Below are 67,625 nucleotides of genomic sequence, written 5' to 3'. Positions count from 1 at the left end.
TCTTCTTAAGATAAAACAACCTTCCACTAGTGCGGAGCTCATTACGCTACTATCAGGTGCCATCAGCGAGCTGAAAACCTCCGTTCCAAACGCTATTTCTTTAAGTGCTGGTTGTGATCTGTTTATGAGATTCGTATTGAGAAATACCCATTTGTACTCAGATTGGGAATCTTGTAGGACGAATTTGGTTGAGAATGGCCAGTTATTTATCCAGAGAGCTAAGGAATCCAGAAATAAGATTGCTGAAATTGGTTTACCATTTATAAAGGATGACGACATTGTCCTGGTACACTCGTACTCCCGAGTAGTTTGCAATTTACTGATAAGAGCATTCCAGAAACACATAAGATTCAGAGTTATATGCACAGAAGCAAGGCCTACGGAAACCGCAAAATCTGACACTATGGCATATTTGCTCCGCCAAGCAGGTATACCTGTGGCTATGATCTACGATAGTGAGGTAGGATTTTTCATGCATAAGGTAGATAAAGTATTTGTGGGGGCAGAGGGAGTAGCAGAAAGCGGAGGAATTATTAATCATATTGGAAGTTATCAAATGGGTGTTTTAGCAAAGAACGCCAACAAACGGTTCTATGTTGTTGCTGAATCTCACAAGTTTGTTAGAATGTTCCCACTCGGCCCAGATGACTTATCTATTAAGAAGAAGTTGGAGTTCAGCACTGAAGATAAACCTATCGAAACGAGACACTTGGAATTTACTCCTCATGAATACATTACCGCTTTAATCACGGATTTGGGTGTCCTAACACCAAGTGCTGTTTCCGAGGAACTTATTAAAATGTGGTATGATTAAAGATCTACCCTAGTTTCTTTAAATAACTCTCCCATATACTCATCCCTTGTCATATTAGATTGTAACAGAGTGTCATCTTTGTTAGCTAGCTGCAATTGCTCCTTGGATGATCCTAACCAAGCGTAATCGACCCATGCCTCTTCAGATTCACTCTTGTTAGATTGAAGCGCTCCTCCCAACCTTGGTTGACTGTCTACTGTAGTTTTCATGGACATCTGTACGACACGGACCTCCTTCTTCGATGCATCAGTCGTTTCGTTCGCTATCTTGAGCTGCTGGTGAAACTGGTTCTGCTTTTCTGACTTTCGTTGGTCCATGTATTCAAAGTACGGTCGTACCTGTGCATTCTTCTGTATAGGATTTAGATGTATAGCTCCATTTTTCACCACGCCCGCATAATACGTAGATGACTCGTTCAATACTCCTCGCAATATCTGTTTATCTATGTTGTCCCATTCAGCAGACTTTTCAGGACTGAAGTATTTTGATTTTTCCAGTGGCACATTTAACTCAAGAACTCCGGCTTGGGGTTTGAATCTTACCTGTGATATATTCGGTTGCTCTCTCTGTTTAAACCTATTGGTATACTGTAGGATTACCAGTTCTTCCCTCAGTCTACTATTGATATGAATGGGAACTTCATTGATTACTGGATCTTCTTCGTCACTATTCATGTCCGCTTTTGAGCTGTCTCCGTCCAAATTTTCCTTGGAGACATCTAAATCCATGGTGTCTAGTTGCGTTTCATCGTCTTCTGGTACAAAGAGACTCATTATCTGCGAAAATATGAGGGACCACTTGAGTTATAGAGGGCTGAGCCTACATGAAGAAAAAAATACCATAGATCAATGCGCGAACCAAAAATACTATCATAAAAAAAATTTGGAACAGTTTTCCATCTTGCATCTGCATCTTTATCTTCAACAAATGTCTGACGATGATGGGCTAATGGTCAACTTTGTGGCTCCTGATAGCTCCAGAGTGAGGAAACAACCTAGGGCAGTGAAGTATAGAGGAGGAAATTTCGGCATTAACAAAGATGGCTCTGTAGATGGTAATATGACCAAAATGGGCTTTCAGAAATGGGGAAAGAGAAAGAGTAGAGCTTCTGAGGATGGAACTGAGAACAAAGAGAAGGCGCCACCAGGAACCTACTCGAGTAAGAGGACGCGATTTGCAGAGGGTACTGGACCAGGAGGAGGAAAAAATGACACTTTTGTCTCATCTCTATTCACTTCAAATCCTGAAGTACAGGAGCATGAGACGAAGGAAGAGGCCGTTGTTCAAGATCCTTCCAATGCTCCCTTGTCAGATGCTACTACTTTTGATGGATTGGGCTGCAATGATATACTTTACAAACATCTCACTGAGCACATCAAATTTCAGCACCCAACGAAGATTCAAAGAAGTGTCATTCCAAGATTACTGACCAGAGAAAGAGATCTGTTCGTCCAAGCTCAAACTGGTTCGGGTAAGACTCTAGCATTTTGTATTCCAATTGTTCAAAAACTTATGGAAATTGAGGACTTGAAGAGAGATTCGGGTTTATTTGCTATCATATTGACGCCTACGAGAGAGCTGGCTACTCAAATATACTCGGTTCTAGAAACTCTGACTCGATGCTGTCATAGAATCGTTCCTGGAATTGTGATTGGAGGAGAGAAAAAGAAATCAGAAAAGGCCAGACTTAGAAAAGGTGTCAATATATTAGTGGGGACCCCTGGACGACTCCTTGACCACATGGAGAACACAGAAACGCTGGATTTGAGTAGTGTTAGTTACTTGATCATGGATGAGGGTGACAAGCTGATGGAGTTGGGTTTTGAGGAGACGCTCGATAAAATACTGAAACTGCTAGGGGAGCGATCAACAATTGCAAACCGAAAGTATTCTAATTTGCCCAGTACCAGAATTAATGTTCTTTGTTCCGCAACTATGAAAGGGGGTGTGTCAAAACTGGGAGAAATCTCCCTGAAAGATGCTGAATTGGTCACCACAAACTCCGTTCCTGATCAGGACGTTATATTTGACGAAGAAAACAATATTCAGGCTCCTGATCAGTTAATCCAACAGATTTTAATTGTGCCTCCCAAGTTAAGACTGGTTACTTTACATTCTCTGTTGAAGAAGATTACTTCCAAGCCTGGAGGATCCAGGACGATGCTGTTTTTGTCCTGTTCTGACTCTGTAGATTTCCATTTCAGTACTTTCACCAGGAAAGGTAGAAAGATCAACAGTAAGAAGGTTCTCAAGGAAACGGGGGTTGAAATAAGTGACGAAAGGGCTGATGAATCTTCAACTATCCTCACAGTTCCCATTTTAGGTGACAACGTTGTTGCATTTAAGTTGCATGGTTCACTCACTCAACAAGTTCGAACTAGCACTCTTGATATGTTTTCAAGCACTCCAGAATCGAGGCACACTATTCTTTTCTGCACAGATGTTGCCTCTAGAGGTCTGGATCTTCCTTACATTTCTGATGTGATAGAGTATGATCCGCCATTCGCAGTTGAGGATCATTTGCATCGTGTTGGTAGAACTGCAAGAGCTGGTAAAGGTGGTACCTCTGTGTTGTTCCTGTTTCCTGGAATTGAAGAAACGTATACGGGAAAGATTGAAATTTACCACAAGAAGGCGGGATTAGATTACGTATCTTTCAGTGATCTGCTGAAGACCTCATTTGGTAAAACTTGGGAGGTTGATGCCACTACATGGCATCTTGATGTTGAAAGATGGCTGTTGGAGGATCCTGGTGCTCATAGCGCAGCAGCTCAAGCATTTACATCTCACATTAGGGCATATGCAACTCATTTATCGTCCGAAAGAGACACATTCAATGTAAAGACTCTACACTTGGGTCACTTGGCCAAGAGTTTTGGTTTGAGAGAAACTCCCAAAACGCTAGGAGTGGGGAGTGGACCTAAAGCGACTAAAAAGAACAAAGAAAATTCCAAGAAGAAGCTGTTGCGAATGGCTACTTTGGCTGTACAGGAAACAAGTAATGAGTTTAACTACTAGAATTGTGAGTTGATAGTTACATAATGACAAACATAATTAATTAATAATTCCTCCTTTCAAGATCTTTGATGATCAAGTCGGCCTGCGCATTTAAAGTGTTTACTGTAATTAGTTTCTTGAAAGTCCGAAGGTTGTATAATATTGGAGAGTCTCGGTTGTACACCAACACATCTGCTTGGTATAGCCTCCCAACAAACATGCTAAAATATCCAGTATTTAAATCAACTGAACTATTCATGGACTCTAGCACTGAATTGATGACTGATACTGAGTATTGGTCTATGCATTTGAAGCAACGGGGAAATTTTGAAATATTCAATAACCAGCCCAGACTAAAACATCCCCAAGTGTATAATTGGACATCTTTGGATTGAACAGAGTTGGGATTGCTTAAAATGTGTGAGGAACGTACCGTGGAAAGCAAAGATAAAACTGCTTTAGAACATAGAAAAGTGTTGTATAGTTTATCATCTTCGGTCATTGATTTCGTGTAAATGACTCCAATTGCAGTTATTGAGCTAAACAGTGCCTTGGATTGTTTAGAGAGTTCATGGTGTGGCTTGTTTGAAAACAATAGTTCCACTAAAGATTCAATGCTGGTAAATAACGTTATCGTAGAAACTGAGTTGGTGATTAGAGATTCCAAAATGGTTGCTTCCAAATTAAGAAGTTCAAATTCCCGCTCCTTGATTGAATGCAATATTATTTGATCTAATTGGAGAATAGATTCCCGCTCCAATAAACACAAAGAGTTGGTTTTTGCCAATGACAATAGAAGGTGAAGAGTGATTGTCGTAAGCGAGGAATCTCCAATCAACTTGTGGAGAATCTTTTGAAAATCAAGAACCAGCTTTTTCTTCATCCTAGAGCATTTATCAGGCCATCTATAAGCATTAGAGAAAATCAAAAAGTCATTTATATTGGAAACTGAGTTTAGTATTGAGGTCATACTCAGATCTTGACTGGACATAAAAATTATTATGCTCACAAAAATCAATTTCGATACGAGATCATTCTTTAAGTGAGCACTCTCCAGCAGAGGTTTGGGGAATCCCATATGATGGAAGTAACTCAACATTTTCCGATCACTTTGCAACTTTTGTAGCAAATCAAACAATGTCACTTGCATAAGAGACTCATCTGCGGTTTCGAAAGATTCCAACATGAATTGATACTCGTCCTTTATTTTGTTTGTGACTCCTAAATTTCTTAGGTCATTGATATCTTGTATAGTGTCCTTGCGACCTGCTTCAGATGTGTGCTGGTGTATTTCATTTGGTTCATTCTCGTCATTCTCCAAAAATGACCGCGTAGATGAATACGTTTTTAAAGATTCTTGATATTTGACATGACTATGCATTGATTGCTCGTTTCCTTTTATTGATTTCTGTTGGGCAGATTCAAAAGCTTCATTGAAAGATTCATTCAAATTAGCCAAATCAATAGGCTCATCGTCGTCTGAAGTGATGAAAGATGGCTCGTCAATATAATTTGCATCGTTGCTAAACAGCGTTGCTCTCTGGGATCCCTGGGACTCCTGGACCGTCTCCAATTCATCGATCAATGCCCAGGCATCTAGCTCTTTGTCCAGTTCCAGGGTCTTCCTCTTTTTGCTCTTCCCACCTTCTGCCTCTGCAGCCCCAGCGAGGACACAAGAGGGTTTTTCTTGGCTCTCTATGAAGTAGTCATCAACGTCAACGGCAGGTAATGGAGTTCTAGATTTTTTCCGTCTCTGCTTCAAATGGCGGTCTTCCATATGCAAGGAATGGTCGACTTACCAACACCCACCCACACAAAGTTTATTTAGTGAGGTATCTTAATTACGCGCATTTTTTGAGGATCTCATTATCTCCGAATCTCTAATAGAAAGATCTGAACCATACACAACGATATGTTCGGCGATACAGCTAATAAGCTCATCTTGGATGCCAAAAGATCTAGAGCACTAGATGGTGTTCCAATGTACCAAGAACACGATGTCAGAGACATCATAAGGGAAACTCGTGATTTACAGAAAGAATCTGACATCATTGCATCCCAGGATACCAATGCACAAGACCGCGTCAAACAATGTCAGTTATTCGTAACGCACTTATCTATGCGTCGCAACAAGCGTTGTCTATTGGGTTATCAGAGATCTAGAGTCGAAAAACTCATGGAAGTCGCATGGAATGGTCAGGAAATGGATCCGCAACAAATGGAGAATTTATCGCATCACGAGCAAGAGTACTTCAAGAAATACAGTAACCTAGTAGCATTATACAAAAGCCCTTTTCAAGACGTGGATGTTAGCGGCTCTTTGGAACCACCTAAAGAAGTATTTATCGATGTGCGTGTATTGAAAGATGCAGGAGAAATATTGACAGAGTATGGAGTGTTTAACTTGACTAAAGATTCTCAATTCTTCGTCAGACAAGCAGACGTGGAGAAGTTAATTCAGCAGGGCTACTTGGAGAAGTTATAAGGGTTCACCTGAACTTTGTTGTGTCTTTCGGGTGATTAATCCCAAGAGACTTTCAAACACCGCACGATCATCTCCGTAACACCAGTGGATTTTTATTTTGGTTTCAAGTTCCGTTATTCGAAAGATTGATCCCAGACCTTTTTCCTTCAAAAAATTAGTACCGTTTGTTCGTCGAAACTTTCGGGACCAAACTATACCTTTGGTCTTAAAGACGATGACTTCATTCTCTCTCTCTATTGTTGTGCGCTGTATCGAGGAAAGAAAATCAACTAAGTTGATTTTATTCTTTAGCGGGATGAAAATTTCGTGCTTTTCAGGATTGAAAGTAGACCTTTTGATCATTCTTATGTTATCGGAAGGCCTGTTCTTATTGAAGGTCCAGAATACGATCCATCGTTTGGTCTTATTACTGAACTCGCTCAGCCCGTAATTAGTAATATTCAATTCCTTCAGTTTTCCTACCACAGGCTCTAGAGAATTATACTTTCCAACCAGGGAAGAATATACGGTGTTTCTGCCGGGATACTTCACACTATGGTTTATCATATTGATGATAAATTGTGATTCACCACCTTCAGTTGCGAGTTCCGTCGGTTTTCCAACAAGTACTGGTTTCTCAGGTTTATTTTGTTTGATTCCAGTCTCGTCATAAAAGGGAGGGTTGGTCATGACGACGTCACAGTTTTCTATGTCCATAAAGGGATCGTCTCCACTTCGAACCAATTTCAGTTGAATCCGCTCACTGCTTACATTGTTCTCTTCTAAAACCTTCTTCGCACATTCAAGACTTCTCTCATCAATGTCTGTGCCAATAAACCTCCAGGAAGTTAGCCTGGACCCTAATAATGGATATATACAAGTGTGGCCCGTGCCAATATCTAAGATCAATGGAGAATCCCCCAATTTAAACTGCTCAACTAACGAACCTACCAGTCTCAAATACTTCAGTCTGTTAGGAATGCGGGGACATAATCTTGTTTTGTCCAACTGGACTTTCAGTTGGAAATATTCTAGTAGTATGACCTGGGCTAGCTCTATCAACCCCTCGTGGGTGTCAAAGTTGTACTGGGAACCCACGAAAAATTGGTCCAGCGAGGGGTGCTGGGCGGCCAACTGGTGGAAGTTAATATTCTCCAGCAGGCGAACTTTTTCATCCATATTGCTTGAGAAAACTGAAAAATTGCCTGCAAGTTAGTTGCTAATTCAGTTCACAAGCGGACAAATAAAGTACCAATGTCTGGAGTATTAGATCAATTATTGCTAGATGACGTAAGATAGATGTGAATTATGATTTAGTGACAACTTACTAACAATGTGTCCAAAAAGATTGCCAAATTTTGTCCTCAGCAATTCCTCAACTACCACAAGTGCATGTCAGACCCCAATGTGAAAGACGTGACTGAGTGTATTCCGTTTCAAGGAGAATTAGCCAAATGTATCAAAAGTGATGTGCCTTCTTTCCAGAAGATCCAAGATAAATGCGCAGATGTAATGAAAGATTACGAAACTTGCATTCGAAGTAAGGGCAAGACTAGTGAATGCATCGACCAGCTGAATAGCTTACGTAATTGTGCTCAAAGGGTAGTCCAGAAATAATGACATGATAATATGAAGGGATGGAACAGGGATGTAGATAGCTGGTTGCACTAAATGTATGTATATCGGGTTGCAATATATGCATTAGATAGATAGGGTCTCATATGGCCGTTGCTGATTGTCGTTAGATATCGTTTTTTTAATAAGCTTTGCACATCAATCAGAAGAAAAGTTTCACCTCACCGCGGTCTGACCCGCGGAAACTGGTAGATAAGGAACTTGAAATTTCAATGTCATGTCACTGTCATCTCTATAAATCGTTCTAGTACCCAAATCTGTTTTAATCGCCTAGTACCAAGTATCATGCTAAACCCTAGGGCCATATCATTGATTGTGTTGTCCCTCCTGGGTTCAACCTATGCCGAAGATTACGAATGTGTCGGTACATTTATCTTTGGTCGCCACAATGACAGACCTGCCAAACCCACAAACCAGCAAACTCCACTAGGAGCTGAAGCTCAACTGAAGAATGGAGCTCTTTTCAGGGAAAGATATTATGGACTCACTTACGATAACGAACCTGTGGACTCTGAATATAAGATTGAAAAATTGAACGATGAAGGATTTTACCAAGCTTCTCAGTACTATGGACAAGCTCCATACTCAGGTACCATCGCCAAATCCCATATGGCTTTCCTTCAAGGATTGTTTCCTGCAACTGATGGCCCTTTGAGCAACGAACTGCTGATTCAAAGCACTGAATCCGATTTGGACAATGGGACTGTTATGGAATATCCTTTGAATGGCTACCAATACGTCATGATGGATTTCCAAGACCCCAATGCTCCCAATAATTTCATTATTAAGGGTGACGTTAACTGTGCAAACTCAGATTCAGCAATTGCAGCTGCATATAAGACTGAAGAGTTTCAGAACCTCAATGATACCACTTTTGACTTTTACCAGTCATTGAGAGATGTTCTACCCGAGGAAGACATTGCTACTTCGTTTTTGAATTTCGGTAATGCTATGGATATTTTCGATTACATGAACGTCAACTGGATTCACAACAGCACTTTACATGACCAATGGAATATCACTCTCCTGGACGAAGTAAGACTTTTATCAAACCAGTTTCAATGGCTCATATCTTACAATGAGACAGATGTAACTGGAGACATTTCTATTGGAGGCCAATCTATTTTGGGAGGTGTTTGGACATACCTAAACACTACCAAGGAGGCACAATCTCCTCTGATAAACTACTTCACAGGCTCTTTCAATACAATGTTTCAATTGAATGGTTTGCTTCAATTGGACAAACTATCTGCCAACTTTACTGGAATGCCAGACTACGGAGCCACCTACATATTTGATCTGATGCAGGACACATCCGATAACTACTTCGTGCAATTTTCTTTCAAAAATGGAACTGATTCCTGGGATCAGTTTACTGTATACCCAATCTTTGGATCTGAAGATACAATGATGTCATGGGACGATTTCTCCGAGAACATCAAGCAGTATTCCATCTTAACTTTGAGCGATTGGTGTGACAGATGTAATGCAGGCGTGGAGCAATCTTCCAAATATCCATCGGTGTGTGTTCCCTACTCTTCTACTTATAAGGCTGCAAAAGAACTTCAAAGTAACGGGGTTGACCTTGAAAGTATCCTGTCCGGTGATTACTCGTCTTTGGACATCCAGGATAGCCATCACTCCAAGCTTTCCAATGCCGCTGCAGGTGGAATTGGTGCAGGTGTAACCATCGGTACAATGTTGGTCCTTGGCGCATTGTTTTTGGTGTTCAAAAGGGTCACCAGGTCCAAGAAGAACAACGTTCCTATTGCGACATCTTCGGAAAGTGCCAGTTCTGATTCCTTGGCTGAAAAGTCAGTCTAATTAGGGAACCTTTTTCTATTCTTAACTTTTTTTTCTACCCCCCTTAATAAAAGCACCTTCTGCGCAATCTCTCCGCTTTATCTATTATTCCTAAAGGGATCCATCCTCATCGTTAGATTACCCGCCCAGCCAGATCTTTGATATTACATGCCATCTCCGCTGCACGTTGATTGTCGCGAATTATTGAGAAGGCTACTAATAAACGGACTTACTTCTTCTTCCCTCTTTCCTTATAATCAACGTCTTTGACCCATCAGAGATCCATTGTTAATGAGCCCATAGTCGTCCTAATAAAAATGCAACAAGGAAGCAGCATAGCGGAAGCTTCTGCTAATACGACAGAGAAATCTGGTCAGCTCGTTGGACGTAAAGCAGCTCAGTCATTGCGTTTGTTTCATAGTCCCAAGCAATCGGACTCAGAGCCACCAGTTTCTCAACACAATGATCAAGAAGAGGAGTCAGCGGTATACAATTTTCCTTTGGCCGTAGAACTGACTCCCTTTAAGAATAAAGTGGGTGGGCACACGGCCATCTTCAAATTCTCGCACAGGGCTGTTTGTAAAGCTTTGGTAAACAGAGAAAATACATGGTATGAAATCATAGAGATGCGTCATCCAGAGCTACTAGAATTCATGCCCAAGTACATTGGAGTGCTGAATGTACGCTATAGTACCGTTTTGGAAGAAAATTACGACGTGTCCGTAAAAAGATCTACATCCCAGGTGGATGCTGATCCTCTCGTTGCTCCTGAAGTCTTGCTAGACGATAACAAGCACATCATTCCCAAAGAGTTTCTAGGACACTATTCTGCCACTAATTTCGCATCTTCTGAGGACTCTATATCAATTTCTCCCCCTCCATTCTTTCCCTCTCACAAGTAACAGCATTGGTACCACTACAGTTAATAAAAAACTCCAGGAACTGGTTTTGAAGGAAGTTTTTGGCCCTTTTAGAGATCATTGTCAGCCAGCAACACATAGCATTCATCGCCGCAAACTTTCTTATCGACGGAAATCGAACCATTGTCAAGCTCAATCATGTTCATCATCTCACCCACCCCGTCTCAGCCACTCTGCACAGTCCAACGTTTCCACATTTCCAGAAATGTTTCGATCATCTACCACTATTGATGAGTCATCCATCCCTCCCTCTCCTACCCCTAGTGATGGGTTTGATGAAACCATTCAAGCTTCTCACAAGGTGGATAGGTCAAACAGTGACTCCATATTTGCCATGGATCATGATCGTCCCAGAATACACACTAAACTAGAGCAGTTTCTTCTACTAGAAGATCTAACCAACGAAATGAAAAGGCCATGTGTTCTTGATTTGAAGATGGGTACGAGACAATATGGCATAGAGGCCAGTGTTTCAAAACGTATCTCTCAACGTCGAAAATGCCAAAAGACCACCAGTAGGAGATTGGGTGTGCGGATATGCGGAATGAAAGTGTGGGATAGATCATCTGATAGCTTTTTGTACCGAGACAAATACTTTGGGCGACGAGTAAAAGAAGGAGAACAATTTGCAAGGTGCCTATGTAGATTTCTCTATGATGGGAAGACCTCTTATAGTGTGGTCAGGCACATTCCGTCTTTGATCAAAGAGATTGAGAAGCTGAAGCAGGAATTTTCCAAGTTGGTAAATTATAGGATGTACGGTTCATCCTTGTTGTTGATGTATGATGCCAGTAGAGATACACTGGAAGAAAGTCAGATACTTGTCAAGATTATTGATTTTGCACAATGCGTTACAGGTGAGGACCCTCATCCTCCCACCACAAACTTCCCACCTGTTCATCATAACAGGGTTGATGACGGTTATCTCCGTGGTCTGGAGGCATTGATTTACTATTTTATCAAGATCTTTGAACTGCTTACCAATATCAATTTTGTCGATCACGAACATGCTCTGTCTGTCATCAAATCCAATTCTGAGATTCTAAAATCACACCTTCATTCTCCAAATCAATGGTTAGACTCTTTCGACGCAGAGACAATGAATTCTGTGGTTCCAGAAAATCAACATAGCTATTTGGATCAAGAACTAAAGTTTGAACCATTATTGGAAGACGTTTCGGACTAACATAATACGCTGTATAATACATAATAATACAAAGAACTAGCCATTTCCTTTGAACTTTCAGCCTTCTGGTTGCCAAAGAAGTAAGCTATGCGAGGAAGAGAAATCAATCTGTTCTTATCAGATTTCAAGTGGTGCGTAAGTCAGTTGAAGTATAAATAGTTGTCTGCAAAAATTTCTGCTCAGGAAACAAACTGACGTCAACATCAAGTATTTAATGTCAAACATAGTCTCAATTACTGATGTAAATGAATCCAACAGCCGAGAATTCTTCTGCCCTTCAAAACTGAAGTCTGTGTCCAGACCAGAATCACCTTGATGAATCTACTGGTGGAGTTTCAAAATCTTGCTCGGGTGATAATCTGGAATTCTTTTGGAACAATCTATCCGTCTGGTCCATTCCGTCATAAAAATTGTTCCATATGGCCGCAACGTTATCAAATTCCTTCCCCACAGCTATAGCACCTTCCAACGATCTATTCAGGGTGTTGACGTTATTCAAAAGAGTATCCATGGAAACTGATATTTCTGCAACCAAAGCATCTCGTTGCTTTTCAAAGTAGGATGACGATTTATTATTAGGTTTGGAAGACATTAATGACGCAGCAGGGTGTATGGGAAAAGAGAGATGTAAATATTAGAAATGTCACGAAGGAATAAAGACGCGACTCCACTATACCTGGGATGGGCTAGCTATCCGAAATCAAAGTAAAGCCAGGCTCAAAATTCTGGAAACAAACCAAACTCTAACAACTGCTACAAATGAACCGAAATTCGGGACTTATCAATAAAATCCATGATCTGATCTCAGTGGAAGGTTGCCTACCCACCCATCCATCAATTGAGGACATCGCGAGATTCCTCAAACCTCCGATGCCTAATTATTTCGATGTTTGGGGAACCATCCAACACCCTTCTTGAAAACGTAACCAGATCCTTAACAAATGCGTTCTCATTCATGTTTGATTGTTGTATCGGAGAAAATATTAGTGCAAGGTCTCTACACGCAGTTCATTTGTAAAGTTAGTCAACTGGGAGACTTTCCCAATATCGATGTGGTTTTGACAGTTGAGATAGCAAGTGCGCATAAGGTAAACATTGTACTACAACACTTGTATGAAGCTACGAGAAACTCATATGGGCTAGACGTAGATATACAAGTAGGGTTTGCTAAGTGGGTGTTCAAAGATCCACATAAACAATGGTCCCAAATTTACATTGCTGACGGCGACAACATCCCTCATCAACTGCAATTGAACAATATCTCTAATGTCGAACCAGTTCACATCTGTTTTAACCCCAGCGACACTAGCACAACTGAATATACTAATGAGTCATCTGCAAACGACTTCAATGCTGAGCAGTTCAGAGTCGTTGCAGTTGGAGGGACTTTTGACCATCTTCACGATGGTCACAAGATTTTGCTAGGCATTAGTGCCTTTCTGTCAAGAGATGAACTAATTGTAGGAGTTACAGGGGAAGCAATGCTGAAGAATAAAAAATACAAAGATTATCTGGAATCTTTCATAGAACGCAAGGAGAAAATTCTTAGGTTTTTGGATTTTGCATATCCCGGTCTTCCAGTGGCTATACATGAAATCAATGATGTTTGTGGGCCAACAGCTACGGTAAGAGAAATTGAGGGACTCGTCGTTAGTGAAGAAACAAGCTCCGGAGGAGAATATGTCAATAAGGTTCGTCGAGAGAAGAACCTCCCCGCGTTAGAGGTCTTTGTTGTGAACGTTCTTGGTGGTTCGGATAAGACGAGCTTTAGTGACAAATTGAGTAGCACTGAGTTGCGCAGGCGGGACTACGAGAAGGCTACTGCCCAAATTTGATTATGATTCCATTGTACTACATTCACAGATTTGTATGTAATACACCCTTTCATTTCGGGAGATCAGAGAGACCCTAATCTTTAATGAATAGCGCTCGTTCTTGGATAGTTGGACGTCTGACAGCCCTTGGTGGTGTGTCAATGGCAAGTTGTTCATGTTCTGCCAGTTCATCATAAAGTAAGAGTGATTCATCCGTCACATAACGTATCTGTTGGTCTATGGAATTAGAGACTATTACAAGCTCTGTCTTCGTAAATTCTTTGTCTCCTAATCCCAACAGTCGTTGAAATCTATTCTTAGTATCTTTGAATCTCTCATTTCTTCTAACATCAAAGATGAAAGGCGCGCCATGTTTACGATGAATTTCATTCCTAAATTGGAACACAGGAACCTCCCTGATATCCCCTCTGATGATCTCAACGTCATCAAGTTCCAAAACTTGGTTCTCGTCGGTTGTGGTGAGGATCTTTTTGAGATGAGGAAAGGAGCCAACGAATATATGGTTGGTACTCTCTCGCAGAACCAAACTAACTATATTTTCGTCAGCGACTAAGGTTCCGAACTTGTGATCAACAGAAGTCCATGCAAGAATACCCTCCCGAACTTCATCGTTGAAGCCGATCTTGTACTGTAGCTTGCCCAGCAAATCAAATATAGATTCCTGTTTGGATATTAAAAGCTCATACTTTTGTAGGTGGAGAACTGAATTGTTGAACCAATAAACCTCGATTGGGACCAAACTTTCAAATTCCGCCAAAGTGATATCTAAAATCTCATACTCAAAGGTAATTGTTTGAGACGGTTTGACGCTTCGAGGAAGGATGTCACGCAACCGTGTGTTCCTATGGATAGCGATTCTAGTATCATCATGGTTCACTCCATACAGGCGTAAATAGTCGGGATCAGTTTTGATTTCTTTTGCAAATCTGGCAACAAGACAGTCATAAGGAATTTGAGAGGGAACCCATACATGGAATGTCTTGGACTCCAAATTTTTCTCATCCTCTTCGTTCAAGTAGGAATCCAGTAGAGCCGGTCTCACAAACAGATGAATTCTAGATTCCAAAAAGTTGTAGTAGGTAATAACAGATCCATAACCATCTATATTCTCCTTGATTGATCCATCAGATTCGGTGTCGGCCCGCGTGAAACAAATGATATCTCCATTCAATAGCTCTGACTCAGCAAACGAAATTTCAAGGATGATTGGTTCAATAGATTTCGGCTCAATTTCTTCGTAAAAGTTTAACGGAGTCTCTAAATCAAATCCCATAAAATAATTGACAGATTTGGTCAATGTAGACACCTTGGCATCCTTGTTCACGACGACATGAGTCAAACCTTGCAAATTTTGGGACTTGGGGTCAAAGTACTTCAGAAATAAAAGAATCGAATCTTGGTCGCAGCTATGAAAAGGAGGAAAAGTATCACTAGGGATCTGAGAATACCTTTGCTTGAGAATTTCAAACTTGTTGTTGGAATTGATCTCAGAATCAAGCTTTGGGTTTTGCTTATTTAGTTCCAGAAGTTTCTTGGAGACAAAATTAAGCTCTTTGCCGACTTCTTCCACAAACAAGAATGTCTGTTGAACTAGCTTCTTACCAGAATTCAGTTTAAATACCTCGCCAATTGGTATTTTAGAAGTATCATAAGTCAGTGGAACCGGACCATCAGGTCTTGCTGTATAATTTCGTCGCGTGGATACATGCCAGAATCTAAAATGTCTGGGATCCACTCCTCCCAAAGAATCTGATACCAGATCATATAACTTCGACAAAGGTTCGGTTTTCAGTAGCTTAACGTCTAGTGGGTAAGATTCTTCGTCAAACAAGTCACTAGCATAATAGTTCAAGTCCGAAACATTCGGGGTCAAATCAAAGCCCTCATACTTGGAGAATGTCTGGTTGGTGATAATCTTCAGATGCTCATACAAGTGCATCTCCCTTCTTTCTTTTTCCAAAAGGTCACGCTCCTCTAATTCTTTGTGGATCTGCTCAGGAATGTGCGATGGAACGTCTGCGTCTGTCACTGGTTCTAGAACTGCTTTCTCTTGGCTCTTCCTAATGTAGACAAGCATATATGCAGACGTATGACGTTTCTGTTGGTAATCCAAAAACTGAGATCTAGTCATTGATCTAACCACATCCGGCTGAAGCTCGTCAAAGCCAAAATTTTCGTCAAACACCTGGCTCCTAGTTACTTTCCAGACTTTGTCATCATCAAATCTGTACCAGGTGTTTTCAATACTTGGCTTAATCATAGCGTAGTAGTGGCCCGTAGAAATATCTCCTGTGTGAACAAGTACACCATGTAAAGAATAGACCCAATCCTCATCATAAGCATCACCAGCACTATCCAAATACGGCTTGAGGTCAATTTCATCAGGGAAGGAGTGGCGATCGTTTATTTTAACTAACTGATCGTAGACAAAGTCGTATTCGAATCTTTTTAATTGCAAATGCAAAACTGGTGGGAAGCTTTCAAATACAACACCTTTCTCGGCGTCCTGAAGGCCAAAACCAGAGGCGTCGTATTTATTTTCGCCGCTCAACGTCTCCAGTTCAATGTAGTTCTCAAAAGAGTTTTGTAAAGAACCCATGTTCTTGACGTTCAACTGTATATCCCAAAAATCTTCTATCCTGCTACTCTCATAGTCGACGTGAATGCATCGAATAAAACTTTTCATCTTGCCAACGAAAATATCATTCAAACATCCTTCAATGGAAGTCCCCTTCATTTTATTCTCTAATTTTTCCATTAAAAGACGATTCATTTCCTGAACATCGTTTTGAATGAAAGCTTCATTAGTATCCCATCCAAACGACCTGGTTAGTTCGGTTGTGTCAACTGGAAGGTTTGATTTTTGAAGCTGATAGAAGACTCGTTGTAGCGCTAGAGAAACACTGATGGTCTCTTCACTGATTTGCTCGTTCTTTGCCTCATCATCCGTTGGAATAGCATAAACTTTTTTACGGAAGATATTTGTAAAATAGTATGACTGTAGAAGTGAGTTCAAATAACAAGTAGCTCCTTGGTTATTCAAGCCCACCAAGCCAGTTTCCTTCTTACTATCATAATTCACAAAACTATGCCACAGAACTCCGGTGTGGTCTTTGATTACTCTCACATAGACTGTGATATTGAGCTTATTATCGAATAAAAACGGCTTATCATATGACTTGCTAGCACGATGTAAATTTCTAAGTTCAAGGAAGGTGCTAAATCCCCAATCGGTCACATCTTGGTTGAATCTGTGGTAAGAAGCATTCGATTTGTGTATATAAGGGTACTCGGGGTTCCACAAATCAATTGCAAACTGAGCGCAAACGTACCAATTCGGGTCCTGCTCTTGATCGTCATCAAGGGGGTGAGGTTCCAGGTAGATTCCAATATTGGTGCCATTATTAGCTCTCTTGAGAAATATTAGCAGGTTCCATTTGTAATTTCCTAGCACAAATCGGGGGCTTACAATCTTGGAATCAGACAGTTTCCTCCAGTCCTGTATATTCCAGGTGAAATAGCCTTCAAACTCAACCTCATAGTCAGGTGGGACTGGCGGAAGAACATGCTCCTTGACCGCTTCGAAATTGCTGGAGTCATGTTGGATCACATCAACCGGATTAGGAGACTGACTAGCACTTGAGTCCATGCCAGAAACCTCCATTTCTTCCAGTGGTGGCGTAGGAATTGACTCCTCCATTAGAATATATGGGTGGGTTGCTCCAAAAGATCTCAGCAAAAAAAGTGTCGTTACAAAGATTTAATCCAATGAAAGAAAAGAAACAGCAAAATTATCAGTACTCTGTTCCAATTGGTTGTCAGGAAGCTGTTTCAAATTGCAATTGGGACTCCTTTGTTAAAATCAAAGGGGGAGATCTGATTAGGATAAGAACAAGAATGATAGAAACATAGGCACCCTTTCGCTCGAGATCTGGGTGTTACCCGGATTGATCATTATGGTTTTACTTAAGGCATTTATAAAATGGTACAACGAGGGTCATGGTAAAGATACATAGATAGCGAGACGGTACTGAGTGATGACCAGAAGTATCGTCTCCGTCGCAAGAAGTGACATTGGCCTAAAATTAATCGGATTGAAAGACATACATGCGCACTTCATTTATCATTTGGAAGCGCGGTCTAAACCGTCGTGTAGTGGGCTAACCCTACTACTAGACATTGAGTGCACGTTTGAATCATTGGATAAGAAAGGTTGTGGCACTGGAGTGTTGATTCCTTCACCAGGAAGAGGCACAAAATAGTTGTCACCAGCATTGTCTTCTAACTCGATGGTAGAATCAGATGCTTCTCCAGGCAGTTGATTATTGTTATCATCGGAGCTTGAACTATCGTTGTAGTCAATTTCAAAAGTATTACTGTGTCTTCTCTCTAATTGAACTTGTCTAAGCGAGTCTGTCACTCTATTGTAGGCATGACGGCCTACGTTCATGTTCGTCTGTTCGGACTCTTCTTGTGGGTTGCCGATGCTGTTCATTCTACTCTGGCCAGAACGTATATTCCCAGCAGCAGTTCTCCCTGAATGATATTGATTGTAAGATTCCTTATTCTTGTCGCTCAACAGGTGTACAAATGATTTTTGCTCCTCTCGACTGTTCCAATTTAAGACCCTGCTCACGCTGTCGAAATATTCATTCTTGGACGACCTCACCGTTGGAAATGGGAAGGGTGAGGCGGCCACAGTTACATAATACCCTTTGAGAAGCTCCACGCGTGACCTACCATCAAAGGAGGCCCATGCCGTGGATCTTGATCTTGCAGGAACCTTTATGCGTAAAGTCATTGAGTCTGGCAAAAGAATAGGTCGAAAGGAAAGGGTGTGAGGGCAAATAGGTGTAACACTAATAGCAGAAACACTGGGGTGTACTAGAGATCCACCTGCGCTGAGAGAATATGCGGTAGACCCCGTTGGTGTAGCTATTATGAGGCCGTCGGCTTGGGCTACGGTCAACAAAGAACCATCTCCGTATAACTCAAGCATCGATACCCAAGGTGAAGGGCCTCTATCAACAGTCAGCTCATTGAGGGCCTGCTGCTCGCACATCAATTCACCATTTTCTTTATGAGCTCGACAGGTAAATCTCATACGCAAGTTGGTGCGCACACCATTCTCCAGAACATCGGTCAAAATGGAAGCAAAGTCTTCAAATGCAAAGTTAGTCAAAAAACCCAGCGAACCAAGGGAAAATGAAAGAACAGGTGGGACCACTCTTTGAAACAGTGTAGATGCGTACAATACAGTCCCATCACCCCCAAGAGTGATAACCAAGTCAAACATATCCGGACAGTCCCTAATCAAAGCCTTGTTCCAAAACTTGAGGTGTTTCTGCGCTGTTGGTATCTCCTGCCATATTGATTTTGGATCGAATCTTCTAGATTTCTCAAGGTGATGGTCAACATAAATGTCCATGTGAGGCTCTCTTCTCAGCAGCCACTCTGTCAACTCCTTTGTCAGGTATATAAGTGAATTGTCACGGGCTTTTGTGATGATCATCACCGACCGAACATTGAGCTTGATGGTGGCCTTGTTCAAGTTTCTAGCCAGTGATCTAACTCCGTTCGCCGTCTTAGCTAACTGTGCATGGGACTTCACACTTTTCAGCGAAGGTGAGAGGTGCTTAATCTCGTCTGAAAGCTTCGACTTTAGTTTTGACGGCTTGCGTTGAAGGCCACTGATCTCCTTGTCTGATGGCAATTCTCTTGGGTTATCCTTACAGTACAAACTGTTGTGCAATATAGGAAGCTTAGGGAGTGACTCATATCTATGCTTGGGCTCCGTAGAGGTATTATCCAAAATAGAAGGTTCAGGATCTTCTCCCTTGTGCGGCTTCAAAGAAGACATCAAATTTTATTGGATAGATACCGAGCTAAACGACTTTTGTGTGGTATGGGATGGCCAGGTCAAATACGATTCTTAGATGAGAAATGCATTTCGGACTAGTTCTAAGTTGGGAGGGGGGCAAGGAGAAACCTTCGCGAACCTTACAGTACCAAAAACGTTGGGTCTGATCGCGCTACGCTAAATGCGATCTGTACTGTATGTATCTATGAACGAGTCTGTTGTCTACAAAATAAGATAAAGTCACCTATGCGACTCGACACTTCCAATTGGCATTGTTGTCCAATAAAGGTAAGGATGCGCCCAAACACCAGCCCAACTCATTATCCTTGATCTTCTTGGCTGTATGCAATTCCCTTGATAGAGGAATCTCGTAGCCAGTATGTAATAACGCTACCATGAAAGACAGGTCAAGGCACCAAAGAGGTTCGTTTTCTAGCTCGTGAACACTTTCTGGCTGAAATAGGAACTGATTCCAGAAGGAAGATCCTGAACACACCAACTTTGTTATATCCTTGACTTCATCCAACGTAAAACTGGAGGGGAAGCCTAACGGTTGTAATCTGTCATAAAAAAATGAAAAGATGTACATGTCTCTTGTTGTTTCAAACTGGTGAGTTAGAGATGGCTGGTAAATTCCATTGAATGAGCAAGATTTTGTTTTACACTCCAAATCTTTGTTGAGCACTGTTTCTGCCAAGTAGCGACATTGAGTAGCTGAGGTGCTAGCTAGTTCACTAGATTGATCATCCCTCAGAGGGGACACGAAATCAACAATATAACTATCTCCATTTTCTAACTTCACCTTCACATCTGAAGCGGTAACAGCCGGTGGAAGACATGGATGGACTAATGTTTGTTTTGTGGCTGGTTCTTTGCCTTTACTGTCCAACTTTTCTAGCTTCGTGTTACCATTCTTGAGGGCAGTTTCTATTACCAAAGCATTGATCTTTTCACGGCCCTGCATCAAGCCGTATCCTAGATGAGAATACTGATATAGGGTGAAATGTCGTCCCCCGAATTCAATCTCGTACTTGTGTTCGCCAGGGAGCATTTTCTCTCCTTCTTTGGGCTCAAAAACGATTTGCGTGGAACCACCGCCAAGATCAAAAACGGCAACCGTGGGAATTAACTCAGCAGATCCAATATTTCCCAGCAGGTAGTTTGTTGTAATCCAAGCATAGACACCTTCATCACTTCCTTCCATGATGGCTACACCATCACCTTCAACAACAGAGAACGGGTATTGTTCTTCCAGGTAGCTTCGTACCTTTTTCAAAATATTATCGGACTTCTCTGGTCCTAATAAACGCAAACCAGCGGTAGCTTTAACGGAAACTGGGGTGCAAGCTTGTTTTTCTTTGGGTACAGCATCTACAGCAACTTTAAGCAGTGGATCCAAAGACTTTGCAGCCCCAACAGTATCGGTATCGAAAGAAGACAATCCTGGCTTTAACATCTCAAATGTTTCACCCAATAGTTTAGGAGGCGAAAAACAGGTATCAAAGGAATATACGTGAACTCTTGAACCACTGGAACCCGCGTCGATCATCACCACGTATTCTGTGCCACAATCAGATGATGAACCGTTCTGCACCGATGAGGTTGATCCTGAGACACCAATTGAGTCTTCAGATCCAGGGTTCTTTGAGATCACTTCACCGTCAACGTTAGGTGTTTTTGGTGTAACAACAGGAGTAGTTTTGCCGGGGTAAATGTTCTCACCCTCGTCTTCCAATCCATGGATAACACGTCCTCCTGATCCAGTGCTGGGTGTTTTCATCTTTGGGAGACCTGGATTTCCAGAAGAAGGGTTCGCCAGCAAAAATAAGAACAGTCCAAATACGAAAATCCCAGCAAAGACATACTTGGAGTGTCTTGTAGAGAATAATCCTGACATTTGATGTATTTGTATGGGCGTTCAAACGAAAGGAGCAAAAAATCTTGACCGTTCCTGAGATTTTTCGTCTGGCACGTAGATCGCGCGCGACGATAAAAAGAACTAGAAATCTTCCTTCAACCAGTGATGTCCAGGAATTCAGAGAAGGCAAACTCCCTTCTTAACAGGTACCATAGACAGAAAAATGTTCTTCCTGTCACAGGAGATGCTAGGCCAAAAAGAGTGCAGTCTGTGAAAGACTTGCGAGTAGCAGAAAAATTTCGATTATTGTGTGTCCAGGAGATTTCGCAGAAGATATCGAGAATCAATGACGTCTCTCTCAATGATTATCAGATACGTGATTTAAATGATGAATTGAACAAATTGACGAAAGAAAGATTTGCCTGGGAGTATCACATCAAGGAATTGGGTGGGCCAAATTACATCCTGAATTCCAACAAAGCCATGAGCAGCGTTAATGTTGACTCAAGTGGGTACAGGTATTTTGGACGAGCTAAAGATCTTCCCGATGTTAAACAGATGCTGGAGGCAAGGAAGAAACATAAAACTGAACAAGAAACACAGATACAAGTAGCAAAAGATAAAAAACTGCGTTTACGTCTTTTAGAAGAGTCAAAAGAAAAACTACCTCTATCCTACTTCGGAGTGGTGAACACAACAGTTGAAGAGACAAGTCACACTGATGCACAGGGCCAGGACGAAGAACTCCTGGAATACGAAAGCAGACTAACAACTGAACGCAGGCGGAAACTGAACGTTCAATTTAGTGGCGCTTCTACAAGATCTGACGACGAAGTTTCCCTTCTACACCTTAAAATACCGGAGAGTTCAGCAATTGAGAAATACATTATACAAAAAAAGAAGGAAAAGCTCCTATCCAGTCTTTAGTAGACAAATTTTTTGATAATAAACCGTATCCATCCCTTCACGGTTACCGTATAGTCTTTTTCTTCTTCCCAAATAATTCGGTCAATTTCTCTCCGACCAGAATCTAAATCAAGTTGGTCTAGCCTTTGAATTGAGGTTCTCCGCAATATTTTGTATCCAAAATAACAAACGAACAGCAGTATTAATGATCCATAACTGGTGAAAAAGAAAGTAGTGGACCAGTGACCGTTAAGGAACACCACGAAGCCAGAAGATAGTACCAGAATTGACCCCATACAGAATCCAAAATAGGCCAGATACGGTTGAAATGGTGATCTGTATGGGTAGTTGTCATCGTTTCTGGTTATGATGTCGGGTCTCAGCTGTAACCCATAGTAAAAACGAATAAATGAAAGGCACATGCCAGTCCACACAATTAGTCCCGCTGATGCGCAGATACTTAGGTACCTTGAAAAAACTACCACAGTGTTTTGCTCCACAGCAAAAAATGCTAAGGTGGAGAATGATCCTGTAAATAGAACGCTAATATACGGAACACCTCTTTTTGAGCAGATTCCAAAGACTTTCGGTACCTTTCCTTGAATTGATAGGTAGTAAAGAGTTCGGGATGACGCATACAACTGAGATGATCCTGCTGTGAGTGCAAAGTATATTAAAAACGCATTTAAGACGGCTGCAAAACTGCATAATCCCGCACTCTGTAGAGCGATAATCCATGGAGATTGGTTACCATTCGAAAATCCTCCCCATTTCAATAATGTAAAATGGCAATTGTTTCCATTGTTCCTGTCCATCACTGATTGTATATCTTGTTGTTCCTGTGAGTCCGCTGGAGCACCCCCATCGGTATAAAACCTAAGTAACCGAGGATCTCCTGAGTTGATGTTCAGTCCAATGACGAATATTGCCAGCATGTAAAAAAATATAATTCTCCAATATATGACTTTAGTTGCAGCTGGGATAGCTTTACGTGGATTTTGACTTTCTCCTCCTGCGATCAACACAATTTCAGTCCCAACATATGAATATGCTGCCAGTACGCAAGCTACAAGAACAGAGCAGAATCTACCCAAGTTCCCTCCAATTCCATTGAACGACCCCAGACCCTTATCTGCCAAGTCAAAAGTAGGTCGAAACGGCCCATTCGATATGAACTCTGTTCTATTCGTTTTGGAAGAATCCCAATACCGAAAACCAATGTATTCGTGGCTTGGTGCAACGCCTCCAGCATTGAGGACTACCATGAAAATGATCAACACCAGCAATGCTAACACTTTTATAATGGTTGAAAAGTATTCAACTTCGCCGTAGACTCTAACATCACAAAGATTTATTGACACAATGACCACAATGAAAAACACAACCCAGGCTGAAGTGGATGGTCCAGGGACATGAAGATGTTCGTAATAACTTAGCATAATCGTAGCCGCAATGATCTCCGTTGGAAGTCCTATTGTGTATGAAAACCAGTAACCAATGCCTAAAGCAAACCCAAAGGCATCGTCTACAAAACGAGAAGCCACGCCACTCACACCACCACATAGAGGTAATAGCGTAACCATTTCACAGAAGGATAACATCGTTGCTAATACAACCATTCCCGTAATCATGAAACCAATTAAACATCCCAGAGGACCTGCAATACTAAAGCCCTTTCCAGAAGAAAGAAGGATACCAACTCCTATAGTTCCGCCGAGGGCAATGTTAAGCAAGTTTCGGGTTTTCAGCTTTCGTTGAATATCGTATCTTTTCGGCTTATGGTACCACTCTGATACAAAGTTCCTTCTGGACACTGGAATGAATCCTTTCTCCACAGACGAGACATCATCCTGAATAGTCTCAAAGTTCTTTTCCAAGTCGATAGGAACATTCTCGTTCCATTCGGTTTCATTCAACGGTATGGTCTTGAACGAGTTTGAGTCAGACTTCTGGTCCCAGGTGTCAGACGATCCAACGACACGAAGTCGATGATTGGATTTCTGTTGAGAGCTTAAAACTTTCGACACTTTGGAACGCAAACGCTCCTCCATCAAAGTCTCCTTATTAAACTTTTCAAAGTCGCTTGCAAACTCTCTCTGATCTTGCTTTAGGTGCATACCAAATAAATTGGTGAAGTGCAGTTTATCGACATGATTTAGATCGACTGGATCAGTTGCCTCCAGGACTTCTTTCACCAGCTCAGTATCTACTGACCGCAAGCTGGTACTATCGGGTAGGGTGCTAGATGAGGAGCTACCACGATTCGGGAAAAGATCATCTTGATCCATTTTCCGTCAACTTCGTAGCTGTTGTAATTTGTAATGCTTGGGGGATGTAATTTCTAACGAATTTCAGAATGAGATTTTGTGAGGAGAGTCTCAACAGATAAAGGATGGAGGAGGTGGGGGGGGAGACTGCTGATGTTCAACCTGATACCCACAGAGGTGAAACATCGGACATCTTACATCCCTCGTTTCTTTTTCTAATTTGGCTGGCAAGGATGCAAAATCAAAGGAAACCAGGTTACATCCATTGGAACAGTCTCGTAAATAAATAAATAACTTCGTTAAACCTACAAAGCGTGCCTCTTTTCGATCGGTCTTTTACCTAGCTATATACAAATAAAAACCAATTTGTCTAAAGTATTCGTAAACCTATTTGGTGGCCTTGGCCAAGTAGGTAATCAAGTCGTTTCTGTCCTTGGCCTTCTTTAGACCACCGAAAGCCATCTTGGTTCCTGGAATGTACTTCTTTGGGTTCTCCAAGTAGTCGGACATGGTTTGCTCGGACCATTCAACTCCCTTTCTCTTGTTGGCATCGGTGTAAGAGTATCCCTCAGCCAAACCAGACTTTCTTCCGAAGACACCATGCAAGTTAGGACCAACTTTGTGTGGTCCACCAGCCTCGACAGTGTGACATTGCAGACATCTGGTCTTGAACAAAGTAGCACCTTTCTTCTCTGAACCTTTTTCGTATGGAGCTGGCATTTTTGTGTTGAATTGAATAAATAAGTCGGGGTGAACTTTTTTTTCAGTTTCCACGGGAAGGGAATTATTTATATAGGACAATTGAGTTCCTACATTTTCCGATTTCAAATTCGCGCGATTTTATTGGCTCTTGTGGGAACTCTGAGATCGGGCGATCGCGGACAGGTCTTATGTAATCTGATAGCTTACAGTTAATTCCGATAAAACAGAGGAAAGCGTGGTTTGGGGAAGACGTGTCAAATGATATGAGTAGCTGGTATGCCAAAACGCATGCTGGCTTTAGGGGTGTACATGCTTGCATTAGATTAATTTTTTTTTTTTTTTTAATCCTTTCTGGTTGTAGGTTTTGCCAGTGCAGAAGTTGTCGTTGAACATGTCAGTGAAGAAAACGCTAATTTAAACTCCGCTCACTAGTTTGAGAAGCCTTAGCTATTTGGCCAGTTCTACTAAACAACCTAGCTCGACCAGAACCTTATAATATGCTGACAGGCAACCAGGATCGTACGCCATCTGTACGATATTGTGCTTCATCTTGGAAGTGCCTCGAAATTTGAAGCCTGTAACAAGAAAAGCCCCGCGGCAGCACGGAGACTTGCCCACTATTGACGAAGCTCAGTTTCCTCACTTGATCCTCTAGTCAAATTGACCAAGAATTGGCCCCCCTTTTGGATTAATGAAACGAATGCTAATATATACTGCCGTAAGTGAATCGAAATGCTACTCCTCGGTCTGGTCCAAGCCATCGTTTCAAGATGTAAGGCATACTCGTTATAGAAAGTTTTAGACTGTCAAAAACCTTATTGACGGTGACTTGTTTGGTGGTATTCGTGATGCCATTTCCATTAGTGTTAATAAGTGGATCATTTCTGAGGCGAGTTGAACTCAGAGGAAGTCCGAAAGAACCCGATCAACTTTCTCCTTTCCAAGAGGGCGTATTCCGTAGAATTAATGTGATCTGATCGAGATGACTGTGTGGTGATGAGCAAAGTCTCATTACTGCTTATGAAAAAGCTATAATGCAAGTTTAAACTTTCAGAGCCCCGTCATTAATAAAGCCCCCAAAATCAGTGTGATATGAATTTACGGCCCTTCAGCTTAGTACTGATGCCCTCGAAGATCAACAGTTAAGTAAACAACTACCGATAGCCTTACCACAAAGTGTCTCAACTCTTTTGAACCTTCAGCCCATGCCCTATCATTATGTTAAGTTTGCAGCTACGAAACTTGTAAAAATAATGGATAGTTGAGGCCTGAAATCTTGACGATAACAGTTATAGGTTTTGGTATTTCCTGGGTAGCATTTGACTGTCAACCATAATTTTTGGAACCTTTTTGTATAAACAAACTGTTTTGCTTCGCAGTAAGCAGCACTTCAGAAAAAGAGCAAATTCTTTCTTTTGACCATGAGCAGGAGAAAATGGTGCTTTTTCTGGTACTCTATCTCACTATTCAATATTTGTGAGGAGACACATTTAAAAGAGCAAGTGGAGTAAAATTTGTGTTGCGTTGCATTTGGCCTTGAAGTGAAGTCTCATACATGTGACCATATAATAATACTGCAAGAGCAGAGAAATGTTTGGTATTTTGATTCATTGGTTTTGAATTCTATCACAGCAGGCAAGACTTTCGACGTCTGGAATCCAACAGATGTTTTCTTTTGCCGGCCTTCAAAACTATGTTTTACTTTTTATTGCAGGCACTCTTGTGAAGAACAGTCTCTGTTAGCCAAATATGAAAGGTAGCATATTTCCCTCTTTTTCTAACTGAATTACTCTGCCAATTTGGGAATCTTTCAATTATTGCGTCCTCCGTTGAAATGTATCGAAAGTTAATTCAGGAGCTGGAACTTTTTGGTTTAATTTTGTAACTACTTAAATTCCGGACAAGCGTTCTATGCAAGGAGACTTGGAAACGATTCAGGTCAATTTGGTCAAATTACCGTTTCTGGTCCTGTTATTCGCTTATTCTTAACCGTGACCTCTTGACCTCTTGGCAGTACCTATATCCGTTATACATGTTTCCAAAACTTAAACCTATTTGAAATCAACGTAGAGTGTTATTAGTGGTTGCGCATTCGCGGACAATTCTTCAACTAAATGAATAGTCGGCAATAACCCAATAGGGCGGTCCCAACAAGAAATTTTCTATGATTCATTCGGCTGCATATCTTTTTGACCTAGATCTTCTGCAGTCTTTTCAAGAAAGTCACCGAGTTGTGATTGCGAAAGTCTTACTTATACCAAAATGACCGGCTGTTTTTGGTCCATGCTGATGCAAATTTTCATTGTATTATTTACTGCCTGGGTTGTGTTGCTTCTTCGTCGTATTTATGATGTTCACAATCTAAGTGCACTGGCACTCAAATCTCTCAAATCTCAAATTTTGATAGAATAGGAGATGTTGTGTGTTGCCATGACGTTTCAATATGCATCATGTATTTGTAATACGTGCTTGACTCTAATGCAATATCCATCTTTTCGAGAGCGGAGCGGACTTCGCGTCTTCTCTACATGTATATGATTCTACTTTGAGTTGCCAAAATTGATTTTATCTTATGCATAGATCTTGTATAGCAATGCTAAAAACACGAATATTAAATAAATTGTTGCAATAGAGGAAGAATAAAAAACAAGAGAGGAACAAAACCGCTAACTATAATGATGAATGTGATCACAGCTGCATTTTTTGTATTTGTATTCACACGATAGCTTGATTGCGTCCTATCCAAAAAAAACAGGATTTGTAACTAGTCTTTATGAGTTTTTTAATGTGGAAACATCAAATGCGTAAGTGAAGACTTATGTGCGCTACTGATGCAAAGAAAGAAGGTTCCACGTACACCCTAACATATAGCTAAATAATCTTCAATAAAACTAAAAGGATTCCGACCACCAATCACGGACCAGTATACCATACATTTCAACGGATCTACAAACTTCTTTTTGCTAAGGCTGAATAGCCTTCGACTCTTGCAACTCTGACTATGTTTTGTCTCAACAATCCAACGATTTTTCTACATATCTCCAAACTGCTCCATGTCAAGCAAAGTTTGCAATAAAATATCCCGAGGTAGGAGAATACAGCCCTCTAATTGTGACATGCACTAGTTAGGAATTATCGGACAGTTTAGTTTGTAACTGATCATCCCTGCTGGAGCGAGCATCAACAACTTTGGGACTGTGGTCAACCAATGTCTCGTCAAATCTAGCCCATCCGCCTGTATACCAGATAATAATTGCTCTGCTACCATCACATCATTTATGACCAGGACAGTTGCATCAACAAAACTCTCTTCCCTTCGGATACTACACTAGGAAACAAAATCGTGTGGCCTGCAAACTTTTGGAAGACCACCACCCAGACCTGAACCAGTATCTACAATTCTACTTACATTGTCCCACCAAGTGGCACTGAGCTAAGACCTTTGATCGTCAAAATTCCATATGTTCCAGATACTGATGTAACGACCGCCCAGAGATGCACTGGTGTCTACAAGGCTACATGCATTGTTCCTCCACCTGAGACTCATCTGAGCACTGTTACTATTTGAATCACTTTTGATTACTTTAATAATTTTTCTACGTTTGCTAAGACGAACATGAACACTGGTTCAATTCAATATCATCACCTATGTTTCTTGATGCTTACCTTTATTTCCTGACTTTGGTTTGATTCTTTACTATCTACTGTCATAGCTTTGAATTATTTTTCAATTTAGTTGTTCACTTTAGGTTTTATCTCAAGAATATGGATCTAACAATAAGAAAGCTCGTTTCTGCTACCTTGGGCTTAGGCTGTAAAATATGTTAAACGTGTGATATTCGATTCTAAACTTAACAGGCAAGAAACTGCTTGCATTCCTGTAATCATCATTGTGCAGCCCATACAAACCAAGTACAAAGATAGTTATCTACCTTTTGAAATAGTTTTTTCTTACTCTCTTACTCTCCAACTGACTTGTCAGGCATTAAGCGTATCGTAGCATAAAATGGTAATCATTCTGGTGCGAATGAAGGATGCTAGATGCTAATGGACTTCCTAGGCAGGCCTCTTATTGTTTGAATTTTGATAATTGCTGCGTTTGAGCACTTTGAAGCGTATAATTGTTACTTCTGGGGTTAATTATATGAATACTGATGCTATGTAGCTGTAACAGAGTTTCATCGTTCATTGCAAATACTTTAAACTAATGGTCTCTTTTTCCAAGCATGAATAACAGACACTCCCTGATTCTACAATGCCTTTTCTATGTATGTCTCCCCAATGGAACAAAGTTGTAAAATTATTGTAATAACTTCGGTGGGTGCATGCAACCATTGTGTACCCGTCGTTTCAATTGAATCTCCCAAGTCTGGAAATGTTTTAACCGATGACTGTAGGAGACGACTGAAGTCAAATTGGGCAACGTTCCTTTTCTGGTATCGATTTGCCAACCACATCACGCACCTTGCTTTTACATATTCTGTCATGCATGGCTTCGCTTCCAGAACTAAATTAATACATAATCATTAAAGCGCCATACTGTAATTGCTTTTTATCGCGCACCTTCTGGAAAGGGTCTCAATAATTAAGTCGGGAATAGCCTAACAGAGAAAGCGTCCAAATAAACAATCATCCATGATTCACTAGAGCGGCATAAGATTTAAACGCCAACCTATTAATTTTCCAAGCGATTAGTTATCAAGATGAAATTAGAGCATGATATTTTAATTTCAAAATGGAATAACCTCTTTTTGGCTCACGCGTGATAATTTTTCGAACAGTGTTTTTTGTATTTTGGCTTAAATTGCTTCTTCATAAGAATATCTGTATCTTTGTGAAATGCGACGCAAATCTTGTTACAGTATTGGGTGTATATTCCATGCCGCAAGTTGCTATGACATTCTGGAGTTCGCGTGCTTGCTTGCTTTCATCAGCGTTGCAGCATGCAACTTTTGGGGAAAACGTGGCATTCGCGCCGTCCCTACATGTCGATTCGACTCTACACAAACGGCTTTGGCTGATGCAAAATCTCCGTACTAATTTATTAGGTACGCACGGCAAACCAAAGCATTTATTTTGCTTTAAGATGTGAAAATCATACGATTCAATCTGCAGGATTCATGCGACCAAGCTTCGATAAAGGTCAAAGAATTGGGAATGGAAACTTTTAAAGAGGTACTATAAATATAAACCTCATGTCCTCTGACTACTACTGAGCCAGACATGAAGTTACAATTGCAATCTTTTGTATTCTTTTTGCTCAGCGCAGTGAATGTGCTGGCTGATGATTCATATGGTTGCTCTATTGCAACCTCTCCAAGATCAACCGGATTTGTTGCTAATCTCTATGAGTTTCCTAATATGGCAATATCCAATGCGGAACTCAAGACTTATGTGCGCTACCGATACAAGGAGGGAAGGTTGTACGACACTATTTCCAATATAATTAGCCCCTACTTCTACTACCAAGGTCAGGGAGCAAATAGTGCCTACGGAACCTTGTATGGACGCCCTAACGTATATCTTTATAATTTCTCGATGGAATTAAAGGGATACTTTCGACCACCAATTACTGGTCAGTATACCATTGACTTCAACGGAGCCAATGTCGATGATGCTGCAATGGTGTTCTTTGGTAAGGCAGGAGCATTTGACTGTTGTAACTCCGATTATATTTTGCCTGAACAATCAGCCGAATACTCCTTGTATTCTGTATACCCTCATACTGCTACAGACCAAATCTTATCTGCAACTATTTATCTAGAGGCAGGAAAATATTACCCTCTAAGAGTGACATATACAAACATAGGAAACATTGGATCCCTTGATTTGAGAGTAGTTCTGCCTAGCGGAGCCAGCATAACTTCACTTGGGGCTTTTGTATACCAGTTTCCCAACAATCTTAGTCCAGGAACGTGCACGCCAGATGTGGAATATTTTACTACTACTACCCANNCGTGGACTGGTACTTACGAGACNACNTANACNGTNCCACCNANNGGNACNNAACCAGGAACTGTTATNATCGAGACNCCNGAGAGTTACGTNACTACNACCCAACCATGGACCGGCACTTACGAGACTACTTACACNGTNCCNCCNANNGGNACNGANCCAGGAANTGTTATNATCGAGACTCCNGAGAGTTACGTAACTACNACCCAACCNTGGACNGGNACTTACGAGACTACTTACACCGTCCCACCNANNGGNACNGANCCAGGNACNGTTATCATCGAGACTCCCGAGAGTTACGTAACTACNACCCAACCNTGGACNGGNACTTACGAGACNACTTACACNGTNCCNCCTNCNGGTACTGANCCAGGAACTGTTATCATCGAGACNCCTGAGAGTTACGTAACTACNACCCAACCNTGGACNGGNACTTACGAGACNACTTACACNGTNCCNCCNNNNGGNACNGAGCCAGGAANTGTTATNATCGAGACNCCNGAGAGTTACGTAACTACTACCCAACCGTGGACTGGTACTTACGAGACCACTTACACGGTTCCGCCTTCAGGTACTGAGCCAGGAACTGTTGTGATTGAGACTCCCGAAATTACTGATTGTGAGGCAGTTTGTTGTGGAGCAGTGCCAACATCAGACCCACTTAGAAGGAGAGACGTTTGTGACTGTGAAACTTTCTGCTGTCCAGGAGATACAAACTGTGAAACGTACGTGACCACTACCCAACCATGGACCGGTACTTACGAGACCACTTACACCGTNCCACCAAGTGGAACCGAGCCAGGAACTGTTATTATCGAGACCCCTGAGAGTTACGTAACTACNACCCAACCATGGACCGGCACTTACGAGACTACTTACACCGTCCCACCTACCGGTACTGAACCAGGCACCGTTATCATCGAGACTCCCGAGAGTTACGTAACTACCACCCAACCATGGACCGGCACTTACGAGACTACTTACACCGTCCCACCAAGTGGAACCGAGCCAGGAACTGTTATTATCGAGACCCTCTGAGAGTTACGTAACTACCACCCAACCATGGACCGGCACTTACGAGACTACTTACACCGTCCCACCAAGTGGCACCCAACCAGGAACTGTTATTATCGAGACCCCTGAGAGTTACGTAACTACTACCCAACCATGGACCGGCACTTACGAGACTACTTACACCGTCCCACCAAGTGGAACCGAGCCAGGCACCGTTATCGTCGAGACCCCTGATGTTCCAGGTTCCTATGTGACTACCACGCAGCCATGGACTGGTACTTACGAGACAACCCATACTGTTCCACCTACCGGCACTGAGCCAGGTACCGTTGTTGTTGAGACCCCTGATGTTCCAGGTTCCTATGTGACTACCACGCAGCCATGGACTGGTACTTACGAGACCACTTACACCGTCCCACCAAGTGGAACCGAGCCAGGCACCGTTATCGTCGAGACCCCTGATGTTCCAGGTTCCTATGTAACTACCACGCAGCCATGGACTGGTGTTTACAAAACTACTTACACTGTCCCACCAAGTGGAACTATTCCGGGCACTGTTATTATTGAAACTCCTTTCGGCTACTTCAACACTTCTTCCATCTCTACTAAGACAGATAAACGAACAATTACGTCTGTTGTTCCATGTTCTCAGTGTTCGGAATCCAAAACACAATACATCACGCCTACTGGGCCTGGAGATGTTACTGTTATTATTTCTCAACCCCCCTCAAAAATTACACTTTCATCCCCTGAAGATAAAACAAAGACTGATTTTATTACTTCTACTGGATCTATTGGTGGTGGAAGTCCGCCTTCTCATCCAAATGATAAGCCAGGAATTATTACTACACCTACTCAACCTATTGGTGGTGGTAATCCAAGTGATATTCCAAGTGCTATTTCAAGCGTCAGCTCAGGAGGAAACTCACGTGCGAGCGTACCATCGTTTTCAACAAGTTCAGCAATTTCAGTTCAGGTATCATCTTTATACGACGAAAATTCTGGTTCGACTTTTGAAGTATCACTGCTATTTTCTGTTGTGTCGGGTTTTTTCCTGACCCTGATGGTTTGATTATTTGCTTGAGTGCGTGCTTCTTATATTTTTCTGTAACATTTTCAACTATGTTGAAAATTTTTAGTTCGTGCCGGTAATAGGCAGCTTTTTAGGTTTTAAGAATCAATCTACACCTGTTCATTTGAAAAAAAATCCAATGAGTTGAACTAGTCGACCTTATTGTGAGCAGAGTATGAATCTTACCTCCCCCTTTGACTGTGTCTTCCTTATCAGTGCTTCGAGCCATGAAGCATTCTCGGTTATAAAAAGAAACAAAATTGTAATCTTGGGGGGACAAATTCCATAGTACTACATACCAAGTGCCTTGAATAAAGATTAGTTTTAATGCCAAGGGTTTTGAGCTTTACTCTATTGCATGTTTTGGGGAATTTTGGCCAATTTTGGAAAGACATTCTAATTTATTAATCGTACATAATCAAGTTCAGCAGCGCCACCATCTGCCCTGCAATTATTAAGCATTGCAGTACATCAGATGTAAAAAGAAATAATTCAATGCATGGTTGAAATACACAGCAACAAGATTGGCTATTCTACTCCTTCTAAGCCCGATGAAAACGATCATCTCCGACTAGACACGACACCTCAATAAAATAATCCTCTTTGGACAAACTCATATTGGCTGACCCAATAGTGTAGGCAACAATTCTGTACTATTAACTATTCCTTGGATGCAATAGGGTTTCTTACTAGTGTAACGAACTAAATTGACAAAAAGCTCGCCTTATGTTTTTAGCAGATCATTTTTACGGTCAGGTCAGTCACCCTTGACGTTTGTATCTGCACAAGGTTAAAGGGGGAGTTGAACAAAGTGACCAAGAGGCGAAACCATGCTTTTCTTATTGAGAAGAGGCTTGTGATTGGCCCGGGAGCGCAAATAAGAGATCAGGTCCAGCCAACTATGACCTTTCGTAGTTGATAGCATAAGAAGGTTTGTCCCATCCGCACCCACGTATCGAGTGAATTGTACCTATTGAGCAATTGAGTTGAAAAAATGAAAATTGCAGCACCTGAGTTTCGCGTATGGTCTCCCACTACACTACTCGGTCAGGCTCTTAGCAGCTTAACTACGGTTGATCGGACGGGAAACGGTGCTTTCTGCTAGATATGGCCGCAACCGAAATCTTTTTGTAATAGTTCTGTATATCCAGTAATTAAGGCTGACCTTGAATAGGAAATTTTCATTGTAGATTTTTCAGATAAGAACTTCCTCCCTTGAAAAATCACTAGCAAATATCTGAACTTCACTACAAAGATTAGTCACTGCTATGATATGTCCCATTTGGTTCATTCCTTTCTTGTCTTTGTCAGTTAGAGGAGTTTCGTTCAAAATATTCTGGAAACATGTACTAAGAACGAGTGTATTGACAACAGATTATTGCTACCAATACTGCAAATCAGGAAATTTACCTATTTCTTAGTATGACATGCTCCGACTACAACTAATAATTACGTCCTGCTATTAGCCTGCTGTATCGAATACAGGGTGACCGTCCCTTTCGATGTTGACTACAAAAATCTACCATGAAACTTAGATTTATTACTTTTTTCAGATAAAACTGAACCATCTCAATCTCACAGCTGTGTTAACTATTAAATTTGAGATACTCTGGATCCCCAAATAAAACATCATTGAGTTCTGTATTACCGCTGAAGGAAAACTCCCCATTGATTGGAAAGATGAAAGAGAGGTCTTTTTGAAGAAACGAAAGAGACTGTTGACTCTCAAATATTTGGGAATTCTTTTTTAAAGCTTCCTTCAGCGCCTGCACATCATCCCGGGAAGCTATGGTGGATTCACATAAACTTCTAACACTCGAATGGGGGCTTTCGATATTGTCTTCCAGGATTCTCGACGATTTATGTATATGATCTTGAAGGCTTGGCTCGTTGATTCCATGCTCTGAATTCAAGTATTCCTCATCCAAATGAACCGAAGAATACTGATTCATGGAGATAATAATGTCTGTTATCAACAGGCATTGAGTCGCTAAGGATAGGATTGAAAAATTGTCAAAAAACTCCAGGTTCTCTGATACTTGATCAAAGTAAAGTATCATGTCAATTATATGCTGGGAAGCTTTAACTGCATCTATGATCAAACTCATTAAAGGGTCACCTGCATTTACAGTCAGGGATTCAGTCTGACCAAGCAAATATAGTAAGAATGGCTCGCAAAGGCTTATGATGTAGTAAGAGTGATGTATCCGTATCCACATCTCCTCTGGAAATGTTGAGTAAACGAGAGCAGTTTTGTCAGTATTGGGATTCTCTTTCTCAACCAGTAACGATGAAAGATTGAAATTAAAATTCGAAATCCAGCTGTTTAATCGATTATTACATCGAATGGCTTTTTCTTCGTTTGACGCAGCCAATAGCTTCTTGCTACTAAACGTAATTTCTTTGCGATACTGTAACAGATTGTAACAAAGCTTGCATAGATCTACCTTCTCTTCCCTAAAAAAAGAAGCAACCCTGTCACTTCTCTTCAGGGCTGATAATTCACCTGAGTATGGCTTGATATTGATCTCTTCCAATTGTATTCCCGATATTCTTCCCATAAATGTACTCAAGTAGATTTCTTGTTGCACTATGCTCCAAAATGTCGTTTTAATCTCTCCCTCATTAATCAGTCTTTTATACGAGTACAAAGCTTCTCTTTGATAACCCATTGTAAGGCACTGGCGATATGCAAGTTCGACTAATAAATATGACCCCTCCTTCTGACCTTGCGTTCCCAGGTAAAGTCCATAAAGAAACTCACTCTGTACTCCAGCAAGCGTTGGCGTGAGAAGTAAGCTAGAAAGATTGATCTCAACAAAATGTGACAAGCTTTGAATAACCGGATCATAGCGCCTGGAGTCGTTATTATGCGTCATGAAAGTGTCACCAAGCAGAAATATACTGTAGAACTTGCAAACTTCGTCGTTGGGGAGACCAAGAACAGATTTGTTAGTTTTTTCGGCTAACTGGAGATCTATTACTAACTTTTGGTATTTGCCTAGCAAATCTTCCTCATCAAAACAGGTATATATGGGATGAATTTGGCCGACAAACACTTCCAACCACCTGTCCATAACAGATCTCGTCAATCCCTTTATCGGCCTCAAGGTAGGAAATCCCTCACGGATCAGTGATGGCGTATAGCCCTTTCCATCCCTAAGCATTGCAAAATTCATATCATTGGCATTTTCTCTAAATTTATTGAGTTTGAGCTTGGAAGTATCCCCAATTTTTGACGTAATGATGTTACCAAATGTTCCCATCAATGTGATGCTTGAAAAAGGTCCCAAGTAATGCTTATTACCATAGTTATCAATCAGTTCAACGTTATCATAGACGAGGGGACCATCCATTGAATAGCTCACCGGCTGCTTGACCTTCCTGGGCTCCAAAATTTTCATCTGATTATGGACAACTGGTACAGATAGCGCGTCTGAAGTTTCCTGGAGTGGTTCTGCTAACGCTTGCTCTTGAGATATATCTGGCTTGTGCTTCAAGGATCCTTCTTTCTCCTGAGATCGCTGATGCTCTGTGCCAATATCGTCAAAAATTTTCATGCTTGGCTTGAACCATTTCGTAGAAGTGATCAGCAAAGATGTATCTTCCATGCTCTTTAGATCTTCTTCACTAAAATCGCCATCTCTGGAAGGCATTCTCAGGTGCAACGAATTACCAAGATCTATCAAACTGTCTATGTTCTTGACATCGATATGAGGAAACAAACCATCCATTATCAACAACAAACATCTGTAATGCAATCCTAGACTGGCAACTGGAACTTTGAACTTAGATTTGCGAGTGATTGTAGTCTTACAAGGTACAGAAGCTTTCTTACACCCCTCACAAGGTACGTCACTTTGAATAACATTTGAAGAACCTTCTACGGCAACTCGTTTGCAAGCTCTTTTCTTTAATTTACATCTATCACAGCTATAGATCGCTCTGCCTTTAGAATTGTGAGTGACACGCCGCTTGGTTCGGTAAATTTTGGGTACCACTATGGATGCTTGCTGATCTGTCATTATAAAGGCGGAGAGTTCTCAGGAACCCACACATTTATGATGATACTGTTCGCGAAAGTATCTATCATACCTTTAATCGGTATCCTCTACCTTACTCTTACTAGTGAGATTATATTAAGTCTACTTACTAAGCTTTCGTTAGTTACTATAAACCTTTCCAAAAAGTTGTTTTTTCTAAAGTAATAGATTGCGAAACTTTAATATCTGCTGAGCTGGATCCCAGTAAGATTGTGTACTCTCCTTTCTCGGAGCACCATTTCTTCTGATATTCGTCAAAGAACGAAGTGGCATACTTAATAGGAACGCTCAGGTGAACTGTTTTTGCCTCACCACTGGCTAAGAAAATCTTAGCATATTCCTTGAGTTCTTTGATGGGCCTTTTCAGGGATGGGGATACTGGTGCTACGTACAACTGCACAACTTCAGCACCATCATACTTTCCTGTGTTTCTGACTACAACCTCAACTTCAAGGTTTTCTTCTTCAAGCCTGACAAACATGTCGGTAAAATCAAATTCGGTGAATGACAATCCGTGGCCAAATGGGAATAACACAGGCCTGTCTATGGTCTCGTAATATCTGTAGCCCACATAAACGTCTTCCCCATACCAACATGCTTGCTTATTGGATTGGAAGTTGAGATATGCAGGGTTATCCTCAAATCTCAAGGGAAAAGTAACCGTTAGTTTTCCGCTAGGGTTGTAGTCACCGAATAGTACATCAGCTATAGCGGTCCCTGCCTCAGACCCCCCAAACCAAGCCTGCAAGATCACTGGAGCGTCACTGGCCCATGGCATCTCGACTGGGGTTCCTGTTTGGTTGACGATCACAGTGTTAGGGTTAGCCTTCAAAACAGCACTTACCATCTTGTTGGTTGCTCCAGGAATTTTGATATCCGGCCTGTCGAATCCCTCACTTTCAAAGTCTTGATTTAGACCTATGCACAACACCACTTTATCATTTGCCTTAGCAATTTCCACAGCTCTAGCAATTTCTTCATCTTCATTTCTTTGTTTTGCTGCACCAAAAGTAAATGCTCCTCCTTCAAAAGCAACACTGGCTGCAATTTCATATGTTCTGGTGACACTGGATCCATAAAGAACCTTTATTTTATATGCTTTACCCTTGACCAAATGAATGGACCCGATAACCTCTTGAGCTGCTAGTCCAAAAAAGGAATCTCCAGGGGTCTGGTTTTGGCTACTATCGGAAACCAGCTTATCATCCACGAATAATCTTCCCGTTCCGAATACGGTCAAGCCAAAGTTATAGGTTCCATCTTCCTCAGGAATGAATTGCCCTTCAACGTCTACGTAAAACTCTTTGTTTTCAGGGATCTGTTCATTATAGTAGTCAACCAGGAAGACTTGTGAATTGGTCAACTGAAAGTGATCAATCAGCTTTCTATCTTTAGATGTAGGCGAGCCAACAAAAAATTTGGCGTCGAACCCCGGTTTTCCATCGCTGTCTGTCATCTGAGGGCCCAAAGGCGGAAGGTTCTTGTAAGCATCAGCACCGATGGTGTAAGCTGGAGTGTTTGAATCTTCCAATCGTGATTTGATAGAGTCGAAAGGAGTTGTAGTATGGTACGAGAGAACAGAAGCAGAACCTCCTCCGCAATATGCAGCCTGCTTAGCATTGTTTCCAATCACGGCAATTTTATCTGACTTCTTCAGAGGAAGGATACTTCTGTTCCTGTCATCATCCTTCAGCAAGACGATTGATTCTCTACTGATTTTTCTGAGTTTTTCGATGGTCTCTGGGGTGTTGTTATCGGATGTCTCCGGATCCTCCTCAGTGACGCCACTCTGGTGACAATAGTTAATTAAACTTAAGAGGCTTCGCACCCGCTCATCGACATCATTTATGTGTATCTCCCCAGAATTGATGGCATGATCGGTTGCCGAATGGACTCTGCACTGAGGTGGACCAGGCATTTCCAGGTCAAGACCATTAGTGATAGAAGACTTTGCATCGTACACACCGAACCAATCGGACATTAACAAACCATCCCAGCCCCATTCTTTTCTCAAAACCTCATCTAGAAGAAACTTTGACTGAGATACATGTTCACCGTTTGCTTTATTATAAGCAGTCATGATAGCGCGAGGATTTGCATCTCTTACCGCAATTTGGAATGGAAGAAGGTACACTTCTCTTAGAGCTCTGTGAGACACCTGTGCATCAATGCAATTACGATCCATCTCTAAATCGTTACAAACATAATGTTTCATGGTAGCCGCAATATATTTACCTTGCAATCCATTAATCATTGCAGCACTAGATAATCCATTAACCACTGGATCCTCTCCAAAAGATTCGAAGCCTCTTCCTCCGTTGGGGCCTCGAGCAATGTTAGCTGTAGGACCCAAAACTACCGAGGCAGCTTTTGCTTTAGCTTCGTCTGCCATCAAGGAGCCAGCTTCTTTTAGAAGTTCTTTATCGAAAGTGGCACCTAATCCAGTACCACAAGGAAAACATGCGGTTGGAACTCCATTGAAAAACTTGGTTCCTCGGACGCCGTTAGGACCGTCAGATAATCTCATCTTTGGAATTCCTAGACGTCTAACTGGGGTGGTGTGCCAAAAGTCTGATCCGGACAGAAGTTGAACCTTTTCATTTAGTGTGAGTTCTTGAATCAATGATTCGACATCTAATTGAGTCATTTTGAGTTTTATTTTGAAAAGAAGGGAGAAGGGATCTTTGAGCGCCTTTAACCTTAAACGAAAATCTGGGGAACGCGGAACATTTTTTAACAGTTTCCGCACACGAAGGAAGGCACAATTGCCCCGCAACAATAATATGCACTGAATGCAATCAAACTTCATTAAATTCCGGAGATGAAAGCCCTGAAGTCATGCCGGAAATGTAGAAAGATCCCGGAATTCGGATCTTCGAATGAATGATAAAGTAAGTTCTAACCTTGTAAAAAATTTGGTCATCTAGTTCATTTAACAAATATGTAGACTAACAATATGAAACTATAACGGTAACACTCTCCTTGACCGAAACTACATAGTATTTCTCTTGGATTTCCAGTTTTTCAGTGCCAAGAACCTCACCATTTAGAGTCACCGTAGAAATAGCGTAATCTGAATCGTACGGAATTCCAATCTTTCCCTTTGTCTCCTTAGGGCTCTTTACAGCCAATTCCAGAGATTTTAAATGCCTTTCAAACTTATATCCCGCACTGATGAAACCCTTGGTCTTGGAAGTGAATCCTGTTTGAGCCCATTCAATTGCATTCTCCGAGAAAATGCCTGCCGGGAAGAGATTCCACTGAGAGTGGTCGTGTTCAAAGCTCAATCCAACAATGTGGTTAGTCAGCAGCACCGTGGGACCAGTAGCCCAAGGATGAGCATGAGAAATGTAAGCTGGATCATAAAGAGTGAATGGATACTTACAACTTCCATCTTGGAAGTATCCTTCAATCAAAGAAGATTGAACAGCATAAGGGGAATTCCAGATATAACCCCACATAGTTCGGAACAGTTCTAATGCTCTCTCTGGATGACCAGCCAAAGAGTGGCAAAATAATTCGCAACTGGAGATGAATGGGGAGATCATACCTGGAGACTCCACAGCAGGAGCTCCAAACTTAGTCCATCTTTTGGCAAGATTTTCAGAGATGCTCTCTTTTCTTTCTTCACTAGTGACATCGAACCAGACAGCAAAACAGTTTGCATCTTGAGAAAGAACAGAAGATAGTTCGTTGTCTTTGAACATCCCATGCTGCTCGTCCCAAAGAACTTCGTTGATGCGTAACTTTAACTCTTTAGCCTGAGAAGCATACTCAGAAGCCGCTTTCTCATCCCCAAATCGAGTTGCCAGTTCTACAGCACCGTTCAAGGTATGGTAGTAAATCATGTTACAGCTAGCTGCATGATTCTGTAACACATCTCTCCCCCAGTCAAGTACATTAGTGACTTTGATTAGGCCCAGTTCAGAAACTTTATTGCGCGAATATTCCAGACCCTTCTTGTAGCTCTGCCAGTGATGCAATGCAGTGGTATCGTCTCCCGTAAGCTTGAAGGAGTCATAAACATTAACCAAGGACCAAAGGTGATATGTGTCTGAACCATACATATCAATTGGTTTGCAAGCATATGGAAACTCTCCAGATTCCTTCTGATGAGTCAGAAGCCAGTCAGTAGCCGCTTGTCCCCCAACACCATCGAAGCATACTGCTTCGGTTAATAGGGAAACAGAACGATCTCCTGACCATACACTTCTGTCTCTACGTGCGCCATCTGTTAGAATTTCCGAAGCATCCTTCAGGCCAGCTAGTGCATCGTTGAACCAACCAGTTCTGGGCATTATAACTGAATGCCTACGTCCTGAATCAACGGGAATAGTGGCTAGTTGAATGGTGTATGCTCCCGCGTACCAGAGAGAATTGGCAAATTGGTCACTTGAATGGAAGTAACCAGAGTATCGGGACAAGTCCTCTCCTAGGGACGGCATGCATGTCATATAAGTACTAATACTTTTAATGGAAATAGATCTTGATTCTTCATGGGTCCAGAGGGTTAGGTATCTGAATGCACCTCTTTGGGAAACCCATGGCATCTGATAAGTACCTTTGCAAAGTACCTTGAGAGTGAGATCTTCCATTAGGAAATCCATAGACCTGTCTGAAGTAGTCTTGTCAATAAACTGTTTAGATTCAGAGAAAGACAGTTCAATGTGTTTATCATTATCATTGTCATTGTCGAATTCGATTTGAACCAATCCGCAAGTATTGAATCCAAAGTCCAGAGTAACTGCAGTATCTGAGCCATGTAGCACTGCAATTTTGGTTGTATCCTGCACCAACAGATTCTCCACATTTTCAGTGTTCCCTTCAATGCGGTGGATCTTCTGAGCATTCACTCGTCGAGAGGACGGTGAGAACTTGTTCTTGTTCCATTCACCCTCATTAGGGGTGGCTTCTAACACACTTTTTGCAAAAGACATTTTTACAGAAGTTGAACGAAACTGCAAAAAGGAGCTAGTTAAAAGCAGAGCTCTAACTGAAAAGTGCGGAGCATCTCAACTTATTTTCCGCCTTCGGTATTTTGATAAGATATGGAGAAAGCGATCTCGCGTTCAACGGGGAAACGCTTGTACGGATAGCAGAGGTTATGAATGATGTTTTTCAACATTTTTCTCGATGAACGGTAGACGTGGGGTGTTCACTGCTTATTACCCCAAGAAATAAAATTATTGAAGTCTGCAGGTTTGGAATATATAAATAATGCAATATTCGTTGTGATATTTCCCCAGAAACTATGAGCTCTATTACTTCCAAACAAACTGCCGAGGAAAAAGAGCTACAATCAGTCGCCAAGACAGTCACTGCTTATGAATTCTCTGAACTCGAGAAACTGGCTAGAGCTCAGCAAGAAGTTGAACATGGCCTCAGCAAATGGGAAGCCATTAAAACCTATCCTAAAGCTTTCTTTTGGATCTGTGCTGGTATATTCATTGCTATTCTAGTGGGGTACGAAAGTCAAGCTGGAGGTATTGTGCTATCCATCCCTCGATTCAGAGAGGACTTTGGTAATGCCTATCAAGGAGGATACGTCTTGCCTGCTGACTGGCAATCAGCTATCACAGGAGGTGCTACAGGTGCCCTAGTTGTTGGTTCTTTTTTTGGTTCTTTCACAACTGATAAATGGGGCCGTAAATGGGTCATTATGTTTGCTTTATTGCTTAGTATCCCTTCGGTCATTTTAGAGTTTGTTGCGACGACTATCGAGGTATTTTTTGCTGGAAAATTTATCAATGCCTTCTGTTTGGGAATTTTGTTGACTGTTGTCACTGCGTATATTGCTGAGATTTCGCCCCTGGCATTGAGAGGTGTTGCTATTGCTTCGATAAACCTGGCTCTATGTGTTGGACCTTTCTTGTGCTACATCATTACCTACAAGACTCAAAATAAGGTAGGCCGTATGGCTTACCGTTCTATGATGATTCCTCAGTTTATAATTGCTGGTATCTCCATAGTATGGTGCTTGTTCCTCCCCGAGTCTCCTTACTATCTTTTGACCAAGGACAAAACTGAAAAAACTTTAAAGTCTTTGAACAAAATTTACAAGGGCTCAGATCTTGTAGAGGCTCAATATGCTTTGATGAAAGTTACCATTCAGGAAGCTCAACTAGCCAACGGAGAAGGTTCGTCTCTACAGGAGCTTTTCTACAAGAGAAACTTCAAGAGAACGCTTGCAGGTGTGTGCTCATTCCTTATCCAGCCCCTTTCCGGTGTGGCTTTTATTTCTGGTTACTCAACATACTATTATCAGTTGGCTGGTTTCACTGACGATAGATCATTTCAACTTTCATGCGGTGCTCAAGGTCTTTCCATTTTCGGAACCATAACATCGTGGTTCACTCTTGATTTCTTTGGAAGAAGATCTTTGATGATTATTGGAACAACATGTATGGCTGTTCTCAATTTGCTGGTTGCTTGTCTTGGGCTTAATATCAATAATATCCCCGCTGTTACGGCATCTTGCGCATTCATGGCCATGTACAACTTTTTCTATAATGCCAGTATTGGTCCAGGGGCTTATGTTGTATCTGGTGAAGTACCAACTAACAATTTAAGATCAAAGACCATTGCCACAGGTAGTTTCCTGAATAATGGTATTCAGTGTATGTGGAGTTTTGTCTTGCCATATATGTTCAATCCTGATCAAGCTAACATGGGATCCAAAGTCCTGTTCATCTTTGGAGGATTGTCTGCATTGTACCTGCTTGTTTTCTTTTTCTATCTACCTGAGACGGCTGGTAGATCATTTGAAGAGATTGATGAAATGTTCAATGACAAAATCCCCATCAGAAAATTTAAGGGTCACAAGTGTCGAGTCCAAATTGAAGCTGCGCAGGTATTTAACGAAGTTAAGGGTGAGATCAATCATATTGAGCGTGTTTAATATATACTATTATATGTTTCTAGCGTTTACCTGTTTTTAATGAAATAATGGTAGGTTCTAAGCAAAATGTGAGGTTCATATAATCTTGCTTATGTCTTCAGTGGTATAAAATATAGTCCTTCATCAGATCTTCTTATGGCGAGCTTGCTCAACTTGACTAAGGGCATTTGATTCTGTGTTCCAGTTCAGAACTCCCTTGAAAAACAGGCGATCATGCGTATAACTCTTATCAGGTCACGCTGTGAGATATTTGAAATTACTTCTGGTTTGCAATTTTCTGACAGTAATTTTGACAATGCTGTGGGGAACATGGAACTTGCGGAATTGCGTTAGTCAATTTCCGACAACCCTGCCCTGAAACCTTTGTCATCAGGATTTCGACCCTATGCGCACCCCACATTCCCAGTCCAAAGTTCTCCTTGGGTTATCGGGACTCTATTATCGGGGTTATTGTTGAATATCGGGACTAGTCTTGAGGCAGGTAAATATTATTCAAACCACCCTATGATATGTAGATGTTTTCTGGTTTTTCGTCGGTTTTACGGATCTTCGTGAAACATTTTCCTTCGTTGAAAAATTGAAAGTTGACAAGTAAGTAGCCAACGGTCGATAGCAATGAAAGTGGTGTCATTTGACCCTTGTATGCGTTAGGTCCGCAAAGAATACTTCTAGCATGACTCAATTTCCGATATGCGCTGGCTATGCCCAGAATTCGTATTAAAGTCGACTTGTAAGAAGACGCCTCACTTTTTGTTGAAAGTCGTGGTGAGAGGAAACGCATGAATGAACACAATTTGGGGTGTTTATGGTACGGCATTTCTTTTGGTCCACTAATCTGTGGAAGTTTCATTTTAATGAAAAATGTCATTTGAATGATATTCAAAAGCAGGGCATTTTTGATCATTCCATACGGTAAATAGCCGGAAGATAGGGTCACATATCGAACAAAGCATAAGCTAGTCAACTTTACACAGGAAGTAGATGAAGTTCACAAAAAACCAATCTAAACCGTAATAGTGGCATAGGCCAAACCACATATTTTCTTTTCCTTTGCACTTTATCAAAAATGAATCCATAACCAAAACTAAATGAAACAAAGGTGGCAAAGAAAGCTGCTGTTGATTTTGTTAAGTCGTTAGCGCTGCTCAAATTGACAGAGCTCTTGTGTTGTTTCAACAGAATTTTACAACATGAGCAACACGTTCTAAGCCCTGACAATATATTTACTTGTATCTGCCTTCTCTTCACATTAAACAAAACACAACAAGCAAGTTCAATCAACTCGTAACATTGCTTAACGTTCTTGAAACCCTTGAATCCAGAAGGTGAAGATCTATTACGGCAAAGTGGTTATCAAACCCATCGTTGAATTTCTCCCGAAACACGCTTTGAAGGTAGTTTGATGAAGATAATTTGCTTGTGCTTATTACAAGGCGGATAGTCCTGATATTCTCGATTGGAAACCTTATAATAACTGGGCCTGCTCATATTTCTGCGCTTTAAGGGTACATGTTTCATGGTAAAGGGATGAATTCAGCCAAGAACTATTGCTCAAAGGAGCACGAGATTCTTGAGGCACTCATCTAAACTTTAGATCTGATCGGATATGGTTAGCTTGAAGTTTGGTAAGAAATCTATTTTGGTGATACAATTATGAACCATTTATGAAAACTTATCGAACGAAGCTCCCTCACGTTGAAGAGCGAGCAATGGAGAAGCTGCATGAACTATTCTCATACTTTTACAGCGAAAATTGTACCAGATTGTGGGTATACTTGGAGTGACCCTATCAGTTCTAAATATAGCACCAATTGGAACACCAGTTTCTCCGTGCAATATTAGCAGAGGATTAACAAATTTAGTTTGAATAGTGGAGGAATTCTCAAATCTTTAAGGTTCGTGTCAAGGGCAGTTGGTCTCCATTCCTACCTCATACTAAGCGTTTCCTTGGCTCGCATAGAAGCAAGCGTTATTCATATGAGCTAGAAGTACTTAATAACTCAAAGTATGAACATGGGGAATATGCCTTCTCTAGTGCAATCATGTCAGTTCATTTCGTTATAGCAGCGATTGTGTTTACAATCCTATACGGTATCTTTGCTATCGTCAGCATAAGCATCCTGTGGAAGAAAAGGACAATTAGGACCTTCTATACAGGACTATTTTTATTTGGTCTGCTTCGGGCCGCAGCGCAGGGATGTTTGATAGGCTTCTCAGCACAAGAATTCATCCCCCGACAATGGCTCATCGCCTATATTGTGTTGAAAACGGAAGCGTACTATTTACTGATCCTTATCAGTCTCTTTTTGGTGTGTGCTTCTTATTTGGAAGCCAATGGGGGATCTTGGTCGAAACGTGCCTCTTTCGATTCGTCAAAATCATTACTGGGTTTCAAAAGATTCAATCTCAACACAGTCGTTCTATTATATTGCTTAGCAGTTGTTGCCAATGTATTGGTGGTAGTGGGAGGTACCCTGTTGGCCAGCGTGAATACTAACGAGTACGGAAACAATCTTGCCAGAATCAATAGCAGCAAAGGCCTTCGAGCAACGGGTCAAGCATTGTTTCTAATGTCAACATTAGCTGTGTTGACTTTGGCTGCCTGCGCTATAGTCCTGGATAACATTAGATCTTATTTGCTAGCATCTGTTTTCTTAGCTACTCCATTCCTGCTGGTGAGAGGTGTGTATGGTTTATTATCTCCTTTCATTCAAGGGGCAAACTATGCTTCCATGGCGAATTACGCATCAACGGGAATGTCAACTAGTTTTATCGTCACTGAGTATGTACTGGCCACAACCATGGAGTTTATTTCTGGGTGTATTTTCCTGTCCACTTATTATGTGGTACATTTCCACAAACGACAAGCAAATAATGCGATCACTGAGGATGAGAATTATGATAAACCTTTTATATGAGAATTTATTCAATATATTCGTCAATCTGATATGCCTGATCCAGAGGCCAAATTTAAAGACTTTTCGATCCCTCTAAAAGTTGACCATGCCTTGATTATTTTTTGCCCCTCTGTCACTCAAATATTGAACGCAGTACAAACGGTTCACCATGATAGGTCAATCAAACTAGCCTTCTCCAGATGTATTGAAGAGGACTCCAAAACACTCTTTTCAGCACAATCAGTTAAATCTCTGGCAATAATTGTAATTGAAGAAGTTGCTCCGACTTTACGATAAGGAGACTGCATACAGTTACAGTGGATCTTGAGCTAGCAAGATAATCCAAGATCGAATATGCTGGTCTCAAATTAAGCTCCATCACATGTTAGAGGTAGTGCATCACACAAAACGGCATTGTATGTTAAGCTATCAGTTAACCATTAGCTAGTTGAAACGGAGCATCTTGCCAAGTTACTATTGTAGCCAATCATGGGATGCTCGGAAGAGTCGCTTTGATAGCTTAGCAACCAGATTTTTACGTTTACACAGGAATTGAAATAGGCACCTGCCCCTGAGTCAATTCTACAGCTTGATTGATACTTAATCAGTACTAGTTCTTCCTCAAAAAATGGGTTCGGAGTTGAAGAACAACAATGGTTGAGGCCTGTAAAGTTTGTCAATCACAAACCTAATTGTTCCAAGTTAGAATATAAACAGGGCATAAGATCAGTCGATTCCTCGCATCAAAGCAACATGTTGGTGCAAGTACTGACGTATCGGATTTATCAGTATCAGATATTCCCGTGGCAGGACCCTCTAGCAAACGGAAAAACCCAAAATCAAAATTGTATGAGTCTGAGTTTTTGCAAAATTTCAATAGCTCTACTGATCTGAAAGCAAGTAAGTGGGTATTGAAAATTATTGGTTCTTGAAGACTGGAGCAGCTTTAGTTGAATTTTTTTCTTTTCACTTGACGAGTTGGATACAATCTAAATTTAACTTTTAAATGTGGGCTCACAAAAGCTAGAGTATAACATCATAATGACGAGGTTGCCTCAAAACTTTGCAGATAAACTAACGTTTTGGGTTAAATTGCTTTTCTATCAAGGAAATAGGACTTATCGTTGACTGGCCCTGTACACTCCTACACGGCCTTTGAATCACATGTTTTTTTTTTTTTTATCCGTTTCGTACATGTAACCTTAACTTGCCGATTTTGACATACCACCTGCAGCACGAGATGAGCATCGATAACTAAACTGAAAAAATAGACTTTACTTTCTGTCCAAATACAGTGTTTATGAATAAATGCTTATTCATTTAACTATTGTTGTTATTTCCTAGTACACTATATCGTGTTCCTCGCTTTTTTTTCCCTTCTTCAACGGAGTATTTGCAGTTAACTGGATACTAGAATTCCTTTGAGCAAGCTATGAGCCATTTTTGGAAACAATAATAGAAAGTAACGCATTGGGGTAACCTGCTTTTGAACATTGATTAAGTTACCGACCACTTGCTTTTATTTTTGGATTTAGCAAACATTCCGTCGAATCATATGTCCGGATCAAGACATGCACAATGAAAACGTATGCATAATAACTGATGTGTATGCCGTCGAATGCTTGCAAAAACAAAGTTCCTTCGTTAAAGTTCAACAACTGTCAAATACTACGTCAATATGCATGCAAACCTGCGTATAACTCAATTAATTATTATTCTAGGCGTACTACTGGATTGCATCGCACCGAGATCTATTGGGTTCGATTGATCCGACCATTTTGCTAGCTATATCTCCCCACGAGCAAATAACACTAGTAGTGAAACACAGGAAGAATACTTTTAGCCAATGGGATGGTTTTAAAAAGTACTGTATATAAGTAAGGGCGAAGTGCTATCCAGTGCATCGAATATCAAAATAATGGGAGTCTGGAGAAATTGGGTTGGCTATCCCGGTCAAAGAAATAAAGTTTCACACAAGGTCAAGACAATAAAGCCCCTAGATTTCAATTCTTTAGATGAAAAAAACCCTGATCTATATGTCGAGGCACACGATGAAGTTGGGTTCAATGGCTGTAGGAAAACAGGCTTTGATAGAGTCCTTGATTACTTGGTCTGGGCTATGGGTTCAAAAGCTGCATTTTTCCTCATGTGGATAATTCTTATCATATGGATTATTGTTGGAATTGTCTTTCATGCTCCATTCAACTGGCAAGTCATTATGCAAGATGGTCAATCTATTCAGACATACATCTGGGATACCTTTCTGATGAGACAACAATTGGTACATTCATTTCATCAAAACTTAGTCTGGGCTGAATTCGAATCTCGTACTGCTACTTTTCGCAGGCTTCTTCGCACTGTTGACATTGAGAAATCATCGTCATTTGTTGAGGAAACCAAATCCGAGTGTTCCTCTAATGAGATATCTGTTGAACTTCCTACTGAAGATTGGTTTGATAGGATGTCATCTTGGCTAACTGAGTTTGTTGGTTCCCTCACAGCTGTTGTCATCTATTGGTCTGGTATCATAATCTGGATCGGTTGTGGAGCAATTCCTTCAAATGCTCAAAATGATCCTCCGTTTACAGGCGTCACAACAGGTTCCAATCCCCAGAAAAAGCCATTTAGTGACACTTGGCAACTGTATATCAACACTGCTGTTGCTGTTCATTTGCTCATTACGTCAGTGTTCTTACAAAACGCCCGAGAAAGGCATGATCAGTTCGTGAGACACATGCTTGATCATATACTTCATCTCGACTACGCCATTGAATCAAAACTTCGCAGTCTGAGCGACGATCTTGAACCAAACGAAGAGCAAGTGCTTGTACCCGAGAAGAGAAATAAAGTTCTACATGCTATAGATTGGTATTCTGACATTATCGGTACCGGTATCGGTGGAGTCATTGCTATCATAGTCATTGTAATTTGGATAATCATTGGAGGTCCAATGGGTTGGAGTGACAATTGGTGGCTTATTATTGGAACTTACACCGGTCTAGTTGGGTTTATTGACGGGTTCGTTCTTCGAAACGTCTATAACCGAATCGTTATTAGAGATCAATCAATCTATGAAAAATGTAGAGAGAAGGAGAGAACCTTTTTTGAGGAAGTCGGTCTACCATGGCCAGAAAGTGCACCTGAACCAAATAAAACAATTTCCTATCGAATTTCTGCATTCATAAACGTTAAGTGCTCAACTACGAGTGCTGTAGGTGTGTCGATCCTTATTATTGTGGGTTTAATAGCATGTGCTTGTGGACTTCGATGGAACACAACAGCTCAATTGATCTGTAATAGTCCGACCATGATTATCGAAGGATTCTTTCTTATAATTCTTCTTCAGGCTCATAAATGGGCTGATGTCAAAACACGGACTGAAACTTCAGCTCTTTGCATGCGACGTTCTACTCTAAATACATTCGTTCAAAGTTTGTAGAGTGACTAGAGCGTGAAGGTTTTGATGGAAGGAAGCGCCAGGGCGAACATATTGCTTAAGGCTTCTGGAATTCTTTCTTAGGTTGTATGTACGTATATGGTAACAAGGATACTTGTTGACTATAATCTTGAGAACCGTAAACACATAGATGTCACTGGCTGCGTCACTGGGTAGATTGAGGATTAAACATTTCAATGTTGTCGGTTACGGGCAAAGAATAGTATGAGCTAACTTCAGACGAGTAAAAGACAGTGTACAAGTTTTTGGTACCTGTTTCTAGTCATATCTCTAACCCAGCTCATATTGTCAGATGACAGATCATGCTCTGAAGCAGATGACAAAACTGCCATTTGAAGGTCATCAAATGAAAGTCAAACTATTAGTCAATTCTGCCTAATAAGACACACGATTGTCCAATTAAATTCAGAAATCGGCGTAAGCTTTTGGGGAAAAAATAGTAAACTTGTCAGGCTATACTCAAAATAAAACTTGATGCTGATGCGAAACCGTAGAACTTTGAGTTCAGGTTTCAGTTATATTTACTAACCTATTCATGCTGACAATCTTTCATCAGGATAAATGATTATATTTGGAAGATAATTGTACCTGGGATTCCATGATACTCAACACATAGTCCCCGGGAATTGGTCCAAATTGAGCATCAATCTGCCTTGGCATACCACATTGAGCTTAATATTCGGAATCCACATTATCATTACACACTGTAACCGTGACTGGCACTTAAGGAATGTGCATGGCTTGGCAACTTCTACACAGGAGTCCGAGCCACTTCACGAAGTTCAAACCGTCGGATGTGGTACTGTGGCTCAAAAGGATTAGCGTAAACGGTGTTGGGGTGGTAATTTTTCATCATTATTTCAAGTAGAAGAGCTAAAACGAAGAGCCATAGCCAGAAATAATGGGGGTTATTATCTTTAGATCCACAGTCTGGGTGCATATTTCAATTCAATTGCCGGGCCGATCACCGACGTAGGTGTACTTATATGTCGCATTATTAGTTCAAAGACATTCATTCATTGCAATTCGTTTCGGTGTCCATGTCTTTTGAAGAGAAGCGACCTGTCCATCTAGAGACTCAGAGCACTTCAAGTTCCGATGATCAGAATCTCAACTATTACGACATTGATTTTCAAGATGGAGATGTCTATGAGACTAAAGAATACAATGCTGCTCTGAAGAAAGCTGATCTCAGGATGCTGATTATTTATTCGATCGCTTACTTGTTCACACAAATCAACAAGAGCAACGTTGGGAATGCCGCTATCATGAACGTGGAAGAAGGTGACGGTATTAGAAAAGCTTTAGGAAATTTGACATCTCAACAGTGGGCCTGGGTATTATCCATTTTTTTTTACCCCTACCTTTTTTTTGAGCCCGTTACTACAATGTTGTTGAAAAAGTTCTCACCACGAGTATGGCAGTCAAGATTAATGTTAACTTGGGGTACAATTAGTATGCTACAGGCAGTTGCGAAGGACTATCAAGGTATTTTGGCTATACGTTTTTTCCTAGGTCTGGCTGAAGCAGGTTTTTACACTGGGATCATTTATCATTTTTCATTCTGGTATAGACCTCGACAGCTGCCCACCCGCATTGCCATTTTCTACGGATCTGGTCAACTTTCCTCCGCTTTTTCAGGAATTGTTGCGTATGGTATTAGTTTCATGAATGGGAAACAGGGTCTCTATGGTTGGCAGTGGCTGTTCATTTTTGAAGGCATCCCGACCGTCGCCTGTGGTATCTACAGTGCTTTCTACTTGCCTAATTATCCGGAAGACTCGAAGTTCCTCAGTGAACGAGAAAAACTACTGATCATCTCCAGATTGCCTAAGTCTGCACCAAAGAGAAAGGACGGATTTTTTGTTCTTTCGGAAATTAAAGAATTGCTGAAAGACTCAACATTCTACTCGTATACTGGTATTTGGTTGTTTTTTGGTATTGGGTCTTGGGGATTAAGCACAGTGATTCCAACTGTGCTTTTCGAACTTGGATTTTCATCTACTGCTGAAACACAGTTAATGACTATGCCCGGAAGCATTATTGGTTTCTTCTTACTGAATCTATTTGGGTGGCTAATTCAAAAGCGTCTAATGAATGGTTACCAAGTTGGATTTGGCATGGCCGTCACTCTGACAGTTGGGTATATTATTCTGGCGGCTATCGATAACCCATATGCAAAATACGTTTTTCTGGTCATATGCACTGCTGTCACTAACTCCATTTTTGCTATTCTCTGGGCTGACAGAGTTCGTGTCGCTCGTGGGACGAGCTCTACAGGGCTTGCAGTAGGATGGACCAATGCCATTTGCCAGCTGATGGGTATTGTTTCTCCTCAGTTTTACCAGCCAAAATTTGGACCTACTTACAGAACTAGTTTTATTATTTCCGCAGCGCTATGCTTCTGCGGAACTGTCAGTGTGGCAGCAACATGGCTATTAGTTTACCGACGGGGTATTTTACACACTGAAGGTGCTTACCTGGAAGATGAAGATATCGTTAAAAGAGATGAGTTTGGATTGACACAAGCTCGCATTGATGAGGTCATCAGAGCCAGAGAAGATCCGCCTCTGCTGACCCAAGTATTAATTCAACTAGGTTTGAAGTCAACCGGCAGGGCAGGTCATTCAACTTAGGTGTATTTTATTTGCGAGCTATATACTTGGTATAATTTTATTTTGAAGTTGTTTAAAGGAAATTACAGTTTTTGTCCGATAAAAGTGAATTGAAGTCCTTGAAGAGACAAGAGCCGCCTACCGCGTAAATGAAATGCTTGTACGTCTGAATGCGGTCCAAACGGCTAGCCGACCACGCAGGCGCTCACCAAAATTGCGTCTTACTTGATCCCAACATTTGGCATTGTATGATGTAATTTACCGGTTGATTTTCGCCGGTTAAGATTTTGTGGTGGCTCATATGTTATGCATCAATAATCGGCATCGGGATTTGCAAATCTTAGCGATAAGTTGTTGCCACAATCATAGAGGTTCACTCTCTCCATATAAACATCTAACATTGCACACAGAAAATGCATGCCTATCTCAAAACGAAACGTAGTACAACCTTGGAGTAGACCTAAACCAACTAAAGAGGTATTGGACTACTCAGAACTGGTTACAATTGACTTTAGCAAGTTTGATAAACCCAACGGCAAATTCGAACTAGCGAAGGACTTGGCAGAAGCGCTCCAGTACGATGGATTCTGGGTTGTAGTTAACTTTGGTATCCCTCAAGACTTAATTGATCGTCAATTTGCCTTGGGGAAACATTTTTTCAACAACTATTCATTAGAAGAGAAGAGTGCCAAAGCATGCGATTTTGAGAATGGAGATTACTTCGGCTACAAAAAGGTAGGCGCGAAAACGGTTTTTGGAACTGCAGTCAGAGAGAATGTGGAGACTTTCAATATGCCTAAATTCACCAAAGATGAAACGTACAAAGAACTTTTGAAACAACCGTTCTACGATGACTTTTACGATGAGGTATCGTCATTTTCGAGGATAACCCATGATTTACTAGTCAAGCGATTGTACCAGTTATTTGCTATCATACTTGAATTAGATGAGAGCTATTTTGCAAACAAGCATGATTATGATCTCCCAAGTGACACACACTTGAGATACATGCAGTACCATCCCAGATCGTTGGAAGATGATGAAAGAGTGGAACGTATTTGGTCTAGAGCACACACAGATTTCGGCAGTTTGACCTTGCTTTTCAACCAGGAGGTTAATGGGCTTCAGCTGAAACTGTCTGACAATTCCTGGAAATACGTCAAGCCCGTATACGGAGGCGTCATTTGTAATATCGGAGACACCCTTAACTTTTGGAGTGGTGGTTATTTCAAGTCTACAATTCACCGTGTCGTTAGGCCCCCAGAGGACCAGTTGGATGAGCCACGTGTGGGGCTGTTTTATTTCGACAGACCAGGAAAGACGGCAGATATTGAAGTTGCTCCGTCTCCTCTTCTAAAGAGGTTGGGCTTGTACAATAAAGTAGAGCCAGTCAATGGCCATCATTATGTTCGACAAAGAGTGAAAAACTACCATGAGTCTAGTGACTATGGCAAAAGAGCAGGTGAAGTATTCCAGGTTGGCCAATTCAAAATTCAGGATGGATTTGATTAGACCGGTAATTTTCATGGCCTTTAATCTTAGTGAGTTCATGTGCACATAGAACAAAACCGAGTCCTGAATGTAAGATTATTAAACGTGAGATGATCGTTGCTTAAACGATTCGGCTTGGCTAAACAAAGAAGAATTTAAACTGGTTTCAATTTGCTGTTCTTCGTCCTTCGTTACCTTGTTGAGTTTTAGTATCTAGGGCATATATGAGTGACCGGAAGTTTTTGCAATACATATTTTCCTGTTAGTCAATGTTGCGATTGACTCGTTATATGGTTAGTTTGTAGTGCATTATTGTTAGTACAGTATTTTGTATGCAAGCATGCAGTTGAAAAGATCTTCATTTACGTAAGACTCAAGATTGGTTAAGAATCACTGAGAAATGCTTTTGCTGCAGCACAGCTTCTCTAGCATATACTCAACAGTAATCGGCAACTGATTCTGCAGAACCAAAAATGTGTCACCTGCACTGCATTAATCATGAAAAACCAAGAAGTAGAGACAATGAAAATAGAACCATTAATGCTTGAAAAAGAGATCAGAATCATGACGGCCACTTAGATTTTTTGAGTGTTTAGTTTTTCAATAAACCCTGGCACCATGTGTAACAAGTCAAAGAAGTAGACATCGATTTAAACCCAATTTTCTAACCTATCCTGGTATTTTTTTCTACTTAAAGAGATTGTCAATTTATGTCTAAAAATTACCACCATTTATCAGGACCAAAGGTCTCGCCTTCAGGCAATGTATAAAAAGGTGTACCTTTGACATCCAAAGTATCCTTCCATACAGTGTTTCCCCACCATTCAAGCGTCCCTCCAGGGAATTGCACACACAAGAATATTAGAACAACAGCCAAAGCAACTCCCGTCTCAACAGCTGCTCCCATCACAAAATTGTATTTGCCATGCCATCTCGGCCATTTGTTTTTTATGGTGGTAAGTATGGCGCTAGCCACAAAATAGACACTGTAATTATACGGCGTGGAAGGTGGAATATTTCCAGGTCCTGTAAAGAACACAGGAGCATTTATTTTGCCGAACCACCTGTGGGGCCATTTCTTGTGAAGGGCATATGTGAAAAATGGTGCAAAGGCTCCGATAAGGAAAAAGTACATGATTGCGTTGTATCTTTGACCTGGTGAAAACAAGTATTTTGGAAGCGACCAGATGATGGACGCATTGAAAATAGTTCGGCCATTTGCACAGATGAATCCGTCTGGTTGGGAGGTGAGACAGATATCCTTAATGTTATGTCTCATCCATTCTTGAATGCCAACATTGACCAGACCTGCAATCAAAGTGGACCAAATCTGCATAAAGAACAATAGTCTCGGTGCAATCTTCAAATACCTTCCCAATTTCAAATCTCTCGACAGTTCAAGACCTTGCCTCATGACAATAAAGCCGTAAACTTTGAACAAAACGTTAGCCAAAGGCCTATACGGCAACATATACCCACAGACGAGTTCAGTGATGATGTTTAAACCCACATGCTGATTAGTGATACCCTCCAATAGACCTTGTGGAACAAAATTGAGCACGCTAATTAGGATGGCAATGACAAGGCCCCATGCTGGAAATCCGGTATCCCAATTGCAGACAGTGACGAACGACAGTGCCAAAGTGATTACAAATAAAACCAAGTACCACCAGTCTGGAGCTTCTGTGTATTGGTTCATCAATCTTTTGTGAATGTCTTCACCTCCATGTCTTGCATCTTTAAGCTTGCCATATATCTCTTTCCCATGATACAAATATGTATGAATAAAGATTCCGATAACAGCAGCAAAGTTCAAAGCGTAACTTAACAGATACGAAAATGGTATAAACAAAGGGGAATATTCTCTGTATTTTTGTCTATCAATGATAAAATCGGGTTGTAAAATTCTGGTAACGTTGTACTTTTGCTGCTTGTTGTCAAAAGTAGATGTTGAAATAACGGGCAAGTATTTAGAATCCCAGGTGTTGGTGAAGTACAAGATAGGCAGTAAAAAGATGAAGAAAATGAAGACTGAGGCATAAGTGTTAGCAACTACCCAAAACGGAGTGGCAAACACAGAGCCAGTCATGGCTTGCGAGATTTGAGTGTAGTCAAAAGTTATAGCAATGGCACCAATACCACCGCTAACCCCAAAAATAAAGTTGACAACAAAATTGTTCCTGGTTTCAGGGCTCCATAAAACAAAGTTGAAATATGAGAGCCCGGTCCATAAAAATCCCGGAAACCAGTACCACACAAAGGAAATGGCAAAGACAGCTAAAAAAAAGTAGTATCTTGATATCTTCCAACCATTGATGACAGCGTTCTCAAGTTTTGAGGAGTGTAATGTTTCAAACATGGAAACACTGATCAAAGTTTGAGGCCAAATCATAGCTGGAGAATCGACCAGGAATCTTCTTGACACCCCTGCTAGACCGTATCCTAGACACTGGGTTGTCCAGACCAAAAGAATTTGATATCCTGCACCGAAATCCCGATCAAAAAAATTTGTTTGAGCAATCAAAATATTCATGGCATATGCAGTTGATGAAGTCAAAGCGACACAAATTGTTAGGATTCCATGCTCTTTGATAGTGTAGGGACCGGGGTTCAAGTTGAACCATGAGTTTTTAAATCTAATATCTGGTAAAACTCTTGCCAAAAATTTTCCAGCTGGATAAGCAACAACCTGAGCGACAAGAAAATTAATTGTTAAACTAGGATAACGCAATGAAAAGAACTGGTTAACTCCTGCAAATACAACAACGAAGATGGTGGTAAGCGTCCAGGTCCGCCAGTGGTTGATTTGAATTGTCGGGTCATCTGTATTCGGGACAACTTCTCGCACTTCAGGATATGGTGAGTTATTCATCAAGGAGATATCACCTTCAATGAATGAAAAATCATCTTCATCAACCTCTATTGTTTTCTCCGCAACGTTTGTTTTGACTCCTGATTTAAACTGAGGCTCCGCAGAGCTGTAGTTCTCAGAATCATAAACAAAGATGGTTGATTTGAGTTGCTCCTCGTCTGTTTGACGCGCATCTAAATCATCGCTGGTTGTACTGGTAATTGAATTTGCTACCTGCTGACTCAGTCTAGACATTTATCAATTTTCTTTTTCAGTAAATTCTAATGCGAAAGCGGATATCACTTAGTTATAACTTCAGAAATGGGTTGACTTTTGACGTAGTACATTAATAATACATCTTTTCTAATATTGTGGCTTTAAGGCTGCATTGCCGCACGACTGCAATTAAGAGATCGCTGCATGACATTTGCAAATATGGCGATTGTTTAAGCTCGGACAGACAAGGACCAGTCATCATCATGTCTGATTCGTACATACAAAGCAGTTTGCCAACCATTAGCACTTCTCTCGAATAAATTAGGACTGTTTCAATGTAGGTTTTCGTTGTGATTAGATTGACATATTTGCCAAGCAATAGGAATACAATAAAACAACCTTATCTTGCTCGCTGCATGACAGATTACTCCAATGAAAAAAAAAAAGAAAAGTGCATAATAGAAGCTGAAAACATCAATCAAGAATAGTGAGGATGACAGCTGGATGAATTTTTCAACAACCGCTCCTGTGGCCTACTCTCACGATCATGATTGGAGCTATTGCTTCAACGTCTAGTTTAAATTCTTTTGAAACAAAGAACTTTTTCTCGTTAAAACAATATCAATAAGGTTAGGAACTCGTAATAGTGACAAAAAATGGAGCCTTTTGTCCCCGCAATGATGAGCAGTACAAAATCACGATTGCTAGTGGTATCTTCGACATTGAATCCCACCGTGCGTCACCTAAATTGCAGTTCCTTATTCGTGAATTTCAAGGATGTATTGTTCGCTGCAGAAAAGAGTTAACGGTGAAACTGTGGTCACAGTAGAAACATTTCTAAAACAGAGTTTTCTGTTCGTGGTATCATTGGCACTCTAAACATAAGGCGACACATGTAGCTTATTGCTTCCGTGACCCCATCAAAGTAGCCCTGGTGCGCGACAATCTAAAACTTGTTTCATAGTAGATGTTCTATGCGTGCGTATATGCATCTAAGAGCCACATTAATATTCCGCCAATTGTGATGTAAAATAGATGCCAAAAAAGTCACTGTGACGAACTTCTATACCATTTGCTTAAGTCTACTTGCAGGTATTCATGAAAGAAATGGTAGTGCATTGATAATGTACGCATTTCCAATCGAATTAGGAATTCCTCTTTTCTCAGAGTTAAAACAAAGTTTCTTTGAAAAAGGACGCATCATAATAAGCTACATATAACATTAAAGATTGCCTGCCTACGCTGTTCTTAAACTTCACTACCAGTACAGAAGTTTTGGTCGGCCATCAACAGTGGAGGATGAAGGAAAATGGAGTGTGTTTGATCCAGAACAACATCGATATCAACAATTTGACTTTGCTTTTCAATCAGAAAATCAATAAACTTTTCCAATCCAAAAATCAGACAAGTTTGACTAAGCAGATATGTAATCCGATCGGTGCTATATCGTATATTGTCCAAGTGCTCCTCATTTTGCCCAAATATGTGCTACAGAGTGACGGTCAAATAGCCGAAATCGATAATGGCAAAACAGAAACGTGTAGCCCTTGCAGCTTCTCTACATTCTGACGTCAAACCACTAGATGCTGTTGCTGCGGCCACTTTATACGACTATGGCGGACGAGCAGAAGCACCCAACCATCACCCAACCGAATTCCAATACCGATTGTAGGAGACAAGTCTTCTCATAAGTCGTAAGTACTCCTTTGAATTAAATTTCACTTTCTTACGAATCTTACGTTGTTTAACCTTGCCGAACTCCAACCCCCAGTGTTTGCTCTGGTTAGTAGTTTAGAATCTCTTTTTACCTTCATATTCAATTCTTTCAAGCAGAACTTAAGAAATTACGCCTTGTTCATCATATTTCCAAATTTTTGTCGTATAACCAATCCTGAAACTCCCTCCAAAGCATCCATTAAATTGAAGTTCATTTAGTTGCCACGACTATGACAACAACATAAATTTTTGAAAGAAAGGTTGATGCGAAAGTGCTGCGTCGCATTACTGAGAACGTAAATCAAAGCTAATTTTCATTCGCGCGTCCTATTTCCATGGCAAGTTGATTTTAACTCCTAATTACGCCTCTGATGAGAAATGTTGATGTTCTTGATGATTTGGCTGTTGCTGAATGAATTTGTTTGGGTGCAGGAAGAGCAAATGTAGAAAATTCAAATTGGCTTCAAAAAAGGAATAGCAAGAGTATTCCCCATACCCTCGCGTTATAGATAAGAATAGTTGCATTACATTCAATCCGCCAAACGCCAGCAACGCTTGCTTTTCACTATTATTATTTTGAAGGGAGCTACGCTAGGGCCTTAAAGTTTGAGACTAATTCTTCTTTCTTTCACCGAAGACTACTGCATCTTTCTCTTTACGCCAATGGCACAGGTTCCACTTTTCACATCTTTGAAGTATATTCAATCTGATACATGTGACCATTGGGAATAACTACTAGTTCAGTGCCAATTTCTCCGGTATTGAACTGACTTATTTAAAACAGGTGAATGTAACTAGCAGAAACTTGTTCCATCTTGTGGTTTGATCATTCATCGAGAGTTCAAATGAAGATCAGTTGGGAAATTATGCCTTACAGTACCATCTCTGATGAACTTGCTTGTGATGGACTTTGATCGGACGAAATCCATCCCTGTTTTGTAAGACAACCTTAGATTAAGGGGGTCAACGTCTACTTTTAATTATGAAATCTCATCTGTCTGGTCAGGAAACCGGTTAAGAACTCGAACATCACAGTGAGTGGTAACTGGTCGTGCACATGACGTGAAAGTTCTCTGCTTTGATGTGATTATATTTTGCCGCCATGAGATAATATTTACCCCGTAACTCTTTGATGCATCGGAGTCCGAATTTTAATGCTGAGTTTGTTCTGACGTCTTGAGCCATGTAAGCAGTAAGAGATTTTCGACAACTTAGTTTCTTACAATATTTGAGATATACGTACCAGTGTTTCCAACATAGTTTGTGGTCAGTTGTGCAGTTGCTTGCTAACCTGTAAGTACCTCCCTGTAACATGTGTCTGGTGCATTCTTATGTGTATACACTGTGCCGAGCACTGAACTAATACAAAATGTACTTGTAAGAGGTACCAGTCAAGTTCACTTAAATTGAGACTCCTAGGAGGCTGGTGTCTCAGTAGACTTCGCTATGCTTTATGCCATGTTGCGTACGTATAAAGAGTTTTATTTACTCGGTGACCCTGAATAGTAGTACTTTCCTGACTTTTTAAGAAAACTTGAACATCGGAAGATGGAACCAAAAGAGCTATTTGTTACTTTTCTCTGCCTGGAGAATTTGGATCTTTGTACCAATAACTATGCTTGAATGTAGTTACTATTTGTTGGTGCCATTAGTTGCTGGATTCGTCTAGTCGTACCATGTAATAGCTTTGGATAGCCCGACGCAAAGCAGGTCCAAGTTTAGACCATTCCAGAATCTTGACACTCTTATCAAATAGTCGAGGTTTTCTCACATCATAAGTGTTAATACGATGCTCCAGCTCCGTAAGATAAGCATCGTTGCCTGTTGGCACGGAACGGCGCTTCATAGAGTTCTTCGAGGAAAAGACTAGGTGTTTGGACCAGAACTGCACCAAGTTAGATCGTATACGGCCTCTCTCTTTTCTCCTTTGCACGGGGTCTGAGGTTGAATAGCTTCCAATCAGTAGTTCTATTATCTTGATGACTTCGACACTGGTAATATAGTACCTGCATCCAATTGAATTCCCAGCCGTTTTAGGGTTATGGCCATTCGGTTCTCTGTTGAAGCCTGACGTTAGGGGTTCTGTTAAGGCATGTTGTGTTCGTGCTTCATCTGACGTACATTCACTGACAAATCGCTCCTCGTTAGGTTCATTTTCGTTGGTGGGACATTTTAGACACGAGACTTCCAAAACCTTGACGTCAGGATCGAATGCAGGCTTAGTCTTTGGGTACTCTATGGCCGATCCAACTATGGAAAAGGAAGCGACAATTTCATCAGACTGGTATCTTCTTTCAATACGGATTATTCTTCTAGAGTCTTTGAGTTCCGCCTTGTTCCACTGGGGCAAACACATATCCTCACTTGTGCTGTTTTCCAGTCTTAAACGGGCAGTAACGTACCGCGTCCCAGGAATCAATGGCGTCTTGGGAGGTCTACTGCTATTTCCTCCAAAGCTACGCCCACGAACCAACGGTAGGCGTGAATGGTCAAGGAATATTGATGTTGAAAAACTGAGATCCTCGATTCTGTTTTGCTGTCTAAGTTCAAGCATTCGTCTTTTAGAGTTGACGGCTGCCTCCAGTAACGTCGTGGATGCTTCCACGGTGGATACCAGGTCGTGAGTCCCTGAAGAGAGTGCTGTGGATGGAGGTGCTATTTCTGCAGAGTTTGAACGGTAACAGTATGAATCTTGAATTGAGTGCTCAAACGATATGTCGACTGTTGAGTCTACACGAAATGAACTTGTAGGCAAGGCGGAGTCAGTGGCAAATAAAGAATTGCTAACATCCACAAATGACTGAACCGAGCTTGTTTGTGGGATCTTGGTGTATATGAACACAGGAGACCCTGAATTAAAAATATTCTTGGTAAGTTTATTTGGCAGCAGATACAGCTCTTGCTGTTCGGCCAATTCAGCTTTGAGTTCCTGGCAGCAACCGAAGGGATTCCTGTGTTGCTGCAGTTCATGGTCTGGTTCTTGTATTTTCTCAGTACCAGCAATTTTTGGATACGATAACATGGAGCAGAGCATTGTATCATTAATCGGAGATTCAAAAAAGGCTGTTTCCAGGAGATTTCCAGAGAGTTCTTCTTTTATATAGTAGTCATAGTTGAAAGTGTTGCTACTGCTATTGTTGGCACTGCTATGATCTTCGTCACCAGCAAACACCGGCGATGTACCGGTAGACGGTGTTTCTCGTGTTGCTAAAGACAACCGCATTTCGAGTGATACAAGCTTGAGATTGTCGATATGTGAAAATGGACGTCGGAAAACAAGCTGACTGGTGTTTAAACTGAACAGTTCTTTCGGTTCACTATTGAAAGCCAACAAGGATGCGGATACAAATCTAAAAAATGAAAACCACTAAAACAGAGTTTCAACCCAAAAGTAAATAAGATGAGAACATTGTGCATAGAGTGACTTCAGCCTTGCTGCAAGGTGGATCTTATTCCGATTGGGAATTATGCAGCATGCGCGACTTTGTTTCTTTTTTTCTCACAGCAAAGTACTTGCATGCTAAACCATCTTGAGCCATCACTACACGCATATCTATTTGTGGAATTTCGATATCTATCCCTTTGTACTACGACGAGGTGTTTTCAGTGAATATATTTTGAACAATTTCTAGCCATGCTGGATCACAATTGACTGTCAAGAGAATAATAATTTTCAGATATTACATCACCTCTTCAGTTTGCATCTATACATATATTGGTATTTTTGTAGTATATCCTAATTTTATTGATTATCTTTACGTTCAGCAGCCATACCAAAATCAGCTAAGCCAAGAATTTTATCTTTTAGTGCACGTGACACCATCACCTAGTACGTAAACTGCAAAATTAGTTAAAGTTCTCGTTAAACTATATATTTTTAATGGGCTCCTCTGAGAAGAATCACTCCTTGGCATAAGCATAGTTATTCTTAGGGTTTAATTACAGGTATATTTGCTAGTTGGATGTAAATGATTTTCAATCGGATCACATTCCATACTTTTCTATTTACGGACGCTTGTCCGATGTTTCAAAATATAGTAGAATCAAGCGGTGAATTAAATTTCAGGCTTAGCTTAAGTGCCCTTCGAAGTAGGATCTTAACCCAAGCTGGTAACTGTACTTCGATGCGCATGATGATTTGGTTCACCAGCAAAATTAACTAAAGATTACGTCTCATCTCTGGTGTCCGTTGTAGTCGAGTGTCTAAAATTTTATTACATACATTGATACTGGTCTCGTTACCCTCTATATGCATAAGTGCCTTCTTGAGGTGGCAGGATGGTCATACATTTGGTTTTAAAATATGCACGAAATCAAGTGGGGAACTAAGAATTATTTATGGTACTATCCTGTTTAGTCTATTCCCTTATATAGAAATCTTCGGATTTACACCTCACTTTCCTAATTTATCTTGCTATCTGCACAAAATGACCATGCTAGACGCAAATGATCTTTATGCACTATTATGTGACGCAGCTCTAAATTACTGCATGTATTCCCATATAGACATGGAGACTGTGTGTGCGCATTTTTATTGGTCTTACGTTTCTCGAGGCTTAGAAATATTAGTACCATTCTTTTTTCAAATTCAGCAAGTCCTCTTTATTTATGTACTTTAATCACGCTAGAGTTCATCCACTGAGTCTGTTTTCAACACTTGATTAAACTAAGGAGACTTCTTTATTAGTTGCATGGCACAACCAGAATTCAGATGGGAAATATGTTCCAATATTTGCATTACGGACGTGTACTGCATTGCATTTATTAATTCGTTAAATTATTTTTTTGAAATTATGCAACAACTTCAAGTTCTGTCATCTGACAATGCTGGTTGCTAGATTCAAAATCTAGACTGAAATATCTTTCCTCAAGTTTTGAAAAAGCACTGCGTTATAATGAGATAAAAGTAAACACATTAAGTACAGAAGCTCAAATATAGAAGGCTAGCAATATTGCGAACGATTCGGGTATATCGAGTTCTTGCTGGTTTACTCAAATGTCTAAGCAAAACAGTTGAGGTTGTATTGAAATTTCATCTTCAATCTCTTTTTGGAGATTCCGTTATAGTGAAGGACGGATGAAGTTATTGGAGCATTCTCCATGTGTACATGTGTACAGCAGTTTTGTTTGTTTTCTTCTCTAAGGCCTTATTCGCTTATATTTAAAGCTCAGGCCAGAATTGGATTTAGATAAAAATACTAACAACCTGATCATAACAAACTTCTTCCTTTTGGGTTTGAAATTTTATTTCTGCTATCATTGTCTTTAGGACAAGAGCTGACTATTTGAAGTTCCAGCGCTCGTTGTGATTTGCTCAGCTATATTGAGAACAACCAAAGGAAACCATTATTGAAAGAGACATTAAGGCTCGATCCTGTAACAGATTTGCCATTTATGACAATGCGAAAGGTTTATTTGAGCTCTCAACATTACCCAGCCGAGGAGCATACTGTAGTTATTCCAGATTTACAATACTTCCAAAAATTCTATAAAAATCGTCTTCATATTCTCCACATTGCTGCTCTGAACGATGAGTTCGAAATTGGCAAGCTACAAGCTGTATAATTCATGCACAAAACCGCGTAAGAATCAGTCAAAATTTTCTGCTTAATTTAGACGATCCTATTACCTTTATGGCAGTAGATTTAAATGTTGCTATTAGGTTTGCGGTCCGGTAGATGTTGCAGTAATTTTTGGCAGTTAATTGAATTAGCTGGTTATCAATCCTCAGTCGGGCACTAAAAAAATAGGCTCAGTATGTTGGATGCTGGATGTTTTGAATCTATGATATAGACCAGAGAACATTAGTAATTCAAGTCTATGCGGTTATACGGTTAACTTACTTTTTGCTGACCAGATGCCTATTTCGTATGTGCAGACGACAATTCTGAAATTTTTAGAATTGTTGCGTTCAAAAGGGCGTGCATGAGAAAGTAGACCAGCACAAAGCGTAAAATATTGATGTAGTAGAAAAAATCATCAGACAATCGCCAGAACCTTATTTCATTCTAACAAATAAATAGAAACTATTGTACTGAGATACCAGCTGCTCATCCGGGTAGAAGCAAAATTTGTGGAATGAATATGTCCCACATCTAGCCCTAAACCTAGTGTTGTGTCTGGAGTATCTACTGAAGTGTTGATACTTATTGCGATTCTTTAGCTATTATCAGTTTGATTCATGCAACAACCACAATTGTTTTTTTTCTTTTATTTGAATCTTGCCTATTTCAGCTAGATTGCATGAAGTGCAATGTTGTTTCACCCAAATAGTAATTTAGACTCGAAAAGCACGACGACATGCCAGCCAAGCATAGCACACGGCTGCAGCTAGAAAGAAAAAGTATAGGTATGTGACACTGGCTGGGATTAGAGCGATTAGATCCTAGCATTCATGCAGAACGTAATATGCATGGCTCCAAGAGAGCAGCTTTTCAAATGCTGAGACTGGACATGATTTTTAAAATAATGTGCGCATAGCTTTGACCGATTTATAACTAAGATTTTTCAAATTTTCTGGCTGTGTTATCTATTATTAGTCAAGAAAGGTGTACGAAAAATTCATTTGGTGAAACTTATTGCATATCCTGCATTATACGACATAAACTTTAGCGCGTTTATTAGTTTAGGAATATGCAGCAATGCAAATCCTTCTCATCTTAGAGTACTAACTGCCTGTTTTGTTAGTGCTTGAATTGAAACGCCAATTCCAAGATTAGGGTTTATCATTTTTTTTTTGATTGCAGCAACCCTCTCATGCTTACGCAAAGTTCATCCAAGCATTTTTATTCGATCTGTTGCACAAGGTTATGGAAAAATCAGAGCCGCTCTAAAGTGCCAAAAGTGCATCACAATTTCTAAACAACAGAATGGTCATTGGATTGATCTATATCTTATAACAGTTGATCAACCCAGCTGCTTTCATTATTTTAAGGATCGGTTTTGTCAAAAGTTTCTGCTTCTTAGATGCACTGCACGTGTTTGTATTAAGGAATATACACGAAGTGGATTTTTTTTGTTTCTTTTGATTGGGGAACATGCAAGAATGAGTGCTTTTTATTTTGTAATAGAGGATTGCCTATTCTGTCTATGGTTAATCGTTGAGAGCCGGGGGTTTAAATTCACTAAAAAAATTACATCTAAAATTGCGTTATATAAACGCAATAGTACTTAAGAGTTTCAGTTAAGCCAGCAAACTACTAAAAACCAAAACCAGGAAAAAAGAATGACAATGAACTTCAGGTATCTTCTCATTTTACCTATTTATGCTTCTATTGTTTTGGGCCAGGTGGGAGACTTTCAGCTGTTGCTTAATGCAAAGGAACCTATTAGGAATAGTCCTTCTTTGTTGAGTAGCAACTATGGTAACTTAACACTTCCAGCAATGGCGAACGGTGCGCTTGAGTCACACTTTGATTATGGAAATGCCTATGTAGGCGATGACCAAATCACAGTTGTCTATCATCTTCCAGACGAACATGGCCAAATCAACGCCTATCGTCAAGATACAGATGAGTATATTGGATATCTTGGTCTCGTTACTGACGACTATGGTGAGTACACCTATCTCTCAGTTATAATGCCTGGTGTACAGTATGATCAAACGACTTCAGTAAACTGGTATATCGAGAATGAAGAACTTAAGTCGACATCTATAAATGTCCAACCTTTGCTTGGCTGCTATTATAAGAACCCTCCACAATACTCGTGGTATTGGGCTTCGATCGATGAGCCCGGCAACATCGCTAGTTCAAATTTTGTATGTGAACCATGCAAAGTTTATGTTGATTTCGTACCTACTCCGTCTGCTGACATCACTTCGATGTGGACAGGTTCTGAAACTTCCTGGACTACTGATGCAGACGGAACAGTCATCGAGCTGGTTCCTACTCCGTCCGCTGACGCTACGTCTGTATGGACTGGTGACCACACTACATGGACCACCGATGACGACGGTAATGTGATCGAGCAGATTCCTACTCCCTCCGCTGACATCACTTCGATGTGGACAGGCTCTGAAACTTCCTGGACCACTGATGCAGACGGAACAGTCATCGAGCTGGTTCCTACTCCATCCGCTGACATCACTTCGATGTGGGACGGTACGTCTAACTTCCGTAACGTTCCGTACGGAACCGTACCTACGAAGGGTA

The 67,625-nt window shown here is 40.8% G+C and overlaps 26 protein-coding genes across 26 annotated transcripts in view; 11 read left to right on the top strand and 15 right to left on the bottom strand.

The window, feature by feature from the left end:
• The window catches only part of PAS_chr4_0032 (Alpha subunit of the translation initiation factor eIF2B), a gene marked incomplete at both ends in the record, with an annotated part of 962 nt that extends 148 nt beyond the window's left edge, over positions 1-814 (top strand). The window contains one exon of the mRNA XM_002493392.1: positions 1-814. This exon is cut by the window's left edge and continues 88 nt beyond it. Within this exon, the coding sequence (XP_002493437.1) occupies positions 1-814 (814 nt within the window).
• On the bottom strand, positions 811-1,587 carry PAS_chr4_0031 (RNA polymerase III subunit C37; the record flags this gene model as incomplete). Its single annotated transcript, XM_002493391.1, has 1 exon — positions 811-1,587. One exon carries the CDS (start codon positions 1,585-1,587, stop codon positions 811-813), a length of 777 nt encoding a protein of 258 aa, XP_002493436.1.
• A 154-nt stretch (positions 1,588-1,741) lies between these two features.
• Positions 1,742-3,832, top strand: PAS_chr4_0030 (Putative ATP-dependent RNA helicase of the DEAD-box family involved in ribosomal biogenesis; the record flags this gene model as incomplete). The annotated part of the gene is made up of 1 exon (XM_002493390.1): positions 1,742-3,832. The coding sequence occupies one exon, from the start codon at positions 1,742-1,744 to the stop codon at positions 3,830-3,832; it is 2,091 nt and encodes a 696-aa protein (XP_002493435.1).
• Positions 3,833-3,872: 40 nt separating this feature from the next.
• On the bottom strand, positions 3,873-5,588 carry PAS_chr4_0029 (Hypothetical protein; the record flags this gene model as incomplete). Its single annotated transcript, XM_002493389.1, has 1 exon — positions 3,873-5,588. One exon carries the CDS (start codon positions 5,586-5,588, stop codon positions 3,873-3,875), a length of 1,716 nt encoding a protein of 571 aa, XP_002493434.1.
• Positions 5,589-5,723: 135 nt separating this feature from the next.
• Positions 5,724-6,296, top strand: PAS_chr4_0028 (Subunit of the GINS complex (Sld5p, Psf1p, Psf2p, Psf3p); the record flags this gene model as incomplete). Its single annotated transcript, XM_002493388.1, has 1 exon — positions 5,724-6,296. One exon carries the CDS (start codon positions 5,724-5,726, stop codon positions 6,294-6,296), a length of 573 nt encoding a protein of 190 aa, XP_002493433.1.
• Positions 6,291-7,454, bottom strand: PAS_chr4_0027 (Hypothetical protein; the record flags this gene model as incomplete). The annotated part of the gene is made up of 1 exon (XM_002493387.1): positions 6,291-7,454. One exon carries the CDS (start codon positions 7,452-7,454, stop codon positions 6,291-6,293), a length of 1,164 nt encoding a protein of 387 aa, XP_002493432.1.
• A 741-nt stretch (positions 7,455-8,195) lies between these two features.
• PAS_chr4_0026 (uncharacterized protein) lies at positions 8,196-9,734 on the top strand (the record flags this gene model as incomplete). Its single annotated transcript, XM_002493386.1, has 1 exon — positions 8,196-9,734. The coding sequence occupies one exon, from the start codon at positions 8,196-8,198 to the stop codon at positions 9,732-9,734; it is 1,539 nt and encodes a 512-aa protein (XP_002493431.1).
• A 2,392-nt stretch (positions 9,735-12,126) lies between these two features.
• On the bottom strand, positions 12,127-12,411 carry PAS_chr4_0024 (Hypothetical protein; the record flags this gene model as incomplete). Its single annotated transcript, XM_002493385.1, has 1 exon — positions 12,127-12,411. The coding sequence occupies one exon, from the start codon at positions 12,409-12,411 to the stop codon at positions 12,127-12,129; it is 285 nt and encodes a 94-aa protein (XP_002493430.1).
• Positions 12,412-12,760: 349 nt separating this feature from the next.
• On the top strand, positions 12,761-13,654 carry PAS_chr4_0023 (Putative pantetheine-phosphate adenylyltransferase (PPAT); the record flags this gene model as incomplete). Its single annotated transcript, XM_002493384.1, has 1 exon — positions 12,761-13,654. One exon carries the CDS (start codon positions 12,761-12,763, stop codon positions 13,652-13,654), a length of 894 nt encoding a protein of 297 aa, XP_002493429.1.
• Positions 13,655-13,727: 73 nt separating this feature from the next.
• Positions 13,728-17,354, bottom strand: PAS_chr4_0022 (Ubiquitin-specific protease that may play a role in ubiquitin precursor processing; the record flags this gene model as incomplete). Its single annotated transcript, XM_002493383.1, has 1 exon — positions 13,728-17,354. One exon carries the CDS (start codon positions 17,352-17,354, stop codon positions 13,728-13,730), a length of 3,627 nt encoding a protein of 1,208 aa, XP_002493428.1.
• Positions 17,355-17,777: 423 nt separating this feature from the next.
• Positions 17,778-19,514, bottom strand: PAS_chr4_0912 (uncharacterized protein; the record flags this gene model as incomplete). The annotated part of the gene is made up of 1 exon (XM_002493382.1): positions 17,778-19,514. One exon carries the CDS (start codon positions 19,512-19,514, stop codon positions 17,778-17,780), a length of 1,737 nt encoding a protein of 578 aa, XP_002493427.1.
• Positions 19,515-19,758: 244 nt separating this feature from the next.
• Positions 19,759-21,411, bottom strand: PAS_chr4_0021 (Guanosine diphosphatase located in the Golgi; the record flags this gene model as incomplete). The annotated part of the gene is made up of 1 exon (XM_002493381.1): positions 19,759-21,411. One exon carries the CDS (start codon positions 21,409-21,411, stop codon positions 19,759-19,761), a length of 1,653 nt encoding a protein of 550 aa, XP_002493426.1.
• A 126-nt stretch (positions 21,412-21,537) lies between these two features.
• PAS_chr4_0020 (Component of the spliceosome complex involved in pre-mRNA splicing) lies at positions 21,538-22,299 on the top strand (the record flags this gene model as incomplete). The annotated part of the gene is made up of 1 exon (XM_002493380.1): positions 21,538-22,299. The coding sequence occupies one exon, from the start codon at positions 21,538-21,540 to the stop codon at positions 22,297-22,299; it is 762 nt and encodes a 253-aa protein (XP_002493425.1).
• Positions 22,296-24,566, bottom strand: PAS_chr4_0019 (Component of the SPS plasma membrane amino acid sensor system (Ssy1p-Ptr3p-Ssy5p); the record flags this gene model as incomplete). The annotated part of the gene is made up of 1 exon (XM_002493379.1): positions 22,296-24,566. One exon carries the CDS (start codon positions 24,564-24,566, stop codon positions 22,296-22,298), a length of 2,271 nt encoding a protein of 756 aa, XP_002493424.1.
• Positions 24,567-24,932: 366 nt separating this feature from the next.
• On the bottom strand, positions 24,933-25,265 carry PAS_chr4_0018 (Cytochrome c; the record flags this gene model as incomplete). Its single annotated transcript, XM_002493378.1, has 1 exon — positions 24,933-25,265. One exon carries the CDS (start codon positions 25,263-25,265, stop codon positions 24,933-24,935), a length of 333 nt encoding a protein of 110 aa, XP_002493423.1.
• A 9,609-nt stretch (positions 25,266-34,874) lies between these two features.
• PAS_chr4_0014 (Hypothetical protein) lies at positions 34,875-37,313 on the bottom strand (the record flags this gene model as incomplete). The annotated part of the gene is made up of 1 exon (XM_002493377.1): positions 34,875-37,313. The coding sequence occupies one exon, from the start codon at positions 37,311-37,313 to the stop codon at positions 34,875-34,877; it is 2,439 nt and encodes an 812-aa protein (XP_002493422.1).
• Positions 37,314-37,458: 145 nt separating this feature from the next.
• PAS_chr4_0013 (Hypothetical protein) lies at positions 37,459-39,978 on the bottom strand (the record flags this gene model as incomplete). The annotated part of the gene is made up of 1 exon (XM_002493376.1): positions 37,459-39,978. One exon carries the CDS (start codon positions 39,976-39,978, stop codon positions 37,459-37,461), a length of 2,520 nt encoding a protein of 839 aa, XP_002493421.1.
• A 301-nt stretch (positions 39,979-40,279) lies between these two features.
• PAS_chr4_0012 (Hypothetical protein) lies at positions 40,280-42,268 on the bottom strand (the record flags this gene model as incomplete). Its single annotated transcript, XM_002493375.1, has 1 exon — positions 40,280-42,268. One exon carries the CDS (start codon positions 42,266-42,268, stop codon positions 40,280-40,282), a length of 1,989 nt encoding a protein of 662 aa, XP_002493420.1.
• Positions 42,269-42,582: 314 nt separating this feature from the next.
• PAS_chr4_0011 (Maltose permease, high-affinity maltose transporter (alpha-glucoside transporter)) lies at positions 42,583-44,229 on the top strand (the record flags this gene model as incomplete). Its single annotated transcript, XM_002493374.1, has 1 exon — positions 42,583-44,229. The coding sequence occupies one exon, from the start codon at positions 42,583-42,585 to the stop codon at positions 44,227-44,229; it is 1,647 nt and encodes a 548-aa protein (XP_002493419.1).
• A 502-nt stretch (positions 44,230-44,731) lies between these two features.
• Positions 44,732-45,133, bottom strand: PAS_chr4_0010 (Hypothetical protein; the record flags this gene model as incomplete). The annotated part of the gene is made up of 1 exon (XM_002493373.1): positions 44,732-45,133. The coding sequence occupies one exon, from the start codon at positions 45,131-45,133 to the stop codon at positions 44,732-44,734; it is 402 nt and encodes a 133-aa protein (XP_002493418.1).
• A 1,138-nt stretch (positions 45,134-46,271) lies between these two features.
• On the top strand, positions 46,272-47,147 carry PAS_chr4_0009 (Hypothetical protein; the record flags this gene model as incomplete). The annotated part of the gene is made up of 1 exon (XM_002493372.1): positions 46,272-47,147. The coding sequence occupies one exon, from the start codon at positions 46,272-46,274 to the stop codon at positions 47,145-47,147; it is 876 nt and encodes a 291-aa protein (XP_002493417.1).
• A 1,897-nt stretch (positions 47,148-49,044) lies between these two features.
• Positions 49,045-50,565, top strand: PAS_chr4_0008 (Low-affinity Fe(II) transporter of the plasma membrane; the record flags this gene model as incomplete). Its single annotated transcript, XM_002493371.1, has 1 exon — positions 49,045-50,565. One exon carries the CDS (start codon positions 49,045-49,047, stop codon positions 50,563-50,565), a length of 1,521 nt encoding a protein of 506 aa, XP_002493416.1.
• Positions 50,566-51,623: 1,058 nt separating this feature from the next.
• On the top strand, positions 51,624-53,219 carry PAS_chr4_0911 (uncharacterized protein; the record flags this gene model as incomplete). The annotated part of the gene is made up of 1 exon (XM_002493370.1): positions 51,624-53,219. One exon carries the CDS (start codon positions 51,624-51,626, stop codon positions 53,217-53,219), a length of 1,596 nt encoding a protein of 531 aa, XP_002493415.1.
• Positions 53,220-53,615: 396 nt separating this feature from the next.
• On the top strand, positions 53,616-54,710 carry PAS_chr4_0006 (High affinity nicotinic acid plasma membrane permease; the record flags this gene model as incomplete). Its single annotated transcript, XM_002493369.1, has 1 exon — positions 53,616-54,710. One exon carries the CDS (start codon positions 53,616-53,618, stop codon positions 54,708-54,710), a length of 1,095 nt encoding a protein of 364 aa, XP_002493414.1.
• A 700-nt stretch (positions 54,711-55,410) lies between these two features.
• PAS_chr4_0005 (Proton-coupled oligopeptide transporter of the plasma membrane) lies at positions 55,411-57,795 on the bottom strand (the record flags this gene model as incomplete). Its single annotated transcript, XM_002493368.1, has 1 exon — positions 55,411-57,795. The coding sequence occupies one exon, from the start codon at positions 57,793-57,795 to the stop codon at positions 55,411-55,413; it is 2,385 nt and encodes a 794-aa protein (XP_002493413.1).
• Positions 57,796-61,120: 3,325 nt separating this feature from the next.
• PAS_chr4_0003 (Hypothetical protein) lies at positions 61,121-62,695 on the bottom strand (the record flags this gene model as incomplete). Its single annotated transcript, XM_002493367.1, has 1 exon — positions 61,121-62,695. One exon carries the CDS (start codon positions 62,693-62,695, stop codon positions 61,121-61,123), a length of 1,575 nt encoding a protein of 524 aa, XP_002493412.1.
• Between the last annotated feature and the right edge of the window lie 4,930 nt (positions 62,696-67,625).

This window comes from Komagataella phaffii, chromosome 4 (assembly GCF_000027005.1).
Source record: "Komagataella phaffii GS115 chromosome 4, complete sequence".
NCBI lineage: Eukaryota > Fungi > Ascomycota > Pichiomycetes > Pichiales > Pichiaceae > Komagataella > Komagataella phaffii.
Note: the sequence above shows the minus strand (reverse complement) of the source record. Positions and strands in the feature narration are given on the sequence as shown.